This window comes from Eleutherodactylus coqui, chromosome 2, assembly GCF_035609145.1.
Source record: "Eleutherodactylus coqui strain aEleCoq1 chromosome 2, aEleCoq1.hap1, whole genome shotgun sequence".
Lineage (NCBI taxonomy): Eukaryota > Metazoa > Chordata > Amphibia > Anura > Eleutherodactylidae > Eleutherodactylus > Eleutherodactylus coqui.
Window position 1 is genome coordinate 343,796,081 of NC_089838.1, and position 72,089 is coordinate 343,868,169.

Here is a 72,089-nt window from a genome sequence, read left to right on the forward strand (position 1 = left end):
GCATATAGTTTGGAGCTATTTTGGAGAATTCGTCATAGTTTGGGGTTATAGTTGAGGCATATTATGGTTTGGGGCTGCTTTGCTCCTCGTGGCCTGAATGTTTTGGGATTCTTGAGGAAACAATGATTTCTGAAGTAGATTACAACATCTTACAGGAGGATGTAAAGGCAGCTGTCCAGGAACTCAAGAGATGTTGGGTGATGCAACAAGACAAATGACCAAAGCATACAAGTAATCAAACAAGTAATGGTGGAAACCGAAGATTTGTGGGGTTCATACAGCATTTTTTTATCACTTTTTTGTGGGGTTTTTTTTTCGGGGGGCAGAATGAACAAATAAAGCTTTGTGGCTTCTTTTTCGTACATAGCGTTTGCTGCGCAGGATGAAAAGTGTGTTCAATTTGTGGTAGGTAATTAGTATTTTGTAGCCACCACTAATTCTGTTTGTGCCATATGTGATGCCCAGTCTGAAAAGCCTCCTCTATTTTCCCCAGCAGAGATAACGGGGATGACACTTTCGATGACACTTTCTTGTCCCGCAGAGTGTTTGACTTTCAAGGTAGAGAATTGACTTTGGGCTGAGTGCTCTCCACCAGTATTGTGCTCCATTCAATGGGGGCTATAAAGTGCTGACACACAATAGGAGGCTTCTTAACACAAAATTCACCTATTAAGATCTTATCAGCCAAGGGTGAAGCTATAACCCAAGGAGGCAGTGAATAAACATCTCACTAGAGTCCAACTCTCCTTAGTGGTGAAACCCCAGCAGATGTGGACTTTACTAGAAAAGCCTTCTGTAGAAATATGAACGCATGTCCTGATCTGCTTATCTCTGCCTTTACCATTGACATACATGGTGTTGTACCCAGGGGCGCCCCTACTATGAGGTGACCTGAGACTGCTGCCTCAGGCGGCTGTCCGCGGGACCTCACAGGGGCAGCGGGATGCCATCCAGCTGGAAATTACTTTTTACCGGCCATTAATAGCTGGTAAGCAATCATTGCCAGCTGGGAGCCGGCGGGGCAACAATCCAACAAGCATTTCCCCCAACGAGCAGCTCTGGTCTGACAGCGGCCACTGCTAAGTCTGTGAAATCTGACCCCCCCCACCACTAATATAATGGCGGTCACTGTTACTACTGGGTCCACTAACAGGCTCACTATTATTATTGGGGCCACAAACGAGGTCACTATTAATACTTGGGCCATGAACAAGAACACTACTACCATACTACTGAAGCCACCATTACCACTGCGGCAATTAAGGGGGTCACTATTACTCTTGGGGCCACTATTGGGAGTACTACTACCACTGGGGCCATTAAGATGCCTGCTATTATTATTGGAGCACTATTACTGTCATTTCAGACAATGCTCAATGGTACAAATATGTGTTGGGTATCTTGTGTGTTGGTGCTTTCAATACCTGTAAATGTTTACTTTTTTGTGGGTCCCCATGTCACACTTCGCCTCAGGCAGCAAAAAGGCCTGGAGGTACCCTAAACAGTGTGGGCAATGACCCCAAAGTATAAGGGAACCATTGAGGCAAAGCTTGTGGACTAATCCTATGGGGGAACGGCCAACCAATCTCCATTTACCTTTCTAGTGATGGCCTTTTTCACAGGCTGATTGCCCGAATGTCCGGTCGCTGTATGATTGGGCCATGTGAAGGGGACTTCATTCGCCCCAGAAGCAACTAAGTGCTCATTCATTAGAGAACAGGCCATGTCAAGGGTGTCGGACAGACGTGGATCCACCTTGTCACACAATGGCTCTGGGCTATCAGAGGTGGTAGTCCCTTAGGGAACCCCGTTTTCACACTTAACCCCCTCCAGGCAGGGGATATGGTCTTGGCTGCAGGGTCCTCAACCGTTACACTCACAGATAGTCCAGTCCGATGGCAGGTTCGAAGCGTCATACCTGAAGGTCTGAACAGACGTGTGTCACAGATATAAACAACGCCTAAGCTTAAAGGGGACCAGTCACCGCCCATAAACTAAGTCATGGTGCAATTGGGGGGGAGGGGAGTCAGGGATGGACTTTAATACTCACCTGGTCCTATAGACTTGTATGGGAGAGTGCAGCCACGGCAATCAGAGAGCGGGTAAGTAGAACAACTGCATCACCCCTGGACTCAGGTAGGTGACCACTTCCCTTTAGTTTACACATACCTGCTCTTACAGCTCACCATTTATTCATCTAAAAAGTAGAAGGCCTAAAATCCGCACCAACAAGCACTGGAGTGGGACCTACAGGGACATACGGGGACCTACAAGAAACTACAGTGAGTTACAGAGACTTACAGGGACATACAGAAAACTACAGGGACCTACAGGGACCTACGGGGACATACGGTGACCTACAGGAAACTACAGTGACTTACAGAGACTTACAGGGACATACGGGGACATACAGAAAACTACAGAGACTTACAGAGACTTACAGGGACCTACAGGGACCTACGGGGAGATACGGTGACCTACAGGAAACTACAGTGACTTACAGAGACTTACAGGGACCTACAGGGACATACGGGGACATACAGAAAACTACAGTGACTTACAGAGACCTACAGGGACCTACAGAAAACTACAGAGACTTAGAGGGACATACAGGGACCTACAGTGACATACAGAAAACTACAGTGACTTACAGGGACCTATAGAGACCTACAGGAAACTACAGAGACTTACAGGGACCTACAGAAACATACAGGGACCTATAGAGACTTACAGGGACCTACGTGAAACTACAGAGACCTACAGCGATCTACAGGGACCTACAGAAACATACAGGCACATACAGAGAGTTACAGGGAGCTACAGGAAACTACAGGGACATACAAAAAACTACAGTGACTTACAGAGACCTACAGGGACCTATAGAGACTTACAGGGACCTACGGGAAACTGCAGAGACCTACAGCGATCTACAAGTACCTACAAAAACATACAGGGACCTATAGGAACATACAGGGACCTATAGAGACTTACAGGGACCTACAGGAACATACTGGGACCTACAGCAAACCCACAGGGACCTACAGAGACTTACGGGAACCTATAGGAACCTACAGATACATACAGAGACCTTCCGCCTCCCACTGATTTCAAAGCGCAGATTTGGTGCATTTTTTGCAAGGATCATGCACCAATTATTGACCTGCGGCTTTTCTTCATGTGATGCCGATCTGCTAATGAAAAACACAATATGATCCAGGAATCCATAGTCCCACAGAAATCAATAGGGAAAACTCTGGGCCATTGGGACTTGTGACCGTCTCCGCTGATCTCCGGCTCCATCCTCCCTATAATGTTAGGTCATCAGCTTTGTCACAAGAAATACTAGCCAAGGTTTAACAAGGGGGCGTGGTTTGGGTTATGGTGGGGCGTGGCTTATCATGATGTATGTTTTTAACTCCACTATTTCAGTGGCTACTCTAGCAATAGTAAGCCTCGTTAGTGACCCCAGTAGTAATAGTGACCCCCATTAGTGACCCTAGTAGTAATAGTAATCCCCGTTAGTGACCCCAGTAGTAATAGTGACCCTAGTAGTAATAGTAATCCCCGTTAGTGACCCCAGTAGTAATAGTGACCCCCATTAGTGACCCTAGTAGCAATAGTAATCCCCGTTAGTGACCCCAGTAGTAATAGTGACCCTAGTAGTAATAGTAACCCCTGTTAATGACCCCCATTAGTGACCCCAGTAGTAATAGTGACCCCCATTAGTGACCCCAGTAGTAATAGTGACCCCCATTAGTGACTCCAGTAGTGATAGTGACCCCCGTTAGGGACCCCAGTAGTGATAGTGACCCCAGTAGTAGTAATGACCCCCATTAGTGACCCTAGTAGTAATAATGACCCCCGTTAATAACCCTCATGAGTGACTCCAGTAGTGAGTGACCCCCGTTAGTGACCCCAGTAGTAATAATGACCTCCATTAGTGACCCCAGCAGTAATAGTGACCCCCGTAGTATTAGTGACCCCCGTTGGTGACCCTAGTTGTATTAGTGACCTCAGTAGTAATAATGACCCCCATTAGTGACCCTAGTAGTAATAATGACCCCCATTAGTAACCCCTGTAGTATTAGTGACCCCCATTAGTGACCCCAGTAGTAATAATGACCCCCATTAGTAACCCCTGTAGTATTAGTGACCCCCATTAGTGACCCCAGTAGTAATAATGACCCCCATTAGTGACTCTAGTAGTAATAATGACCCCCATTAGTGATTCCAGTAGTGATAGTGACCCCCCCTTAGTGACCCCAGTAGTAATAATGACCCCCGTTAGTGACCCTAGCAGTAATTGTGACCCCCATTAGTAATAGTGACCCCCATTAGTAATAGTGACCCCCATTAGTGACCCTACTAGTAATAGTGACCCCCGTAGTATGAGTGACCCCCATTAGTGACCCCAGTAGTAATAGTGACCCCCATTAGTGACCCCAGTAGTAATAATGACCCTCGTTAGTGACCCCTATAGTGATAGTGACCCCTGTTAGTGACCCCAGTAGTAATAATGACCCCAATAGTAATAATGACCGTCGTTAGTGACTCCAGTAGTAATAGTAACCCCTGCTAATGAACCCAATAGTAATAGTGACCCCTGTTAGTGACCCCAGTAGTAATAGTGACCCATTGGTGACCCCAGTAGTAATAGTGACCCCAATAGTAATAATGACCGTCGCTAGTGACCCAATAGTAATAGTGACCCCGTTAGTGACCCCAATAGTAATAGTGACTCCAGTAGTAATAGTAACCCTCGTTAGTGATCCCAGTAGTAATAGTGACCCCCATTAGTGACCCTAGTAGTAACAGTGACGCCGATTAGTGACCCTAGTAGTAATAGTAACCTCGTTAGTGACCCCCATTAGTCACTCCAGTAGTAATAGTAATTCCCATTAGTGACTCCAGTAGTGATAGCGACTCCCGTTAGTGACCGCAGTAGTAATAGTAACCCCCATTAATTACCCCCATTAGTGACCCCAGTAGTAATAGTAATCTCCGTTAGTGACCCCAGTAGTAATGGTGACCCCGATTAGTGACCCTAGTAGTAATAGTAACCCCCGTTAGTGACCCCCATTAGTGACTCCAGTAGTAATAGTAATCCCCATTAGTGACTCCAGTAGTGATAGCGACTCCCATTAATGACCCATTAGTGACCCCAGTAGTAATAGTAATCTCCGTTAGTGACCCCAGTAGTAATAGTGACCCCCGTTACTGACCCCAGTAGTAATAGTAATCCCCATTAGTGACCCTAGTAGTAATAGTAACCCCTGTTAATGACCCCCATTAGTGACCCCAGTAGTAATAGTAATCTCCGTTAGTGACCCCAGTAGTAATAGTGACCCCCATTAGTGACCCTAGTAGTAATAGTAACCCCCGTTAGTGACCCCAGTAGTAATAGTGACCCCCATTAGTGACCAAAGTAGTAATAGTGACCCCAGTAGTAATAGTAACCCCCATTAGTGACCCTAGTAGTAATAGTGACTCCCATGGTGGAAACCACAGCCAGTTAGCAGGGGAACCGGCCAGCGCATTCACTAAACTGAAGCTTCATTCTAGATGCTGCCTGCTGCTGTAAACTCGCAGAGGAACCCGGACTCCATCCGCCTCATACACGTCACATAGATGTCCGACTCTCCTGTACACGTTACATAGATGTCCGTCACCCCTGTACACGTTACATAGATGTCCGACACCCCTGTACACGTTACATAGATGTCCGTCACCCCTGTACACGTTACATAGATGTCCGTCACCCCCGTACGCGTTACATAGATGTCCGTCACCCCTGTACGCGTTACATAGATGTCCGTCACCCCTGTACACGTTACATAGATGTCCGTCACCCCTGTACGCGTTACATAGATGTCCGTCACCCCTGTACGCGTTACATAGATGTCCGTCACCCCTGTACGCGGTACATAGATGTCCGTCACCCCTGTACGCGGTACATAGATGTCCGTCACCCCTGTACGCGGTACATAGATGTCCGTCACCCCTGTACGCGTCACATAGACGTCCGTCACCCCTGTACGCGTCACATAGACGTCCGACACCCCTGTACGCTTCACATAGACGTCCGACACCCCTGTACGCGTCACATAGACGTCCGACACCCCTGTACGCGTCACATAGACGTCCGACACCCCTGTACGCTTCACATAGACGTCCGACACCCCTGTACGCGTCACATAGACGTCCGACACCCCTGTACGCGTCACATAGACGTCCGACACCCCTGTACGCGTCACATAGACGTCCGACACCCCTGTACGCGTCACATAGACGTCCGACACCCCTGTACGCGGTACATAGACGTCCGACACCCCTGTACGCGGTACACAGACGTCCGACACCCCTGTACGCGGTACACAGACGTCTGACACCCCTGTACGCGGTACACAGACGTCTGACACCCCTGTACGCGGTACACAGACGTCTGACACCCCTGTACGCGGTACACAGACGTCCGACACCCCTGTACGCGGTACACAGACGTCCGTCACCCCTGTACGCGGTACACAGACGTCCGTCACCCCTGTACGCGGTACATAGACGTGTGACACCCCTGTACGCGGTACATAGACGTGTGACACCCCTGTACGCGTTACATAGATGTCCGACACCCCTGTACACGTTACATAGATGTGTGACACCCCTGTACACGGTACATAGATGTCCGACACCCCTGTACGCGTTACATAGATGTCCGACACCCCTGTACGCGTTACATAGATGTCCGACACCCCTGTACGCGTTACATAGATGTCCGACACCCCTGTACGCGTCACATAGATGTCCGACACCCCTGTACGCGTTACATAGATGTCCGACACCCCTGTACGCGTTACATAGACGTGTGACACCCCTGTACACGTTACATAGATGTCCGACACCCCTGTACTTTCTCTTACAGCTCCGACACTTGATATGAGTTCCGCATTAAAGTGTTTAATGAACATCAGAGCCCCGAGGTGTTTGTGTTGTCTGTGATCAGCAGCGATGGATGCCGGTGACAGGAGGAGCTGCAAGAGTATCTCCTCCAGGTGTATATAGAAAACGCCACCAACAAAGCAGTCCATGTTGTGTGTGAATACAAGGTGTCTGCTCAGACTCCTCCCACTAAGGGGTGGGACTACTCTGCAGGTATATATATATAATATAAGGATGAATGGTAGGGGACACTCACCGACAGGATGGCTCAGGAGAAGGAGGAGGAACGAAATGGAGGGGATGAGAAGTTAGTTATGCTGGAGTTACCTGAGACTAAGCGAAGGAGGGGGGAAAGTAAAGCCGAGAGTGAGATGACTGAGAGTGAAGTCTACTCCTACATCCCGAAACAGAAGGAGAATCAAAGCGCCATCGTTGTCCTAGGGAAGAGGATCCTGACATGTATGAGACGTAAGTCAGAGCCATTCTAATATCTGCACAGCTAGCTATCAATATACTGCGATCACACATATCCATCAGTGCAATATCATCAGTCACACCGATATCCATCAGTGCAATATCATCAGTCACACCGATATCCATCAGTGCAATATCATCACACCGATATCCATCAGTCTAATATCATCAGTCACACCGATATCCATCAGTATAATATCATCAGTCACACCAATATCATCAGTATTATATCAGTCACATCGATATCCATCAGTGCAATATCATCAGTCACACCGATATCCATCAGTGCAATATCATCAGTCACACCGATATCATCAGTATTATATCATCAGTCACACCGATATCCATCAGTGTAATATCATCAGTCACACTGATATAATCAGTATTATATCAGTCACACCGATATCCAGCAGTATTATGTCATCAGTCACACCGATATCATCAGTATAATATCATCAATAACACCGATATCCATCAGTATATAATCAGTCACACCGATATCTATCAGTGTAATATCTTCAGTCACACCGATATCTATCAGTGTAATATCTTCAGTCACACCGATATCATCAGTATTATATCATCAGTCACACCGATATCCATCAGTGTAATATCATCAGTCACACCGATATCCATCAGTATAATATCATCAATCACACCGCTATCATCAGTATTCTATCATCAGTCACACCGATATCTATAAGTATATAATCAGTCACACCGATATCCCTCAGTGTAATATCATCAGTCACACCGATATCATCAGTATTATAACATCAGTCACACCGATATCCATCAGTGTAATATCATCAGTCACACCGATATTTATCAGTATAATATCATGAATCACACCGATATTTATCAGTATAATATCATGAATCACACCGATATTTATCAGTATAATATCATGAATCACACCGATATCATCAGTTTTATATCATCAGTCACACCGATATCCATCAGTATATAATCAGTCACACCGATATCCATCAGTGTAATATCATCAGTCACACAGATACCCAGCAGTATTATATCATCAGTCATACCAATATCATCAGTATTATATCATCAGTCGCACCGATATCCATCAGTATAATATTATCAGTCAAACCGATATCATCAGTACATCATCAGTCACACAGATATCCAGCAGTATTATATCATCAGTCATACCGATATCATCAGTATATAATCAATCACACCGATATTCAGCAGTGTAATATCATCAGTCACACCGATATCATCAGTATTATATCATCAGTCACACCGATATCCATCAGTGTAATATCATCAGTCACACCGATATCATCAGTATTATATCATCAGTCACACCGAAATCATCAGTATTATATCATCAGTCACACCGATATCCATCAGTATATAATCAGTCACACCGATATCCATCAGTGTAATATCATCAGTCACACCGATATCATCAGTATTATATCATCAGTCACACCGATATCCATCAGTATTATATCATCAATCACACCGATATCATCCGTATTATATGATCAGTCACACCGATATCCATCAGTATATAATCAGTGACACCGATATCCATCAGTGTAATATCATCAGTCACACCGATATCATCAGTATTATATCATCAGTCACACTGATATCATCAGTATTATATCATCAGTCACACCGATATCCATTAGTATATAATCAGTCACACCGATATCCATCAGTATTATATCATCAGTCACACCGATATCATCAGTATTATATCATCAGTCACACCGATATCCATCAGTATTATATCATCCGTCAAACTGATATCATCAGTATTATATCATCAGTCACACCGATATCATCAGTATATCATCAGTCACACAGATATCCAGCAGTATTATATCATCAGTCATACCAATATCATCAGTATATAATCAGTCACACCGATATCCAGCAGTGTAATATCATCAGTCACACCGATATCATCAGTATTATATCATCAGTCACACTGATATCCATCAGTGTAATATCATCAGTCACACCAATATCATCAGTATTATATCATCAGTCACACCGATATCCATCAGTGTAATATCATCAGTCACACCGATATCCACCAGTATAATATCATCAATCACACCGATATCATCAGTATTATATCATCAGTCATACCGATATCCATCAGTATATAATCAGTCACACCGATATCCATCAGTGTAATATCATCATTCACACCGATATCATCAGTATTATATCATCACACCGATATCATCATTCACACCGATATCATCAGTATTATATCAGTCACACCGATATCATCAGTATTATATCATCAGTATTATATCATCAGTCACACCGATATCCATCAGTGTAATATCATCAGTCACACCGATATCATCAGTATTATATCATCAGTATTATATCATCAGTCACACCGATGTCCATCAGTGTAATATCATCAGTCACACCGATGTCCATCAGTGTAATATCATCAGTCACACCGATGTCCATCAGTATAATATCATCAGTCACACCGATATCATCAGTATTATATCATCAGTCACACCGATTTCCATCAGTGTAATATCATCAATCACACTGATGTCCATCAGTATAATATCATCAATCACACTGATGTCCATCAGTATAATATCATCAGTCACACCGATCTCCATCATTATTAGATCATCAGTCACACTGATATCATCAGCATTATATCATCAGTCACTGCAATATCTATCAGTATTATATCATCAGTCACACCGATATCCATCAGTGTAATATCATCAATCACACCCATATCCAGCAGTATTATATCATCAGTCACACTGATATCCAGCAGTATTATATCATCAGTCACACCAATATCCAGCAGTATTATATCATCAGTCACACTGATGTCCATCAGTGTAATATCATCAGTCACACCGATGTCCATCAGTGTAATATCATCAGTCACACCGATGTCCATCAGTGTAATATCATCAGTCACACCGATGTCCATCAGTGTAATATCATCAGTCACACCGATGTCCATCAGTGTAATATCATCAGTCACACCGATATCCATCAGTATAATATCATCAATCACACCGATATCATCAGTATTATATCATCAGTCACACCGATATCCATCAGTGTAATATCATCAATCACACCGATTTCCATCAGTGTAATATCATCAATCACACCGATATCCATCAGCGTAATATCATCAGTCACACCGATATCCATCAGCGTAATATCATCAGTCACACCGATATCATCAGTATTATATCATCAGTCTCACCGATATCCAGCAGTATTATATCATCAGTCACACCGATGTCCATCAGTGTAATATCATCAGTCACACTGATATCATCAGTGTAATATCCCCAGTCACACCGATATCCATCTGTATAATATCATCAGTCACACTGATATCATCAGTGTAATATCACCAGTCACACCGATATCCATCTGTATAATATCATCAGTCACACCGATATCCATCAGTATTATGTCATCAATCACACCGATATCCATCAGTATTATATCATCAGTCAAACTGATATCATCAGTATTATATCATCACTAACACCGATGTCCACCAGTGTAATATCATCAGTCACACCGATGTCCACCAGTGTAATATCATCAGTCACACCGATATCCACCAGTGTAATATCATCAGTCACACCGATATCCATCAGTATTATATCATCAGTCACACTGATATCATCAGTATTATATCATCAGTCACACCGATATCCATCAGTATAATATCATCAGTCAAACTGATATCCAACAGTATAATATCATCAATCACACCGATATCCATCAGTATTATATCATCAATCACACCGATATCCATCAGTATTATATCATCAATCACACCGATATCCATCAGTATTAGATCATCAGTCAAACTGATATCCAACAGTATTATATCATCAATCACACCGATATCCATCAGTATTATATCATCAATCACACCGATATCCATCATCATTATATCAATAATCACACAAATACCCATAATTATAATAGCATCATCAGGCTGGTGTCAAACGGTCGTATGCTCATCTACGTTTGCATTTGTTCTGCGAATATGCGCAATGGGCGTTGCGTATTCGCATGCGTGTTTTTTCTGCACTTTTTGCAGGCACGCTCCTACTCATGGATATGGGCAATTAAATTAATGTTTGTTTTTTGCCTGTTTTTGTGTACAAGGACAATAGAGCCGCTGTGTGAGTTTTTTGTGTAAAATAGGCTTATGTGAACAAACCCACTGGAATCAACAGGTTCTATTCACTGCATATTGCGTGTGCAAAACACTGCGCAAATACTTTGGTGAGACGGCGGCCGCACAGATATCCACCACCATTATCCTACACTCAGGCTGATATCTACAATATTAGGCGCCATCAGATCCAGCTGGTGTCTAAAACTGAGAAGAGACAGAATTGGATTGTGCCATTTTATGGGATCTCCTGCTGGCAGCAGGGAATTCTGGGCCACGACATGTCCTGTTCCGTAAACCGCCCGGTGTTCTGCTACAGATGAAGGTATGTGCGATGAGGAGCCTTCAGGACGGGCGTGTCCCCGGGCGTCTCGCTGCGTACACGGGTGGATCGGGTACGGACTCCCATCATCATGCCCTTTGTATCCGCGGCCCCCAACGTCTCCAGCCATTGGGTGTCACTCCATATGGGAAAGGCTTTCAGTGGCGAGGTCATTCAGACGTGAAGGACGCAGCGATGCGAGGTCACGCGGGAATCCTGTGGAGGATCATGGCTTCACATGGTACCAATCGTGTTACAATGAGAACTGCGCGGATTGCTGGTCATGTGACTGCGGCCTACCACTACCATACAACTGAAAACGCTCTCCGAGCCATCAGGCGGCAGCGAGCTCCTTCTCAATGGTCCAGAAGATGGCGCCGCGAGGCTCTTCATCCAGATGCCGCCCCACAGCCCAACATAAGAACTCGGGAAACAGAAAGACGTTTTGTGCCAATGCAGAGTATTCTTGATGCCATAATCCCGGCAGTAGCACCGGTGTGACCTCCCTCGTGAAGGCCTCTCATGGCGTTGCCCACATGATCTCCAGACCGATCCCCGCCATCATTGTGTCCGAGACTAAAGCAGGACAGACCTCCATTACCGTCTCGCTCTGCACCATGACGCCTGTGAGAGCAGTGAGGTCAGTGGATTGCCGGACGTCTGGCTCCTAGGCCATGTGGTGCAAGCGCCCTCTGGTGGTTGGTGCAGACACTGCTCGCCGCCCTAGGCTAGGGACGTGACGTCCATTTTCGCTTGCAGTCAACTATGGTTCGCTATGCGCCATTCTTCTAACGTGACGATCCGTGCGGAGGTTCCCCTCTCTGGACCTCTTGCTGTCATTAGAGGTCATCGGACATCTTGGCCTCCGCCCGCAGCGATCCCGCAGCGATCTGCTGGAGGTATAAACCAAGGTCTCTCCAGTCAAGGATTCCGTGCCTCTCCATGGTGATAACCGTCACGTCAACGAACAGGAGGCCTCGCATGATCAAACCGCAAGACGCCATCCGAAGTTTGAGTTTTCATGTGGCTGAAAAAAAAAGTGATTTGGCTTTTATGATTGAAGCCCCTCCCACATGTCACAGATTGGTGCTATGTGCTTGAAAAGGTGATCATTTGCATATCTGAGCGACACCTACTTCCTGGATTTGCATAACCTTGCGGCTCCTCCTTCTTGGTGTGATGAGAGCCTCACAAAGGCACATGGTGAAGCGCAAAGAAACGAGCGGCCATGCAAGAGTCACATGACCAGGCAGGAGAATCGGGGACCATTAATATGAGATCATTACAGTGCTCAAAGAAATCCCTCAGACTGGAACCCAACAGCCCCCTCTACTGTCCAAAAGCGGCCCTCATGCAGGAGAGCGCCCCTCGGAGGTGGAGGCCTGCAGCGGGTGATGTGTTCTCCAGCGAGCCCCGACCTCACCTGCATGGCTGCAGAAGAAGTCTTAGAAGTTCTCCAAGATGCGGGACCCCCTACCAGAGTCCGTGCCGCGGAGCTGAGAGCAGCCCCCCCCAGTTCATTAGTCGTTAGAGACCTTCTGTCCTTGTTGTGGACGGTCCGTATGATAAGATCTTAGAGCACGGAGTTCTACAAGGTGAGAGACCATCATCCATCTCCTGTCTGTTGTTTCAGCGGTGGGCCAGGCCCTGCGGGGGGCGCTCAAGCGTGTAGGAGAAGACTGGATCTTCCTGTTCTTGCTGGGAATCAGTATGGCGACTATCAGCTTCGGACTGGATGTGACCATTGCCAAATTACAGCGAGGTGGGTGACGCTAAACCTTGTATCCACAGTACAGACGCCCCACCCTCCGACCACTGGATATGGGATGAACCCTTCATCACAGTGGCCGGCCATACTTACCGCTATACGGCGTGCACTACAACCCTACTGCAGGTTGTCAGGCACGTCCACATGGATCCCCCTCAGCAGAGGCTCCGCCATCTTGGATTGCTATCGTTGCGCCCCCCCCCCCCCCCCCCCCCTAACACTTCTATAGGAGTCATGTGATAATAAATTCTCCTCCTCTAACCCTTTCTATCACCTGCAGTCAACCTGTGGATGTACGACGCGCTGGAGTACCGATACCTGCAGTACTTCTCCTGGGTGCTCTACCACATCCTGCTCATGACCGTCTCAGCTGCCGTAGCCAAATATATCGCTCCACAAGCTGCAGGTAAGTGGCCAAAAACAAAGATGTACAAAGATCCGCCCCCTGCAGGGAGTAATGAGCCCCGCCCACTGCTGGGTGTTGTATACAGCAGGGAGCTATGAGCCCCGCCCCCTGCTGGGTGTTATATACAGCAGGGAGCTATGAGCCCCGCCCCCTGCTGGGTGTTATATACAGCAGGGAACTATGAGCCCCGCCCCCTGCCGGGTGTTGTATACAGCAGGGAGCTTTGAGCCCCGCCCACTGCTGGGTGTTGTATACAGCAGGGAGCTTTGAGCCCCGCCTCCTGCCAGGTGTTGTATACAGCAGGGAGCTATGAGCCCGCCACGTGACGGGTGTTGTATACAGCAGGGAGCTATGAGCCCGCCCCCTGCCAGGTGTTGTATACAGCAGAGAGCTATGAGCCCGCCCCCTGCCGGGTGTTTTATACAGTATGGAGCTATGAGCCCGCCCCCTGCCGGGTGTTTTATACAGTATGGAGCTATGAGCCCGCCCCCTGCCGGGTGTTGTATACAGCAGGGAGCTATGAGCCCGCCCCCTGCCGGGTGTTTTATACAGCAGGGAGCTATGAGCCCGCCTCTGCCGGGTGTTGTATACAGCAGAGAGCTATGAGCCCGCCCCCTGCTGGGTGTTTTATACAGTATGGAGCTATGAGCCCGCCCCCTGCCGGGTGTTGTATACAGCAGGGAGCTATGAGCCCGCCCCCTGCCGGGTGTTTTATACAGTATGGAGCTATGAGCCCGCCCCCTGCCGGGTGTTTTATACAGTATGGAGCTATGACCCCTGCCTCCTGCCAGGTGTTGTATACAGCAGGGAGCTATGAGCCCGCCACGTGACGGGTGTTGTATACAGCAGGGAGCTATGAGCCCGCCCCCTGCCAGGTGTTGTATACAGCAGAGAGCTATGAGCCCGCCCCCTGCCGGGTGTTTTATACAGTATGGAGCTATGAGCCCGCCCCCTGCCGGGTGTTTTATACAGTATGGAGCTATGACCCCTGCCTCCTGCCAGGTGTTGTATACAGCAGGGAGCTATGAGCCCGCCACGTGACGGGTGTTGTATACAGCAGGGAGCTATGAGCCCGCCCCCTGCCAGGTGTTGTATACAGCAGAGAGCTATGAGCCCGCCCCCTGCCGGGTGTTTTATACAGTATGGAGCTATGAGCCCGCCCCCTGCCGGGTGTTTTATACAGTATGGAGCTATGAGCCCGCCCCCTGCCGGGTGTTTTATACAGCAGGGAGCTATGAGCCCGCCTCTGCCGGGTGTTTTATACAGTATGGAGCTATGAGCCCGCCCCCTGCCGGGTGTTTTATACAGTATGGAGCTATGAGCCCGCCCCCTGCCGGGTGTTGTATACAGCAGGGAGCTATGAGCCCGCCCCCTGCCGGGTGTTTTATACAGCAGGGAGCTATGAGCCCGCCTCTGCCGGGTGTTGTATACAGCAGGGAGCTATGAGCCCGCCCCCTGCCGGGTGTTGTATACAGCAGGGAGCTATGAGCCCGCCCCCTGCCGGGTGTTGTATACAGCAGGGAGCTATGAGCCCGCCCCCTGCCGGGTGTTGTATACAGCAGGGAGCTATGAGCCCGCCCCCTGCCGGGTGTTTTATACAGTAGGGAGCTATGAGCCCGCCCCCTGCCGGGTGTTGTATACAGCAGGGAGCTATGAGCCCGCCCCCTGCCGGGTGTTTTATACAGCAGGGAGCTATGAGCCCGCCCCCTGCCGGGCGATACAGTAATACAATGATTTTATCCTTCGCAGGGTCTGGAATCCCGGAGATTAAGGTCACGCTGCGCGGAGTTGTCTTGGCCGAGTTCTTCACTTTGCGCACATTTCTGGCCAAGCTGATTGGCGTGACGTGCACGCTGGCCGCCGGGAGCACCATATTTCTGGGGAAAGTGGTATGTATTGTTCCCTGGGAGGGATGATAAAACAAGGAGGAACAGCAGAGCTGTGTGTGCGGAGGTCGGTGCGGGAATAGCAGTGCTGTGTCTGCTCCGTGTGCTAGAATGTTCTGTCTTCTATCCGCAGGGACCCTTCGTACATATGGCCACCATTCTTGCAACTCTTCTAGGAAGACTCATGGTGAAACTTGTTGGAGCTAAAGAGGTGGGACGCCCTATGTGTGACATCATCGGGTGGGACGCCCTATATGTGACGTTGTGGGGTGGGACGCCCTATGTGTGATGTCGTGGGGTGGGACGCCCTATGTGTGACATCATCAGGTGGGACGCCCTATGTGTGACATCATCGGGTGGGACGCCCTATGTGTGACATCATCGGGTGGGACGCCCTATGTGTGACATCATCGGGTGGGACGCCCTATGTGTGACATCATCAGGTGGGACGCCCTATGTGTGACATCATCGGGTGGGACGCCCTATATGTGACGTTGTGGGGTGGGACGCCCTATGTGTGATGTCATGGGGTGGGACGCCCTATGTGTGACATCATCAGGTGGGACGCCCTATATGTGACGTTGTGGGGTGGGACGCCCTATGTGTGATGTCATCGGGTGGGACGCCCTATATGTGACGTTGTAGAGTAGGACGCCCTATGTGTGATGTTGTGGGGCGAGATGCCCTATTATGTAACATCATCGGGTGGGACGCCCTATATGTGACGTTGTGGGGTGGGACGCCCTATGTGTGATGTCATGGGGTGGGATGCCCTATGTGTGACATCATCAGGTGGGACGCCCTATGTGTGACGTTGTGGCGTGGGACGCCCTATGTGTGACATCATCAGGTGGGACGCCCTATGTGTGATGTTGTGGCGTGGGACGCCCTATGTGTGATGTCATGGGGTGGGATGCCCTATGTGTGACATCATCAGGTGGGACGCCCTATGTGTGACGTTGTGGCGTGGGACGCCCTATGTGTGACATCATCAGGTGGGACGCCCTATGTGTGATGTTGTGGCGTGGGACGCCCTATGTGTGATGTCATGGGGTGGGATGCCCTATGTGTGACATCATCAGGTGGGACGCCCTATGTGTGATGTCATGGGGTGGGATGCCCTATGTGTGACATCATCAGGTGGGACGCCCTATGTGTGACGTTGTGGCGTGGGACGCCCTATGTGTGACATCATCAGGTGGGACGCCCTATGTGTGATGTTGTGGCGTGGGACGCCCTATGTGTGATGTTGTGGCGTGGGACGCCCTATGTGTGATGTCGTGGGGTGGGACGCCCTATGTGTGACATCATCAGGTGGGACGCCCTATGTGTGACATCATCAGGTGGAACGCCCTATGTGTGACATCATCAGGTGGAACGCCCTATGTGTGACATCATCGGGTGGGATGCCCTATGTGTGACATCATCGGGTGGGATGCCCTATGTGTGATGGGACTTTGTGGGGTGGGTCATCTGCAACAAATAGGCTGTATGTGATTCGTGGGGTAGCAGCCCCCCGGGGCAGAGTGATGCTGGAGCATGAGATGTGGGCAATGCAGGTCGCTCTCCACAGTCACTATTCGCAGTGATCTGCGTCGGAAGGTCTTGGTGTTCGGGATGAGGGGCGTCTGTGATTTGGGGGTCGCGCCGGATACATTCATGTTCAGATCCTCATAATTCAGTTTATTTCTACAGAACCCAAGCCGCAAGTATGATCTTCTGATCGCCGGCGCGGCGGTGGGGGTGGCGTGCTGCTTCGTGGCTCCTGTAGGAGGTCAGTGCTCCCTTATTATGTCCCGCCTCTTCGGCTCAGCTTCGTGCCCATGAGTCCAGTGAGAGAGCCCCTAGAGGATTTAGGCAGGCTGCAGAGGAGCCGGGAGGAACAGCCGAAGGCTAAATCTAGTCGCCGACTCTACTGTAGGCAGTACGGCCACCTCTAGACCAGCTGGCACAATACCAGTGCTTCTTCGGAGGTCAGTGCGGGTTTTGGGGTCTTAAGGTCCTTGTGGTGGACTTCCACCTTCTGGACATGCAGCGTCCGAGGAGCGGACCCACAGCTGAGGAGATGCCGGGGTAGATACGGATTTCTGTCTTGGTGGCTCTACCATCTCCTCCCCTGGGGGTAGCTGGGCAACCGACCAAGTTACTGCTTGGGGAGGTCACAGGGAAAGGGTAACTAGCGCTTTCCTTAAAGTTCGCTGTCACTCGTGACGCCACCGTTCCATCGTCTGCGGTGAATCTTGAAGTGAAAATAAATAGTCCACGCACAGGGATAACTTTCTGGACAAACCGGGAGCGGGCGGTAATGTCCCTTTACTCAACTCCAAAAGAGTTCCAACAAATAACAGTAACCGTTGGGTACAATTTACACTCTCAGAAGGCGGAGGATTCTCGGGGGAATCCAGACAATCGGCAAACACTCTCTCTTTCTCTCTAACTCTCTACTGGTCATCACTTCCTCTTCTGGTGTCCTTCTCTCTCTTACTCCTAGTGCAGATAGCGGCACTGGCGCATCCTGCCCAGCATATGCCCAGGGCAGGCTTCGGCCTCCTCCATTCTGGACTACACAGACCAGACCGTGTCTGTGCGGCTCACTCACTCGCTTCTCACTTGCCAACTGGAATGATGTCTCTCGCTAACATCCTCACCAACATATATATAAAACACAGTCACATGACATACAACAAGATACATTTTTCAGGCATAACCCAGACTGTAACCCATTCAGTGCTGCAGAGGTGCAATACGCATAAAATGCATATAACTCAGAAGACACTGACAATACCATTGCACCAAGACAAACATATAACATTATGGCGGGGCCCCGTTAACTCTGGGCCACTACAGAAAGTCTTCAGAAGACTTCATGGAGGCGCTACGTGAAATGGAGAAGCAATGACACAGAAGTGCTGTACCACGGTTAGTGTGGCTGTATTTGATGTACCTTTTGCATTTACGGGACGTGGCATCCTGGGGTAGGCGGAGCTCCGAGAGCATAGATGACGGTCTGTAGTGCGTGCCGATGACACCAGCGATGTGGGTGCGTGCCGCGGACCTCCAGAATTGCTGTTTGTTAATGTGGAATGCTGGGTAAAGTTTATGCAAGGTTCAAGTAGCGAGGCCTCCGCTGCAGCGGAAGTGTAAACCACTTCTAGTTCAGGGAAAGTCTATTTTTCTGTCAGAGCTGCTGTGCCGTGTCCTCCGCCACAAAGGAAATGCAGATGTGACCGCCATGATGATTTCTCCCGGCCACAACTTGTCTCTGTGGAGTTGGACACACAGACATCATTGGCTCCCCTCTTTTCCATCGTCCTCCCTACGTTATCTCCACCTTTACACAATCTCCCCTTCTATAGGTAGTAATAATGCCGCCTGTGGTGCCCCACACAGTAGTACAGTCTATCACAGCTTCTGGGGAGCGACGGAGGAGGCGAGGATGGATATCATTAAACACACTTCAGGGGGCTGGCGGACCATCTCTGGGTGCGTAGACTGACTACGTTTCTCTCCTCCTCAGGTGTACTCTTCAGCGTAGAGACAACAGCGACACATTTTGCAGTGCGGAATTATTGGCGTGGCTTCTTCGCGGCTACCTGCGCAGCTCTGATGTTCCGGCTCCTGGCGGTGATTAACAGCGTGCGCGGTGAGTTCTGCAGATGTGTGGACTGGGGGTCAGTACAAAGACCCCCGATTACAACACTCATTTCTGCCATCTCCTCCTTAGAAACGGTTGCCATCCTCTTCAGCACCAACTGGCAGGTTGAGTTCCCCTTCGATCTCCCAGAATACTTGTCGTACGCCATCCTGGGGTGAGTATACGTATGGATATGCCGGGCGGACAGATATGAGCGGTCTCCTCTAACGCTTCCTCTGCATGTTCTAGCTGTCTACGAGGCGGTGGGCACACTCACATGTGGGTCCATGTCATGTCTGTGTTAGTTCACGGAGACCCATTATAGGGGCTGCACACTACCTGGCATGTCCTACCCCTGTCCGTCTCATGGATGAGCATGCAGTGTGTAGCTGTCCGTATATTGGGAGGTGGTGCCCAAGCCTCGCGCGGCAAGAGTGACGGTAGCCTAAAGCAAGTCCCGTGTACTGCAGACGTCGCCCTGCGGTTCTACCTTTCCACACGCTGTGGCCGTCTTCAGACCCCTTCTTCAGACTGAACGACACGTTCTCTTCTCCTTGGTCACATTTGCATCTCCCGGAGCGGTCTGTCTCGTCCTCCTGCTTTCCCTTCGCAGTGCGCCGGCCCTCCGTCATAAGATGACCTGTCAGTCCTTCCTTTGCAGACGCTTTAGTTTGGTCGCGGCTGCATGTATTTTCCCGCCGTTCGCACTAAGCTGAATGTCGCCAATATTTTCTCCAGTTGTGTTGTGTTGCAGGGCGGTGTGCGGCTGCGTCTGCGGCGTCTACCTCTACCTCCACCGCGTCTCATTGGTTTTCATCAACAGTGATGGACGGATAGGAAGATTCCTGAGAAACAAGTAAGTGATCCTCATCCAGCGCTGCGGATAACCCGTGTAGATACACCTTATCAGCGGAGACCCCCGCCACATCACGCCCGGCTCTGCGCACGTCTACAGTCACCGCGCTTCTGTCATAGGGGCTGAAAAACATTTCCGTTCATTTCCCGTTGGGTCCTCAGATCCTGACCAGCAACATCCCCTCTTACTGGCCTCACGGGACCTGCACATACCTAATTATAAGGCGGTGGATGGCCAACTGCTGACAGCCCAACCGCCAGCAGGAGTGGAGGAAGCTCAGATGCGGGCAGCTTAACCCTTACAACCACAGCATGAAGGCAGACGACAGGGGAGGAGCGTGCGGCCAGTAACATCTCCAACACATTATATGTCCCCCAGGGTGCAGCCAGTAACATCTCCAACACATTATATGTCCCCCAGAGTACAGCCAGTAACATCTCCAACACATTATATGTCCCCCAGAGTGCAGCCAGTAACATCTCCAACACATTATATGTCCTCCAGAGTGCAGCCAGTAACATCTCCAACACATTATACGTCCCCCAGAGTGCAGCCAGTAACATCTCCAACACATTATATGTCCCCAGAGTGCAGCCAGTAACATCTGCACTACATTATATGTCCCCCAGAGTGTGGCCAGTAACATCTCCAACACATTATATGTCCCACAGAGTGCGGCCAGTAACATCTCCAACACATTACATGTCCTCCAGAGTACGGCCAGTAACATCTCCAACACATTATATGTCCCCCAGAGTGCGATCAGTAACATCTCCAACACATTATATATCCTACAGAGTGTGGCCAGTAACATCTCCAACACATTATACGTCCCCCAGGGTGCAGCCAGTAACCTCTCCAACACATTATATGTCCCCCAGAGTGCAGCCTGTAACTTCTCCAACACATTATATGTCCCCCAGAGTGCAGCCAGTAACATCTCCAACACATTATATGTCCCCCAGAGTACGGCCAGTAACATCTCCAACACATTATATGTCCCCCAGAGTGCAGCCAGTAACATCTCCAACACATTATATGTCCCCCAGAGTGCAGCCAGTAACATCTCCAACACATTATATGTCCCCCAGGAGCGGCCAGTAACATCTATAACACATATGTCCCCCAGAGTGCAGCCAGTAACATCTGCACTACATTATATGTCCCCCAGAGTGCGGCCAGTAACATCTCCAACACATTATATGTCCCACAGAGTGCGGCCAGTAACATCTCCAACACATTACATGTCCTCCAGAGTGCAGCCAGTAACATCTCCAACACATTATATGTCCCCCAGAGTGCGATCAGTAACATCTCCTACACATTATATATCCTACAGAGTGTGGCCAGTAACATCTCCAACACATTATACGTCCCCCAGGGTGCAGCCAGTAACCTCTCCAACACATTATATGTCCCCCAGAGTGCAGCCAGTAACATCTCCAATACATTATATGTCCTCCATAGTGCGGCCAGTAACATCTCCAACACATTATATGTCCCCCAGAGTGCGGCCAGTAACATCTCCAACACATTATATGTCCCCCAGAGTGCAGCCAGTAACATCTCCAACACATTATATGTCCCCCAGAGTGCAGCCAGTAACATCTCCAACACATTATATGTCCCCCAGGAGCGGCCAGTAACATCTATAACACATTATATGTCCCCCAGAGTGCAGCCAGTAACATTTCCACTACATTATATGTCCCCCAGAGTGCGGCCAGTAACATCTCCAACACATTATATGTCCCCCAGAGTGCGGCCAGTAACATCTCCCCACATTATATGTCCCACAGAGTGCGTCCAGTAACATCTCCAACACATTATATGTCCCACAGAGTGCAGCCAGTAACATCTCCAACACATTATATGTCCCCCAGAGTGTGGCCAGTAACATCTCCAACACATTATACGTCCCCCAGGGTGCACCGAGTAACATCTCCAACACATTATATGTCCCCCAGAGTGCAGCCAGTAACATCTCCAGCACATTATATGTCCCCCAGAGTGCGGCCAGTATCATCTCCAACACACTATACGTCCCCCAGAGTTCGGCCAGTAACATCTACAACACATTATATGTCCCCCAGAGTGCAGCCAGTAACATCTACAACACATTATATGTCCCCCAGAGTGTGGCCAGTAACATCTCCAACACATTATATGTCCCCCAGAGTACAGCCAGTAATATCTCCAACACATTATATGTCCCCCAGAGTGCGATCAGTAACATCTCCTACACATTATATGTCCCCCAGGAGCGGCCAGTAACATCTATAACACATATGTCCCCCAGAGTGCAGCCAGTAACATCTGCACTACATTATATGTCCCCCAGAGTGCAGCCTGTAACTTCTCCAACACATTATATGTCCCCCAGAGTGCGGCCAGTAACATCTCCAACACATTATATGTCCCCCAGAGTGCAGCCAGTAACATCTCCAACACATTATATGTCCCCTAGAGTGCAGCCAGTAACATCTCCAACACATTATATGTCCCCCAGGAGCTGCCAGTAACATTTATAACACATATGTCCTCCAGAGTGCAGCCAGTAACATTTCCACTACATTATATGTCCCACAGAGTGCGGCCAGTAACATCTCCAACACATTATATGTCCCACAGAGTGCGGCCAGTATCATCTCCCGACATTATATGTCCCACAGAGTGCGTCCAGTAACATCTCCAACACATTATATGTCCCCCAGAGTGCAGCCAGTAACCTCTCCAACACATTATATGTCCTCCAGAGTGCGGCCAGTAACATCTCCAACACATTATATGTCCCCTGGAGTACGGCCAGTAACATCTTCAACACATTATATGTCCCCCAGAGTGTGGCCAGTAACATCTCCAACACATTATACGTCCCCCAGGGTGCAGCGAGTAACATCTCCAACACATTATATGTCCCCCAGAGTGCGGCCAGTAACATCTCCAACACATTATATGTCCCCCAGAGTGCAGCCAGTAACATCTCCAACACACTATACGTCCCCCAGAGTTCGGCCAGTAACATCTACAACACATTATATGTTCCCCAGAGTACGGCCAGTAACATCTCCAACACATTATATGTCCCCCAGAGTGTGGCCAGTCACATCTCCAACGCATTATACGTCCCCCAGGGTGCAGCGAGTAACATCTCCAACACATTATATGTCCCCCAGAGTGCGGCCAGTAACATCTCCAACACACTATACGTCCCCCAGAGTTCGGCCAGTAACATCTACAACACATTATATGTTCCCCAGAGTACGGCCAGTAACATCTCCAACACATTATATGTCCCCCAGAGTGTGGCCAGTAACATCTCCAACGCATTATACGTCCCCCAGGGTGCAGCGAGTAACATCTCCAACACATTATATGTCCCCCAGAGTGCGGCCAGTAACATCTCCAACACATTATATGTCCCCCAGAGTTCGGCCAGTAACATCTACAACACATTATATGTCCCCCAGAGTGCGGCCAGTAACATCTCCAACACATTATATGTCCCCCGAGAGTGCGGCTAGTAATATCTCCAACACATTATATGTCCCCCAGAGTACAGCCAGTAATATCTCCAACACATTATATGTCCCCCAGAGTGCGATCAGTAACATCTCCTACACATTATATATCCTCCAGAGTGTGGCCAATAACATCTCCAACACATTATATGTCCCCCAGAGAGCGGCCAGTAACATCTCCAACACATTATATGTCCCCCAGAGTGCAATCAGTAACATCTCCAACACATTATATGTCCCCCAGGAGCGGCCAGTAACATCTATAACACATATGTCCCCCAGAGTGCAGCCAGTAACATCTGCACTACATTATATGTCCCCCAGAGTGCGGCCAGTAACATCTCCAACACATTATATGTCCCCCAGAGTGCGATCAGTAACATCTCCTACACATTATATAGCCTCCAGAGTGTGGCCAGTAACATCTCCAACACATTATATGTCCCCCAGGGTGCAGCCAGTAACCTCTCCAACACATTATATGTCCCCCAGAGTGCAGCCAGTAACCTCTCCAACACATTATATGTCCCCCAGAGTACAGCCAGTAACATCTCCAACACACTATACGTCCCCCAGAGTTCGGCCAGTAACATCTCCAACACATTATATGTCCCCCGCGAGTGCGGCCAGTAACATGTCCAACACATTATATGTCCCCCAGAGTACAGCCAGTAACATCTCCAACACACTATACGTCCCCCAGAGTTCGGCCAGTAACATCTACAACACATTATATGTCCCCCAGAGTGCGGCCAGTAATATGTCCAACACATTATATGTTCCACAGAGTGCGGCCAGTAACATATCCAACACATTATATGTCCCCCAGAGTGCGGCCAGTAACATCTCCAACACATTATATGTCCCCCAGAGTGCGGCCAGTAACATCTCCAACACATTATATGTCCCCCAGAGTGCGGCCAGTAACATCTCCAACACACTATACGTCCCCCAGAGTTCGGCCAGTAACATCTACAACACATTATATGTTCCCCAGAGTACGGCCAGTAACATCTCCAACACATTATATGTCCCCCAGAGTGTGGCCAGTAACATCTCCAACGCATTATACGTCCCCCAGGGTGCAGCGAGTAACATCTCCAACACATTATATGTCCCCCAGAGTGCGGCCAGTAACATCTCCAACACATTATATGTCCCCCAGAGTTCGGCCAGTAACATCTACAACACATTATATGTCCCCCAGAGTGCGGCCAGTAACATCTCCAACACATTATATGTCCCCCGAGAGTGCGGCTAGTAATATCTCCAACACATTATATGTCCCCCAGAGTACAGCCAGTAATATCTCCAACACATTATATGTCCCCCAGAGTGCGATCAGTAACATCTCCTACACATTATATATCCTCCAGAGTGTGGCCAATAACATCTACAACACATTATATGTCCCCCAGAGAGCGGCCAGTAACATCTCCAACACATTATATGTCCCCCAGAGTGCAATCAGTAACATCTCCAACACATTATATGTCCCCCAGGAGCGGCCAGTAACATCTATAACACATATGTCCCCCAGAGTGCAGCCAGTAACATCTGCACTACATTATATGTCCCCCAGAGTGCGGCCAGTAACATCTCCAACACATTATATGTCCCCCAGAGTGCGATCAGTAACATCTCCTACACATTATATAGCCTCCAGAGTGTGGCCAGTAACATCTCCAACACATTATATGTCCCCCAGGGTGCAGCCAGTAACCTCTCCAACACATTATATGTCCCCCAGAGTGCAGCCAGTAACCTCTCCAACACATTATATGTCCCCCAGAGTACAGCCAGTAACATCTCCAACACACTATACGTCCCCCAGAGTTCGGCCAGTAACATCTCCAACACATTATATGTCCCCCGCGAGTGCGGCCAGTAACATGTCCAACACATTATATGTCCCCCAGAGTACAGCCAGTAACATCTCCAACACACTATACGTCCCCCAGAGTTCGGCCAGTAACATCTACAACACATTATATGTCCCCCAGAGTGCGGCCAGTAATATGTCCAACACATTATATGTTCCACAGAGTGCGGCCAGTAACATATCCAACACATTATATGTCCCCCAGAGTACAGCCAGTCACATCTCCAACACATTATATGTCCCCCAGAGTGCGATCAGTATTATCTCCTACACATTATATATCCTCCAGAGTGTCGCCAGTAACATCTCCAACACACTATACGTCCCCCAGAGTTCGGCCAGTAACATCTCCAACACATTATATGTCCCCCAGAGTGCGGCCAGTAACGTCTACAACACATTATATGTCCCCCAGAGTGCAGCCAGTAACATCTCCAACACATTATATGTCCCCCAGAGTGCGGCTAGTAACATCTCCAACACATTATATGTCCCCCAGAGTGCAGCCAGTAACATGTCCAACACATTATATGTCCCCCAGAGTGCATCCAGTAACATCTCCAACACATTATATGTCCCCCATGTCCTTAGGGACAGGTCTCTGATGGCCAGTACTTGGTCTCTAGGATCGGCCATCCTTGGGGACAGGTCTCTGATGATCTGTTCTAAGCCCTTTAGGATCGGCCATCCTCAGTAATAGGTCTCTGATGGTCAGTACTAAGCTTCTAGGATCGGCCGTCCTTGGAGACAGGTCTCTGATGGTCAGTACTCAGCCTCTAGAATCGGCCGTCCTTAGGGACAGGTCTCTGATGGTCAATACTAAGCCTCTAGGATCGGCCGTCCTTAGGGACAGGTCTGTGATGGTCAGTACTAAGTCTCTAGGATCGTCCGTCCTCGGGGACAGGTCTCTGATGGTTAGTACTAAGCCTCTATGATCAGCCATCCTCAAGACAGGTCTCTGATGGTCAGTACTAAGCCTCTAGGATTGGCCGTCCTCCGGGACAGGTCTCTGATGGTCAGTACTAAGCCTCTAGGATCGTCCGTCCTCGGGGACAGGTCTCTGATGATCAATACTAAGCCTCTAGGATCGGCCATCCTTAAGACAGGTCTCTGATGGTCAGTACTAAGCCTCTAGGATCGGCCGTCCTCCGGGACAGGTCTCTGATGGTCAATACTAAGACTCCAGGATCGTCCGTCCTCCGGGACAGGTCTCTGATGGTCAGTACTAAGCCTCTAGGCTCAGCCGTCCTCCGGGACAGGTCTCTGATGGTCAATACTAAGCCTCTAGGATCATCCATCCTCGGGGACAGGTCTCTGATGGTCAGTACTAAGCCTCTAGGATCGGCTGTCCTTAGGGACAGGTCTCTGATGGTCAGTACTAAGCCTCTAGGATCGGCTGTCCTTAGGGACAGGTCTCTGATGGTCAGTACTAAGCCTCTAGGATCGGCTGTCCTCGGGGACTGGTCTGTGATGGTCAATACTAAGCCTCTCAGATCGGCCGTCCTCAAGACAGGTCTCTGATGGTCAGTACTAAGCCTCTAGGATCAGCCATCCTTAGGGACAGGTCTCTGATGGTCAGTACTAAGCCTCTAGGATCAGCCGTCCTTAGGGACAGGTCTTTGATGGTCAGTACTAAGCCTCTAGGATCGACTGTCCTCCGGGACTGGTCTCTGATGGTCAGCACTAAGCCTCTCAGATCGGCCGTCCTTAGGGACAGGTCTCTGATGGTCAGTACTAAGCCTCTAGGATCGGCTGTCCTTAGGGACAGGTCTCTGATGGGCAGTACTAAGCCTCTAGGATCGACTGTCCTTAGGGGCAGGTCTCTGATGGGCAGTACTAAGCCTCTATGATCAGCCATCCTCAAGACAGATCTCTGATGGTCAATACTAAGCCTCTAGGATTGCCTGTCCTTAGGGACAGGTCTCTGATGGGCAGCACTAAGCCTCTAGGATCGGCTGTCCTTAGGGACAGGTCTCTGATGGGCAGTACTAAGCCTCTAGGATCGGCTGTCCTTAGGGACAGGTCTCTGATGGGCAGTACTAAGCCTCGAGGATCATCCGTCCTCCATAGAGGACCTCAGTCACCAAGCTGTCATATAGGAGCAGCGCTGATGCCGCCATGTTTATGGACGGACCGCTGCATACTGGGTGTTTTCCGTTGTAATAAAGGTTTATATGTTATTGATAATTAATACCAAAGGGTTAATGTTGCTCGTGACGATTCACATTCAGCATCTTTACACCCGATGATTTCTAGGCATCCAGTACTATCTGTTGTGTTCTGGGCCCCAGCGGACACCTTCTGTACAAATCCTTCCAAGTAGTTTCAGTTTGGCGTCCCTCTGTGTAACTGTTTCCTGGATTGTAACAGATGGGTTAGACCATTGTGAACAGACGGAGCTCGTGGGGTGCGGCTGTCCTAGGATGCAACCTCCCCGGTGAGGCCGGTGTGCCGCCGTCTGACCAGTTCTCCATCTGTTTTGCAGTAAGATTCTCTACGCGGCGTTCGTTGCCCTGGTCTTGGCGAGCATCACCTTCCCGCATGGATTTGGCCAGTACATGGGGGGGACGCGGGTGAGTGGAGGTGAGCTCTACAGAATGTGCTAGGTCAGCGGACCCTCTCCTCAATGTCAGTCTGCTCTTCACAGCTCAGCATGAAGGAACATCTGGAGACCTTCTTCAACAACATCACCTGGGGGGTGGAGGAGATGACCCTCACACTCAATGCCACCCGGCAGCCGCCCAACCCCACCTACGACGACAACTGGCTGCAGTGGACGCATCCGCAGCTCTCCTCTCTAGAAATGCTCACCATCTTTGTTGTTCTTAAGGTAAGTCGTGCCTGAAGGGTAAGTGTCCACCCGGCCTCCGTAGAAGCGTTACATTATAAGCGTCTGCTTACATGTCAGTATTATAATGTACTTCTATGTTAGTGTATTATACACTGAACAGCCCCCTTATCAGAGACCCCCACCATCTGGTAGCGTTTGACCTCCGTTGGCCTTCAGAACCCCAACAATTCATCCAGTCGTCCATCCGCAGGTATTGGAGGACCCCGGTGCGCCGTCTGGATCCATCTGACCAGGAGATGTTTTCCCGCTGCTCAGTGATACAAGTTTTGCGCTCTTTATCCCCCTGGAGTCTTTCTGTTTCTCTTAGACACAATGGCGCTGGAACTGGTCGCCCGCTGTTATACCATCCGTGCGGAGGAACGGCGAGCTGTGCGTTCGGACACGTTAGTTGGAGCTTCAGCGTTGTATTCAGCTGACTGTGCAGCCTGTTGGTCAGAACGATTCCTGACATCCTCCTCTGACCCCTTTCAGGGATGACTTGTTTCCATCCGCAGGATCCCCTTTCGCTGGATGTTTTCCTCAATCGCGCCATTTTTGGTATACTCTCCACACCGTTACACAACAAACCCCCCCACCCCCGCGGTTGACAGTGAGACCCGGCTACTCCAGCACTGATGGCCAACCTTGTTGGCAGTGAGACCCAGGCTAGTCCAGCACCGATGACCAGCCTCGTTGGCGCTGAGACCCCGGGTAGTCCAGCATTGATGACCAGCCTCGTTGGCGGTGAGCCCCCAGCTAGTCTAGCACCGATGACCGGCCTCGTTGGCGCTGAGACCCCGACTAGTCCAGCATTGAAGACCGGCCTCGTTGGCGCTGAGATCCTGGCTAGTCTAGCACTGATGACCGGCCTCATTGGCGCTGAGACCCCGGCTAGTCTAGCACTGATGACCGACCTTGTTGGCAGTGAGACCCCGGCTAGTCTAGCACTGATGACCGACCTTGTTGGCAGTGAGACCCCGGCTAGTCTAGCACTGATGACCGACCTTGTTGGCAGTGAGACCCCAGCTAGTCTAGCACTGATGACCGACCTTGTTGGCAGTGAGACCCCGGCTAGTCTAGCACCGATAACCGGCCTCGTTGGGGGTAAACCCCCAGCTAGTCCAGCACTGATGACCGGCCTCGTTGGCGGTGAGACCCCGGCTAGTCTAGCACCATTGACCGGCCTCGTTGGCGGTGAGCCCCCAGCTAGTCTAGCACCGATGACCGGCCTCGTTGGCAGTGAGACCCCGGCTAGTCCAGCACCGATGACCGGCCTCGTTGGCGGTAAGCCCCCAGCTAGTCCAGCACCGATGACCGGCCTCGTTGGCGGTAAGCCCCCAGCTAGTCCAGCACTGATGACCGGCCTCGTTGGCGCTGAGACCCCAGCTTGTCTAGCACCGATGACCGGCCTCGTTGGCGGTGAGCCCCCAGCTAGTCTAGCACCGATGACCGGCCTCGTTGGCGCTGAGACCCCAGCTTGTCTAGCACCGATGACCGACCTTGTTGGCAGTGAGACCCCGGCTAGTCCAGCACCGATGACCGGCCTCGTTGGCGGTAAGCCCGCAGCTAGTCCAGCACAGATGACCGACCTTGTTGGCAGTGAGACCCCGGCTAGTCTAGCACCGATGACCGGCCTCGTTGGCGCTGAGACCCCAGCTTGTCTAGCACCGATGACCGACCTTGTTGGCAGTGAGACCCCGGCTAGTCTAGCCCCGGTGACCGGCCTCGTTGGCGGTAAGCCCCCAGCTAGTCCAGCACAGATGACCGGCCTCGTTGGAGTCGCTCCGATCGCTGGATCTTCCATCTAATGTGGATTCACACTGAAACTGATCCGCGGAAAACTTGTTACGTGACTTTATGCCACACTCCGGGGTCTGGGGGGAATTACCATACAGGGGGCGACAATCGTGAGAGGGGCAGGGGTCTAATAAAGGGGCTGGGGGCTGTAATAGATTGTATGAGCACTGTGTATTACATGCCAGGATCATACGTGTATATTGCGTGTACGTGAGCCGTGTATTAGATGCAGTTGTGTAAATTCAGTCTTCCCGTTGTCTCTTTAGTTCTTTATGCTGCTGTTTGCGAACACCATGATTATCCCGGCTGGATACTTCCTTCCTGTGTTCGTCTATGGTGAGTTACGCCACGGCGGCCGCCATCACCGGCACTCTGCGGGGATTAGAGGGGCCTCTAGTATTAAAATATTGATGGCCCACCCTTAGCATAGTCTGACTTCTGGGACCCCCTGATCACACAGACCTGCCCCTCGCTGCCTAGGTGGGCACCGCCGCTCATCTGTGACATTATTACTGGATGTCTCCAACCTCAGAGGTGCGTCCAAGGGACATCCTGTATGTTGGGGTCCACGTAGTCCATTCTCTGCTATGATGGTACCTGCAAAAGTCGGGTCACATATCCACCATGGTTTTAAAATCAGCTGTTGTAAACCCCATAATATGTGCCTCCCGCAATGAAGAGTGACCCATATACTCACTGGTGAGGAGAAGGTACATAAACGCTATGGTGATAAAAGTATTGGCCCCCCACCGGTCCTGTATGGTCAGGTGATGTGTGAGCATTAGGTATCACACAGTAAGACCCCAGTACAGACCCCATCAGGTGCCCCCAGGTATAGCACTGACACACAGGTAGACCCCAGTACAGACCCCATCAGATGCCCCCAGGTATAGTGCTGACACACAGGTAGACCCCATCAGGTGCCCCCTGGTGTAGCGCTGACAAACAGGTAGACCCCAGTACAGACCCCATTAGGTGCCCCCAGGTGTAGCGCTGACAAACAGGTAGACCCCAGTACAGGCCTCATCAGGTGACCCCAGGTGTAGCGCTGACACACAGGTAGACCCTAGTACAGACCGCATCAGGTGCCCCCAGGTGTAGTGCTGACACACAGGTAGACCCCATCAGGTGCCCCCAGGTATAGTACTTACACACAAGTAGACCCCGGTACAGACACCATCAGGTGCCCCCAGGTGTAGCGCTGACATACAGGTAGACCCCAGTACAGACCACATCAGGTGCCCCCGGTGTAGCGCTGACATACAGGTAGACCCCAGTACAGACCCCATCAGGTTCCCCCGCTGTAGTGCTTACACACAAGTAGACCCCAGTACAGACCCTATCAGGTGCCCCCAGGTGTAGCACTGACATACAGGTAGACCCCAGTACAGACCACATCAGGTGCCCCCGGTGTAGTGCTGACAAAGGGGTAGACCCCAGTACAGACCCTATCAGGTGCCCCCAGGTGTAGCGCTGACATACAGGTAGACCCAGTACAGACCCCATCAGGTGCCCCCAGGTGTAGCGCTGACACACAGGTAGACCCCAGTACAGACCGCATCAGGTGCCCCCAGGTGTAGTGCTGACACACAGGTAGACCCCAGTACTGACAACCAACTTCATCTTCTTCTACATGGGTCCCGGTACTCTTGTCAGCATGTTAATGGTCTGGATGCATTATTTGGTCTTTGTATCTTTTGTTTTCGCCTGCAGGCGCCGGACTTGGCCGTCTCTATGGAGAAATAATTGCCAAAATCTTCCCTAATGGGTTTATCTCGGAGGGGATCCCCATTAGGATCACACCGGCTGGATATGCGCTTGCAGGTGACAGTGTTATGGTGGTCCCTGGGGGGTTTGTGTGTCACTTCTATGTCTTCTGATCTGGTTTCTCTGGTGCTCGCAGGGGCGGCTGCCTACTCCGGGGCCGTCACTCACACCCTCTCTACGGCCCTCCTGGTGTTCGAGTTAACGGGACAAATGTCGCATATCCTCCCTGTCCTGATTGCCGTTCTTGTAGCCAACGCAATCAGCCAAAGCTGCCAGAATTCATTTTTTGACATCATAGTCATAGTCAAGAAACTTCCATATCTGCCGAAGCTGGCGATGGGAAAGAACTGGTAAGATGGCGGTCTCTGGATTGGGACAAAGCCCCAGTATGTCCATGGCTTAGGCTGGACCCCACTGATATGGTGTTCTTTCATTCGCAGCGCCCACGACGTATGTGCTGAGGACTTCATGGTGACCGACCTGCACTACCTTGTGAAGGGCTTCAAATGCAAAGACGTCCGGACCCTCCTGAAATCTTCGGAACTCAAACAGTTTCCCATTGTTGATGCCGAAGGTTTGTGTGATCCATAATGATGATCCTGAAGTGTCCGAACCACAAGAGTAATAACAACAGAGCTATTGTATTGTGACCATCATGTACACCTCCAGTAGCTGCCTAGAGATCCCATTATGCCTACTTGGCACTCAGGGGTGTCCCAAGCCTTTGTGCTGCAGTAGACAAAGTGTGAAATGGTGCCCATCCCCCTGCAAAAAAAACACTAATTTAACAGGCATTGTATGCACCAATGCACAAGATACCCAACACATAGTAATAGTGACCCCCGTAGTCGCTCCAGTAGTAATAGTGTTCCCCATAGTAGAAATAGTATCCCATAGTGGCCTCAATAGAAATAGTGACTCCCATAGTGGTCCCAGTGGCAATAATGTTCCCCATAGTGGCTCCAGTAGTAATAGTGTCCCCCATAGTGGCTCTAGTGGAAATAGCCTCCTATAGTGGCTCCAGTAGTAATAGTGTCCCTCATAGTGGTTCCACTAGTAAGTGTGTCCCATAGTGGCTCTAGTGGAAATAGTGTCCCATAGTGGTTCCACTAGTAATAGTGTCCCCCATAGTGACCCCACTAGCTCCAGTAGTAATAGTGGCTCCAGTAGTAATAGTGTCCCTCATAGTGGCTCAACTAGTAAGTGTCCCCTATAGTGGTTCCACTAGTAATAGTGTCCCCCATAGTGGCTCTAGTGGAAATAGTCTCCCATGGTGGCTCCAGTAGTAATAGTGTCCCTAATAGTGGCTCAACTAGTAAGTGTCCCCCATAGTGGTTCCACTAGTAATAGTGTCCCTCATAGTGGCTCCACTAACTCCAATAGTAATAGTGTCCCCCATAGTGGCTCTAGTAGTAATAATGTCCCCTATAGTGGCTCGACTAGCTTCACTAGCAATAGTGTCCCCCAGACTGGCTCCAGTAGTAATAGTGTCCTGCATAGTGGCTTCAATAGTAATAGTGCCACCCCATAGGGGCTCTAGTGGAAATAGTGTCCCCAATAGTAGCTCCAGTAGTAATAGTGTCCCCTTTAGTGGCGCAACTAGTAATGGTGATCTCCAGACTGTCTCTAGTAGTAATAGCATCCCCCAGACTGGCTCCAGTAGTAATAGTGTCCCCCAGAGAGATTCTAGTAGTAATAGTATCCCACAGACTAGCTCTAGTAGTAATAGTATCCCACAGACTAGCTCTAGTAGTAATAGTATCCCACAGACTGGCTCTAGTAGTAATATTGTCCCCCAGACTGGCTCTAGTAGTAATAGTGTCCCCCAGACTGGCTCTAGTAGTAATAGTATCTCACAGACTGGCTCTAGTAGTAATAGTATCTCACAGACTGGCTCTAGTAGTAATAGTATCCCCCATACAGGCTCTAGTAGTAATAGTATCCCATAGACTGGCTCTAGTAATAATAGTATCCCATAGGCTGGCTCTAGTAATAATAGTATCCCACAGACTGGCTCTAGTAGTAATAGTATCCCCCACACTGGCTCTAGTAGTAATAGTGTCCCCCGGACTGGCTCCAGTAGTAATAGTATCCCACAGACTGGCTCTAGTAGTAATAGTATCCCACGGACTGGCTCTAGTAGTAATAGTTTCTCACAGACTGGCTCTAGTAGTAATAGTATCCCCCAGACTGGCTCTAGTTGTAATAGTATCCCCCACACTGGCTCTAGTTGTAATAGTATCCCCCAGACTGGCTCTAGTAGTAATGGTATCCCCCAGACTGGCTCTAGTAGTAATGGTATCCCCCAGACTGGCTCTAGTAGTAATAGTATCCCACAGACTGGCTCTAGTAGTAATAGTATCTCACAGACTGGCTCTAGTAGTAAAAGTGTCCCCCAGACTGGCTCTAGTAGTAATAGTATCCCACAGACTGGCTGTAGTAGTAATAGTGTCCCACAGACTGGCTCTAGTAGTAATAGTATCCCACAGACTGGCTCTAGTAGTAATAGTATCCCACAGACTGGCTCTAGTAGTAATAGTGTCCCACAGACTGGCTCTAGTAGTAATAGTGTCCCCCAGACTGGTCTAGTAGTAATAGTATCCCACAAACTGGCTCTAGTAGTAATAGTGTCCCACAGAGTGGCTCTAGTAGGAATAGTGTCCCCCGGACTGGCTCTAGTAGTAATAGTGACCCCCTGACTGGCTCTAGTAGCAATAGTGACCCCCTGACTGGCTCTAGTAGTAATAGTATCCCCCAGACTGGCTCTAGTAGTAATAGCGTCCCCCAGACTGGCTCTAGTAGTAATAGTGTATCCCAGACTGGCTCTAGTAGTAATAGTATCTCACAAACTGGCTCTAGTTGTAATAGTGTCCCACAGACTGGCTCTAGTAGTAATAGTGTCCCCCAGACTGGCTCTAGTAGTAATGGTATCCCCCAGACTGGCTCTAGTAGTAATAGTATCCCCCAGACTGGCTCTAGTAGTAATACCGTCCCCCAGACTGGCTCTAGTAGTAATACCGTCCCCCAGACTGGCTCTAGTAGTAATAGTGTCCCACAGACTGGCTCTAGTAGTAATAGTATCTCACAGACTGCCTCTAGTAGTAATAGTATTTCACAGACTGGCTCTAGTAGTAATAGCGTCCCCCAGACTGGCTCTAGTAGTAATAGCGTCCCCCAGACTGGCTCTAGTAGTAATAGCGTCCCATAGACTGGCTCTAGTAGTAATAGCGTCCCCCAGACAGGCTCTAGTAGTAATGGCGTCCCATAGACTGGCTCTAGTAATAATAATATCCCACAGACTGGCTCTAGTAGTAATTGTATCCCTCAGACTGGCTCTAGTAGTAATAGTATCCCCCACACTGGCTCTAGTAGTAATAGTATCCCCCACACTGGCTCTAGTAGTAATAGTATCCCCAGACTGGTTCTAGTAGTAGTCGTATCCCCCAGACTGGCTCTAGTAGTAATAGTATCCCCCAGACTGGCTCTAGTAGTAACAGTATCTCACAGACTGGCTCTAGTAGTAATAGTATCCCCCAGACTGGCTCTAGTAGTAATAGTATCCCCCAGACTGGCTCTAGTAGTTTCAGTATCCCACAGACTGGCTCTAGTAGCAATAGTGTCCCACAGAATGGCTCTAGTAGCAATAGTGTCCCACAGACTGGCTCTAGTAGCAATAGTGTCCCACAGACTGGCTCTAGTAGTAATAGTATCCCCCAGACTGCTTCTAGTAGTAATAGTGTCCCCCAGACTGGCTCTAGTAGTAATAGTGTCCCCCAGACTGGCTCTAGTAGTAATAGTATCTCACAAACTGGCTCTAGTAGTAATAGTGACCCCCTGACTGGCTCTAGTAGTAATAGTATCCCATAGACTGGCTCTAGTAGTAATAGTATCCCACAGACTGGCTCTAGTAGTAATAGTGACCCCTGACTGGCTCTAGTAGTAATAGTGACCCCCTGACTGGCTCTAGTAGTAATAGTGACCCCCTGACTGGCTCTAGTAGTAATAGTATCCCATAGACTGGCTCTAGTAGTAATAATGTCCCCCAGACTGGCTCTAGTAGTAATAGTATCCCACAGACTGGCTCTAGTAGTAATAGTATCCCATAGACTGGCTCTAGTAGTAATAATGTCCCCCAGACTGGCTCTAGTAGTAATAGTGTCCCCCAGACTGGCTTTAGTAGTAATAGTATTCCGCAGACTGGCTCCAGTAGTAATAGCATCCCACAGACTGGCTCTAGTAGTAATAGTGTCCTACAGACTGGCTCTAGTAGTAATAGCGTCCCACAGACTGGCTCTAGTAGTAATAGAGTCCCCCAGACTGGCTCTAGTAGTAATAGAGTCCCCCAGACTGGCTCTAGTAGTAATAGAGTCCCCCAGACTGGCTCTAGTAGTAATAGAGTCCCCCAGACTGGCTCTAGTAGTAATAGAGTCCCCCAGACTGGCTCTAGTAGTAATAGAGTCCCCCAGACTGGCTCTAGTAGTAATAGAGTCCCCCAGACTGGCTCTAGTAGTAATAGAGTCCCCCAGACTGGCTCTAGTAGTAATAGAGTCCCCCAGACTGGCTCTAGTAGTAATAGAGTCCCCCAGACTGGCTCTAGTAGTAATAGAGTCCCCCAGACTGGCTCTAGTAGTAATAGAGTCCCCCAGACTGGCTCTAGTAGTAATAGAGTCCCCCAGACTGGCTCTAGTAGTAATAGAGTCCCCCAGACTGGCTCTAGTAGTAATAGAGTCCCCCAGACTGGCTCTAGTAGTAATAGAGTCCCCCAGACTGGCTCTAGTAGTAATAGAGTCCCCCAGACTGGCTCTAGTAGTAATAGAGTCCCGCAGACTGGCTCTAGTAGTAATAGAGTCCCCCAGACTGGCTCTAGTAGTAATAGCGTCCCCCAGACTGGCTCTAGTAGTAATAGCGTCCCCCAGACTGGCTCTAGTAGTAATAGCGTCCCCCAGACTGGCTCTAGTAGTAATAGCGTCCCCCAGACTGGCTCTAGTAGTAATAGCGTCCCCCAGACTGGCTCTAGTAGTAATAGCGTCCCCCTGACTGGCTCTAGTAGTAATAGCGTCCCCCTGACTGGCTCTAGTAGTAATAGCGTCCCCCAGACTGGCTCTAGTAGTAATAGCGTCCCCCAGACTGGCTCTAGTAGTAATAGCGTCCCCCAGACTGGCTCTAGTAGTAATAGCGTCCCCCAGACTGGCTCTAGTAGTAATAGCGTCCCCCAGACTGGCTCTAGTAGTAATAGCGTCCCCCAGACTGGCTCTAGTAGTAATAGCGTCCCCCAGACTGGCTCTAGTAGTAATAGCGTCCCCCAGACTGGCTCTAGTAGTAATAGCGTCCCCCAGACTGGCTCTAGTAGTAATAGCGTCCCCCAGACTGGCTCTAGTAGTAATAGCGTCCCCCAGACTGGCTCTAGTAGTAATAGTGACCCCCTGACTGGCTCTAGTAGTAATAGCATCCCACAGACTGGCTCTAGTAGTAATAGTGTCCCCCATAGTTGATCAAGTAATAATAGTGTCCCCCAGACTGGCTCTAGTAGTAATAGTGTCCCCCATAGTTGATCAAGTAATAAGTGTCCCCCACAGTGGCCCCAGAAATACTAGTGACCCCCACAGTGGCCCCAGTAGTAATAGTGCCCCCATACTGTCTCTAGTAGTAATAGTGTCCCCCATAGTGGATCAAGTAATAATAGTGTCTCCCACAGTGGCCCCAGAAATAATAGTGACCCTCACAGTGGCCCCAGTAGTAATACTGTACCCTATAGTGGCAGCAACCCAGCAAGCTCCAGTTCAGTGGCGGCTGCCACTGCTGTGATCAGAGTGTGACCCCTGACCTCTCTCCTGGTGTTTGCACTGCATACAGGGCATTGTCTGTGTGAAGAAACATAAAAGCTGGGAGAGAGGTCAGGGGTCACTCTGCAGCAATTAAAGGAGGAAGTCATTTAACTGCTAGTTGGGGTGCGGCTCCGCAGGCGGCAATTATATTGTACTGTCCATTAATATGGCTGGTAAAAACTAAGTACTGGCTGGTTAACCACCCCCTGCCTTTCTGAGGTCCTGCAGACTACCACCTGAGGCAGCAGTCTCAGCAGTCTCAGGTTGCCTCATGGTAGAGGCGCCCTTGTTGGCGCTGTCCACAAGGAGAAATAGTACTGGCCCTATTCTACGTTATACCACCATCCAACCCCCCGAGGTGAGAAGACTTTAGACTCCTCCGTTAAGTTGGAAGCCTACAGCCAGTTGAAGAAACTTCACACAAGATGTGGGTTTTCAGAGCTTTAGGGGCCCTTATCTTCTCCAGTGACCCCGTTGAAGACTGGCACACATCACTCTGTCCATCACAGATAGCAGAGAGTCATGGGCAACACATCAGGAGGGGCAACGGTACCCCTTGTGGAGAGTGCCAAGTAGGCATAAGACTTATAGGCTATGCAATGCTCCCTGGGAAATTCGGTATGCAAATGAGGAACGCTGTAATGCCTCTGCAGAGCCACCTCTGGAGCAGTGCATGACATGCCTTAATAAGACCAATAGAGGTGTGAGGAGGAGACTGGTGGTGGGTCTCCATGTCTGCCATCGGGAGCACAAAGGAAACTGGAGGAGGACGGATTCTTCTTCCTGCATCCCAGAGCGCTGCAGGTTTATGTCTCGTAGTCTGGCATGAAGGCGACAAAGCCGTGCCGCCTGTCATGTAGAGATGCCACCTTTGACCAGCCTCACCCTGTTATCAGATCCAGCCATCTCCTCTTATCTCTGCCCATCGAGGACCTTGTCTCTGTGCCATCCGTATACATCAAAGGCAACGAATCCCTTCATAAAAAGTATGTGCCCCCTGGAAATAGTATGTGCTCTTCTGCAAATTGTGCACTCCAGTGCAAAGCATGTGCCCTCCAAAAAAGTCAGTGCCCCTTTTAAGACATATTTGCCCCTCTGCAAAGTATGTACTGCCCTGAAAAGCAGGCTCCCCCTGAAAAGTATGTGCCCCCTTTGAATAGTATGTACTCCTTCGAAGTATGTGCCCCCCCCCCCAAAAAAAAAGCATACGCCCCCTTTGAGTGCACCCCCCTTTCCCACCTTGATCACATAACAGTTGAAATAGTTCATGGCGCAGAGTGAGGAAGATGCCCCCCGACTGGCAAAATCTTCAGGAGATCTGGGGTGCTAAGACACGGGGAAAAATCAAAAAGCACGGGGTTTCCTGGACACGAGGGGACGGGGGTCTCGCACAATGGGCGCTCTTGCTAGTAATCTCGAACACCAGTTTTTCGCCTCCTCCAGACTCCAGGATCCTTCTGGGTTCCGTCAGCCGGAAAACTCTCAGCAGATTCCTGTCGGATCAGCTGAGCAGCGAGCGGAGGATGCAGTACATGATGAACCTGCCGGCGACCAACACGGACCGCGGCTGGACGGTAAGCGAGCGCGACGGGAGCCACATATCACCATTGTGGCCGCACATCACGGGGAAACGAAAGGGTTAATCATGTCTAATGATGGGTGTGGTAGTAATGGAGGCGGCGGCGCGGGGGCCAAACAGCGCCGCTAACAATCGTGTTTCCTGTATTTCAGTCTCCGGGTGATCACGCCACACCGAAACCGCCGCGGACTGGTGAGCACCGCCGCATGCGTCCTACCCGTCATCCAGTCACACATAGAGATCTGACGCTGAATCCACGCTGAGGGCTCGTTCACGCGGGCGGATTTGCGCAGTGCAATATGCAGTGAATAGAACGCATTGATCTAACGGCTTCATTCACATGAGCGCAATTCTTCCATGTGATGTGCGGTGGCCTGAAAAACGCCACAACACGAACTGTTAGCGCAAGTCCCGTTCATATCCGCGGTCCTGCGCACTCGCTGCGCACACACCCACAAGCGCAGGGTGGATTTGGGCGTATGCTTGGCGTGGGCTGACCCGCGCCGTATGTGCGCAGCCTGATCCTGCATTGTACCTGTACTGAACCCCACATCTCCGCGCCGCTGCGAAGGCGCCACATATTTTATGAAGGGGGTTTTCAAATCCGCATCATGGGGAGAAAAGAGAATGTGTGCAGCAGGTCTCGGTGTAGATTCCGTGCGGGTTTGTCCCGTTGTCCCTACTTGGTCCCTACTTGGTCCTAAGGGTGTGACGACTTTTGGGGATTTTTATCTCCAAACTGCATTTTTTGACCATTTTGGGGTACATACGGACTTTTTGATAACGTTTATTGCTTTTTTGGGAGGCAAAATTAACCATTTAAAGCAATTTTCTGCCTTTTTTAGCAGTGCTTGCCGTGCAGGATGCAGCGGGCTTCATGTGTTGTGTTGGTCGTTATGGACCTGACGAACTGTCACTAAATGTGTCTGCCTTTTTAAAGAGGGGAAAGTGAGCAAAAATGTTTTTTTGTCTTTCCTATTTTTTATGTCCCTGTAGGGGACTTGAACCTGCGATGCTCTGATAATACACTGCAGTCCTTCTGTACTGCAATAACAATAGCGATCATATGCCATGGTAGTTGCCATAGATGACATCCAGTTGCCATAGTAATCCATCAGCCCTCCGCGATAACATGGCGGAGAGTCAATGATGTCGCACAGCGAGCGCCCCCCTCTGTGAACCCTTCACATGCTGCGATCAACATAGATTGCAGCTTGAAAAGGGTTAACAGCGGGGATCGGTGTTCTCACGGCTGTCGGTCTGCGGCGGATGGCGCGGTCCACGCTTCCAGCCGCGCACTACAAGCCCCAGCCGCTCACATGACGCATCATCTGTATCCTCCCATCTCAGCAGAGGAGTCGGAGAACGGAGACGCGATGGACTACAGCACCCAGGATACCCTGACCTACGAAAGTGAAGAGGTGAGAAAGTATGTGAACCCCCATATAAATGCAGTCTAAACTGCCCGTAGATGTCAGACAGCCGAATCTCCAGAAGAGCGGAAGGTGAGATGAGCCGCCGCCGGCCACGTCAGAAGCCGCTCAGCAAGGATTGGAAGAGAGAAATCCATGCAACCAATACCCAATGTGCTCAATGCGTCCCTCATCCCCCAGCGGCCGCTGCTGTAACCTCTCCGCTTATCTCCTTCTCAGGTACAGAAGCCCGCAGGCCGCAAGAAACGCTCCAGTAAATTCCGCCACCAGTATCTAAGATTGGTGGGTGCACGGGTCCTGACTTGTAGGTCATAATCATAGATGTGAGCACAGAGTGCAACAAGTGGAGGCGAGGAAAGGGCTATAGGCCAGAGGGCAGAACTTTACAGGTGGAGGTGTATACAGAGGGCAGGAGGTGTATTACAGGTGGAGGTGTATACGGGTGAGGTGTATTACAGGTGGAGGTGTATACGGGTGAGGTGCATTACAGGTGGAGGTGTATACGGGTGAGGTGCATTACAGGTGGAGGTGTATACAGGTCAGGGGTATTACAGGTGGTGTATACAGGGCAGGTGTATATGGTGGGTAGGAGATGTGTTACAGGTGGAGGTGTATATGTGTCAGGTGCATTACAGTTGGAGGTGTATACGGGTGAGGTGCATTACAGGTGGAGGTGTATACAGGGCAGGTGTATATGGTGGGTAGGAGGTGTATTACAGGTGGAGATGTATATGAAGGGCAGGAGGTGTATTACAGGTAGAGGTGTATACGGAGGTTAGGAGGTGTATTACAGGTGGAGGTGTATATGGGGCACGTGCATTACAGGTGGAGGTGTATACGGGGAAAGTACATTACAGATGGAGGTGTATACAGGGCAGGGGTATTACAGGTGGAGGTGTATACAGGGCAGTTGTGTTACAGGTGGAGGTGTATATGAGGCTGGTGCATTACAGGTGGAGGTGTATACAGGGCAGGTGTGTTACAGGTGGAGGTGTATATGGGGCAGTTGCATTACATGTGTATACAGGGCAGGTGTATATGGTTGGTAGGAGGTGTATTACAGGTGGAGATGTATGTGGGGGCAAGAGGTATATTACAGGTAGAGGTGTATACAGAGGTTTGGAGGTGCATTACAGGTGGGGGTGTATATGGGCCAGGTGCATTACAGGTGGAGATGTATATGGGCCAGGTGCATTACAGGTGGAGATGTATATGGGGCAGATGCATTACAGGGGGAGGTGTATACAGGACAGTGGTATTACAGGTGGAGGTGTATACAGGGCATGTGTATATGGTGGGTAGGAGGTGTATTACAGGTGGAGATGTATATGAAGGGCAGGAGGTGTATTACAGGTAGAGGTGTATACAGAGGGCAGGAGGTGTATTACAGGTAGAGGTGTATACGGAGGTTAGGAGGTGTATTTACAGGTGGAGGTGTATATGGGGCAGGTGCATTATAGGTGGAGGTGTATATGGGGCAGGTGCGTTACAGGTGGAGGTGTATAAGGGGCAGGTGCGTTAAAGGTGGAAGTGTATAAGGGGCAGGTGTTTTGCAGGTGGAGGTGTATACAGTGGGTAGGAGGTGTATTACAGGTGGAGATGTATATGATGGGTAGGAGGTGTACTACAGGTGGAGGTGTATACGGGGCAGGTGCATTACAGGTGGAGGTGTAAATGGGGCAGGTGCATTACAGGTGGAAGTGTATATGGGGCTGGTGCATTACAGGTGGAGGTGTATACAGGGCAGGTGTGTTACAGGTGGAGGTGTATATGGGGCAGTTGCATTACAGGTGTATACGGGGCAGGCGTATTACAGGTGGAGGTGTATACGGGGAAAGTGCTTTACAGATGGAGGTGTATACAAGCCAGGGGTATTACAGGTGGAGGTGAATACAGGGCAGGTGTATTACAGGTGGAGGTGTATATGGTGCAGTTGCATTACAGGTGTATACGGGGCAGGTGTATTACAGGTGGAGGTGTATACGGGGAAAGTGCATTATAGCTGAATGTGTATACAGGGCAGGGGTATTACAGGTGGATGTGTATATGGGGCAGGTGCGTTACTGGTGAAGGTGTATAAGGGGCAAGTGTGTTATAGGGGGAGGTATATAAGGTGCAGGTTTGTTATAGGTGAAGGTGTATAAGGGGCGGGCGCATTATAGGTGGAGGTGTATAAGGGGTAGGTGTGTTATAGTTGGAGGTGTATAATGGGCAGGTGCGTTACAGGTGGAGGTGTATACAGGGCTTGCGCGTTACAGGTGGAGGTGTATACGGGCCACTTGTGTTACAGGTGGAGGTGTATACGGGGCAGGTGTATTAAAGGTGAATGTGTATACAGGGCAGGTGCATTACAGGTGGATGTGTATACGGAGGTTAGGAGGTTTATTACAGGTAGAGGTGTATACAGGGCGGTGCATTACAGGTGGAGGTGTATATGGGGCAGATGCATTTCAGGTGGAGGTGTATATGGGGCAGGTGCATTTCAGGTGGAGGTGTATATGGGGCAGGTGCATTACAGGTGGAGGTGTATATGGGGCAGGTGCATTACAGGTGGAGGTGTATATGGGGCAGGTGCATTACAAGTAGAGGTGTATATGGGGTTGGTGCGTTACAGGTGGAGGTGTGTAAGGGGCAGGTGTGTTATAGGTGGAGGTGTAAAAGGGACAGGTGTGTTATAGGTGGAGGTGTAAAAGGGGCAGGTGTGTTATAGGTGGAGGTGTAAAAGGGGCAGGTGTGTTATAGGTGGAGGTGTAAAAGGGGCAGGTGTGTTATAGGTGGAGGTGTAAAAGGGGCAGGTGTGTTATAGGTGGAGGTGTAAAAGGGGCAGGTGTGTTATAGGTGGAGGTGTAAAAGGGGCAGGTGTGTTATAGGTGGAGGTGTAAAAGGGGCAGGTGTGTTATAGGTGGAGGTGTAAAAGGGGCAGGTGTGTTATAGGTGGAGGTGTAAAAGGGGCAGGTGTGTTATAGGTGGAGGTGTAAAAGGGGCAGGTGTGTTATAGGTGGAGGTGTAAAAGGGGCAGGTGTGTTATAGGTGGAGGTGTAAAAGGGGCAGGTGTGTTATAGGTGGAGGTGTAAAAGGGGCAGGTGTGTTATAGGTGGAGGTGTAAAAGGGGCAGGTGTGTTATAGGTGGAGGTGTAAAAGGGGCAGGTGTGTTATAGGTGGAGGTGTAAAAGGGGCAGGTGTGTTATAGGTGGAGGTGTAAAAGGGGCAGGTGTGTTATAGGTGGAGGTGTAAAAGGGGCAGGTGTGTTATAGGTGGATATGTATAAGAGGCAGGTGTGTTATAGGTGGAGGCATATAAGGGGCAGGTGTGTTATAGGTGGGGTGTATAAGGGGCAGGTGCGTTACAGGTGGAGTTGTACATGGGGCAGGTGCATTACAGGCGGAGTTGTACATGGGGCAGGTGCATTACAGGCTGAGATGTATACAGGACAGGGGTATTACAGGAGGAGGTGTATACAGGGCATTTGTATATGGTGGGTAGGAGGTGTATTACAGGTGGAGATGTATGTGGGGGGCAAAAGGTATATTACAGGTAGAGCTGTATACAGAGGTTAGGAGGTGCATTACAAGTGGAGGTGTATATGAGGCAGGTGCATTACAAGTGTAGGTATATATGGGGCAGGTGTATTACAGGTGCAGGTGTATATGGGGCAGGTGCATTACAGGTGGAGGTGTATACAGGACAGGGGTATTACAGGTGGAGGTGTATACAGGGCATGTGTATATGGTGGGTAGGAGGTGTATTACAGGTGGAGATGTATATGGAGGCCAGGAAGTGTATTAGAGGTAGAGGTGTATACGGAGGTTAGGAGGTGTATTTACAGGTGGAGGTGTATTTTGGGGCAGGTGCATTAAAGGTGGAGGTGTATATGGGGCATGTGAGTTGCAGGTGAAGGTGTATAAGGGGCAGGTGCGTTACAGGTGGAGGTGTATAAGGGGCAGGTGCGTTACAGGTGGAGGTGTATAAGGGGCAGGTGCGTTACAGGTGGAGTTGTATGAGGGGCAGGTGCGTTACAGGTGGAGGTGCATAAGGGCAGGTGCGTTACAGGTGGAGGTGTATAAGGGGCAGGTGCGTTACAGGTGGAGGTGTATAAGGGGCAGGTGCGTTGCAGGTGGAAGTGTATAAGGGGCAGGTGTTTTACAAGTGGAGGTGTATACAGTGGGTAGGAGGTGTATTACAGGTGGAGATGTATATGATGGGTAGGAGGTGTATTACAGGTGCAGGTGTATACGGGGCAGGTGCATTACAGGGGGGAGGTATATACGGGGCAGATGTATTACAGACGGAGGTGTATACAGGGCAGGTGTATTACAGGTGGAGGTGTATAGGAGGCAGGTGTATTACAGGTGGAAGTGCATATGGGGAAGGTGTATTATAGGTGGAGGTGTGTTTGGGGGCAGGTGAAGTATACGAAGCCCTCATGATGTATGTTACAGGTGGAGGAATGGGAGTGCCGTCAGCTCAATCAGGTTGTGCCCCTGGAGGATCTGACAATGGACCCGGCGCCATACAGACTTATGGAGAAGCAGACGCTCTATCAGGTGAGTCAGTGACATCATTGGTATCTTATTGGGAAGGTGAGCAGAGGAGAAGGTTTTCTGCGCCGCTCCGCTACATCTCACTCGTCTTCTCCTGTCTCCTCAGTGCTATGATCTCTTCAACCTCCTCGGCCTACGCCTGGCTTACGTCACTAATACCGGCCGCCTGGTGGGCGTCGTGTCCCTCCGAGAGGTAATTATGATGTCATCGTCCTTCCACTTATAAGGAGTGACCGCGAGTGACACCTCAAGATGGAGGGAAGAGAGATTTTTGCAAAGTGGTTTTATCCAGATGGCATTTAGGCTTGGGGGAAATGTGAAGGTGTAGAACGCCAACATGTCTGCCATCCAGGAAGCTGGAAGTAGATGAAATGGGACAAATCGGGGCATATATAATATATAACAACCAATCACAGCGCAGCTTTCATGTTAACTCAGCGGTATAATATATAACAACCAATCACAGCACAGCTTTCATGTTACCTCAGTATAATATATAACAACCAATCACAGCGCAGCTTTCATGTTACCTCAGTATAATATATAACAACCAATCACAGCACAGCTTTCATGTTACCTCAGTATAATATATAATAACCAATCACCGCACAGCTTTTAATGTTACCTCAGTATAATATATAACAACCAATCACAGCACAGCTTTCATGTTAGCTCAGCAGTATAATATATAAAGACCAATCACAGCACAGCTTTCATGTTACCTCAGTATAATATATAACAACCAATCACAGCACAGCTTTCATGTTACCTCAGTATAATATATAACAACCAATCACATCACAGCTTTCATGTTACCTCAGTATAATATATAACAACCAATCACAGCACAGCTTTCATGTTACCTCAGTATAATATATAACAACCAATCACAGCGCAGCTTTCATGTTACCTCAGCAGTATAATATATAACAACCAATCACAGCGCAGATTTCATGTTACCTCAGCAGTATAATATATAACAACCAATCACAGCACAGCTTTCATGTTACCTCAGTATAATATATAACAACCAATCACAGAGCAGCTTTCATGTTACCTCAGCAGTATAATATATAACAACCAATCACAGCGCAGCTTTCATGTTACCTCAGTATAATATATAACAACCAATCACAGCACAGCTTTCATGTTACCTCAGCAGTATAATATATAACAACCAATCACAGCGCAGCTTTCATGTTACCTCAGTATAATATATAACAACCAATCACAGCACAGCTTTCATGTTACCTCAGCAGTATAATATATAACAACCAATCACAGCACAGCTTTCATGTTACCTCAGCAGTATAATATATAACAACCAATCACAGCGCAGCTTTCATGTTACCTCAGTATAATATATAACAACCACAGAGCAGCTTTCATGTTACCTCAGTATAATATATAACAACCAATCACAGCGCAGCTTTCATGTTACCTCAGCAGTATAATATATAACATCCAATCACAGCGCAGCTTTCATGTTACCTCAGTATAATATATAACAACCAATCACAGCACAGCTTTCATGTTACCTCAGTATAATATATAATAACCAATCACAGCACAGCTTTCATGTTACCTCAGCAGTATAATATATAACAACCAATCACATCACAGCTTTCATGTTACCTCAGCAGTATAATATATAACAACCAATCACAGCGCAGCTTTCATGTTACCTCAGTATAATATATAGCAACCAATCACAGCGCAGCTTTCATGTTACCTCAGTATAGTATATAACAACCAATCACAGCGCAGCTTTCATGTTACCTCAGTATAATATATAACAACCAATCACAGCGCAGCTTTCATGTTACCTCAGTATAATATATAACAACCAATCACAGCGCAGCTTTCATGTTACCTCAGCAGTATAATATATAACAACCAATCACAGCGCAGCTTTCATGTTACCTCAGCAGTATAATATATAACAACCAATCACAGCACAGCTTTCATGTTACCTCAGCGGTATAATATATACCAACCAATCACAGCACAGCTTTCATGTTACCTCAGCGGTATAATATATAACAACCAATCACAGCACAGCTTTCATGTTACCTCAGCAGTATAATATATTGCAACCAATCACAGCACAGCTTTCATGTTACCTCAGCAGTATAATATATAACAACCAATCACAGAGCAGCTTTCATGTTACCTCAGCAGTATAATATATAACAACCAATCACAGCACAGCTTTCATGTTACCTCAGTATAATATATAACAACCAATCACAGCACAGCTTTCATGTTACCTCAGTATAATTATAACAACCAATCACAGCGCAGCTTTCATGTTACCTCAGCGGTATAATATATAACAACCAATCACAGCACAGCTTTCATGTTACCTCAGTATAATATATATAACAACCAATCGCAGCACAGCTTTCATGTTACCTCAGCGGTATAATATATAACAACCAATCACAGCACAGCTTTCATGTTACCTCAGCAGTATAATATATAACAACCAATCACAGCGCAGCTTTCATGTTACCTCAGTATAATATATAACAACCAATCACAGCACAGCTTTCATGTTACCTCAGCAGTATAATATATTGCAACCAATCACAGCGCAGCTTTCATGTTACCTCAGCAGTATAATATATAGCAACCAATCACAGAGCAGCTTTCATGTTACCTCAGCAGTATAATATATAACAACCAATCACAGAGCAGCTTTCATGTTACCTCAGTATAATATATAACAACCACAGAGCAGCTTTCATGTTACCTCAGTATAATATATAACAACCAATCACAGCGCAGCTTTCATGTTACCTCAGCAGTATAATATATAACATCCAATCACAGCGCAGCTTTCATGTTACCTCAGTATAATATATAACAACCAATCACAGCACAGCTTTCATGTTACCTCAGTAAAATATATAATAACCAATCACAGCACAGCTTTCATGTTACCTCAGCAGTATAATATATAACAACCAATCACATCACATCACAGCTTTCATGTTACCTCAGCAGTATAATATATAACAACCAATCACAGCGCAGCTTTCATGTTACCTCAGTATAATATATAGCAACCAATCACAGCACAGCTTTCATGTTACCTCAGTATAATATATAACAACCAATCACAGCGCAGCTTTCATGTTACCTCAGTATAATATATAACAACCAATCACAGCGCAGCTTTCATGTTACCTCAGCAGTATAATATATAACAACCAATCACAGCGCAGCTTTCATGTTACCTCAGCAGTATAATATATAACAACCAATCACAGCGCAGCTTTCATGTTACCTCAGCAGTATAATATATAACAACCAATCACAGCGCAGCTTTCATGTTACCTCAGTATAATATATAACAACCAATCACAGCGCAGCTTTCATGTTACCTCAGTATAATATATAACAACCAATCACAGCACAGCTTTCATGTTACCTCAGTATAATTATAACAACCAATCACAGCGCAGCTTTCATGTTACCTCAGTATAATATATAACAACCAATCACAGCGCAGCTTTCATGTTACCTCAGTATAATATATAACAACCAATCACAGCACAGCTTTCATGTTACCTCAGTATAATATATAACAACCAATCACAGCGCAGCTTTCATGTTACCTCAGTATAATATATAACAACCAATCACAGCACAGCTTTCATGTTAGCTCAACAGTATAATATATAACAACCAATCACAGCACAGCTTTCATGTTACCTCAGTATAATATATAACAACCAATCACAGCACAGCTTTCATGTTACCTCAGCGGTATAATATATACCAACCAATCACAGCACAGCTTTCATGTTACCTCAGCGGTATAATATATAACAACCAATCACAGCACAGCTTTCATGTTACCTCAGCAGTATAATATATTGCAACCAATCACAGCACAGCTTTCGTGTTACCTCAGTATAATATATAACAACCAATCACAGCACAGCTTTCATGTTACCTCAGTATAATATATAACAACCAATCACAGCACAGCTTTCATGTTACCTCAGTATAATATATAACAACCAATCACAGCGCAGCTTTCATGTTACCTCAGCGGTATAATATATAACAACCAATCACAGCGCAGCTTTCATGTTACCTCAGCAGTATAATATATAACAACCAATCACAGCACAGCTTTCATGTTACCTCAGTATAATATATAACAACCAATCACAGAGCAGCTTTCATGTTACCTCAGTATAATATATAACAACCAATCACAGAGCAGCTTTCATGTTACCTCAGCAGTATAATATATAACAACCAATCACAGCACAGCTTTCATGTTACCTCAGTATAATATATAACAACCAATCACAGAGCAGCTTTCATGTTACCTCAGCAGTATAATATATAACAACCAATCACAGCGCAGCTTTCATGTTACCTCAGTATAATATATAACAACCAATCACAGCACAGCTTTCATGTTACCTCAGTATAATTATAACAACCAATCACAGCGCAGCTTTCATGTTACCTCAGTATAATATATAACAACCAATCACAGCGCAGCTTTCATGTTACCTCAGTATAATATATAACAACCAATCACAGCACAGCTTTCATGTTACCTCAGCGGTATAATATATAACAACCAATCACAGCGCAGCTTTCATGTTACCTCAGCAGTATAATATATAACAACCAATCACAGCACAGCTTTCATGTTACCTCAGTATAATATATAACAACTAGAGATGAGCGAACGTGTCCGTAACGGACACATCCGCACCCGGACACCGGCTTTAGCGAACACTGCAGTGTTCGCGCGTAAGTGTCCGGGTGCCGCCGGGGGGCGGGGAGATGCGCGGCGGCGCGGGCGGCAGTAGCGGGGAACAGGGGGGAGCCCTCTCTCTCTCCCTCTCCCCCCCACTCCCCGCCGCACCCCCCCGCGCTGCCACGGCGGCCCCCGAACTTTTTCGCCCGAACACCGAGGTGTTCGCAAAGTTCGGTGTTCGGGCGAAAAAGGGGCGGGGCCGAACGTGTTCGCTCATCTCTAATAACAACCAATCACAGAGCAGCTTTCATGTTACCTCAGTATAATATATAACAACCAATCACAGTGCAGCTTTCATGTTACCTCAGCGGTATAATATATAACTAAAGATGAGCGAGCACACTGGTCCTAGTATTAGGGTACTCGAGAGGCTCGTTGCTCGAGACGAACACCCTGCGGTACTCGAGTCAATTGCATTTCCTTCCCTGCATGTTTAGCGCCATTTCCTAGCCAATAGACATGCAGGGAAGGCGTTACCACTTCCTGCTGTGACGTGCCAGCCCTATCCCACCCCCCTGCAGTGAGTGGCTGGGCCGATCAGGTGACCGCCGAGTACTTAAACTGGTCCCGCCCGTGGCTCGCCTCAGACACACGCTGGCAGAGGTTAGGGAGGGTGCTGCTGCTCATTCAGGGATAGTGTTAGTGTAGGATCCTGTGTACAAGAACCCCAACGGTCCTTCTTAGGGCCACATCTGACTGTCTGCATTACTGTTGTGGCTGGCTGGGAGCAGTAGTGCACCATTTTTTTTTTTTATCTCGGGCTGTACAGACTGTTACAGCTATAGCGTTCTCAGTCTGCAGTCTGTAATACAGAGTATAGGGAAAGTGGTGCTGAGAAAGGGACAGTGGTAGTGTAGGATCCCGTCTACGGTCCTTCTTAGGGCTACCGCTGACCGTCTGCATTTTACATGTTGTCTGATGGGAGTTGCAGTCCATCACTATTGCACTTAGGCCTGCTTGCGGCCTTCCTGGCTATTTTTTTCTGCCTGGAGTTTGCCTTACTATACCGCTCTCAGCGACAAAGACTAGGCACATAATTCCAGGATTCTTTACACCGGCCTGTGTCTGCAGTGAATTTGACGCTCAGCGTGCGGCCAACACAGGTACCTATTGAGGGAAAGTGATATACACAGTATATAGCCTGTCTTCTTTTTAAAAAAAAAAACCCCAAAAAGCTCCTTCGTTGGGCTACCTCTGACCATCTGCGTTTTACTGGGTGCCTGCTGGGAGTTTTGGTGCATCACTATTGCATTGCTAGGCCTATTTGCGGCCTTCCTTCCATTTTTTTCTGCCCGGAGTTAGTGTTACGATTCCACTCTCTGCGTGAAAGTGTACGCATATAATTGCATAATTATTCAGACCGCTCTGTGTCTGCTCTATTCGTAATCCACCATGCTGAGGGGTAGGGGCAGGGGTCGAGGATGTGGACGCGGGCCAGGATGCGGAGTTCCAAGTGAGGGTGTGGGCACAGGCCGAGTTCCTGGTCCAGGTGTATCCCAGCCGGCTGCTGCGGGATTAGGAGAGAGGCAAGTTTCTGGGGTCCCCAGCTTCATATCACAATTTATGGGTCCACGTAGTAGACCTTTATTACTAACAGAGCAGTGTGAGCAGGTCCTGTCGTGGATGGCAGAAAATGCATCCAGCAATGTATCGGGCACCCAGTCTTCTACGCAGTCCACTGCTGAAACTCTGAATCCTCTGGCTGCTGCTCCTCCTACCTCACAGCCTATACTGCTGCTACATAAATGTTACAGGGGTCTGCATATGCTTCTGCTACAGAAAAGTTACAGGGGTCTGCCTATACTTCAGCTACAGAAAAGTTACAGGGGTCTGCGTATGCTTCTGCTACAAAAATGTTACTGGGGTCTGCTTATATTTCTTCCACGTAAATGTTCCAGGGGTCTGCCTATACTGCTGCTACAGAAATGTTGCTGGGGTCTGCCTATACTTCTACTACAGAAATGGTACTGGGGTCTGCCTATACTGCTGCTACAAAAATGGTACTGGGTCTGCATATGCTTCTGCCACATAAATGTTACAGGGGTCTGCTGATACTGCTGCTACAGAAATGTTACAGGGGTCTGCCTATACTTCCACTACAGAAATGTTACAGGGGTCTGCCTATCCTTCTACTACAGAAATGGTACTGGGGTCTGCCTATACTTCTGCTACATAAATGTTACTGGGGTCTGCCTACACTGCTGCTACAGAAATGTTACAGGGGTCCGCCTATACTGCTGCTACTGAAATGTTACTGGGGTCTGCCTATACTGCTGCTACAGAAATGTTACTGGGGGTCTGCCTATACTTCCACTACAGAAATGTTACAGGGGTCTGCCTATACTGCTGCAACAGAAATGTTACTGGGGTCTGCCTATACTGCTGCTACAGAAATGTTACTGGGGGTCTGCCTATACTTCCACTACAGAAATGGTACTGGGGTTTGCCTATATTGCTGCTACAAAAATGGTACTGGGGTCTGCTATACTTCCACTACAGAAATGTTACAGGAGTCTGTCTATACTGCTGCTACAGAAATGTTACTGGGTCTGCCTATACTTCCACTACAGAAATGTTACTGGGTCTGCCTATACTTCCACTACAGAAATGTTACTAGGGTCCGCCTATACTGCTGCTACAGAAATGTTACTAGGGTCCGCCTATACTGCTGCTACAGAAATGTTACTGGGGTCTGCCTATACTGCTGCTACAGAAATGTTACTGGGGGTCTGCCTATACTTCCACTACAGAAATGTTACTGGGGTCCGCCTATACTGCTGCTACAGAAATGTTACTGGATCTGCCCATACTTCCACTACAGAAATGTTACTGGGGTCCGCCTATACTGCTGCTACAGAAATGTTACTGGGGTCTGCCTATACTGCTGCTACAGAAATGTTACTGGGGGTCTGCCTATACTTCCACTACAGAAATGGTACTGGGGTTTGCCTATATTGCTGCTACAAAAATGGTACTGGGGTCTGCTATACTTCCACTACAGAAATGTTACAGGGGTCTGCCTATACTGCTGCTACAGAAATGTTACTGGGTCTGCCTATACTTCCACTACAGAAATGTTACTGGGTCTGCCTATACTTCCACTACAGAAATGTTACTGGGGTCCGCCTATACTGCTGCTACAGAAATGTTACTAGGGTCTGCCTATACTGCTGCTACAGAAATGTTACTGGGGGTCTGCCTATACTTCCACTACAGAAATGGTACTGGGGTTTGCCTATATTACTGCTACAAAAATGGTACTGGGGTCGGTCTATACTTCTGCTACATAAATGTTACAGGGGTCTGCCTATACTGCTGCTAGAGAAATGTTACTGGGGTCTGCCAATACTTCTACTACAGAAATGGTACTGGGGTCTGCCAATACTTCTACTACAGAAATGGTACTGGGGTCTGCCTATACTGCAGCTACAAAAATGTTACAGGGGTCTGCCTTTACTGCTGCTACAGAAATGTTCCTGGGGTCTGTTTATATCTTTGCTACAGGAATGTTACAGCGGTCTGTCTATACTATGGGTGCACTAAGTCTTCCCATCGCGGTGTTTTACCTATGTGACACAAATAATACACTGACTGACTAGGCCAGAATTGCTGGCCGAGGCCAAGTTGCTTGGCGGGTCGAAACTCTCCCATGGCTGGGCACTCCGATTTCTTCCTGTGTAATACCATCTTTGTGCACTTACAGCGTAGGCTAGGCCAAGGAACTCAAAGACTGCCCCTTCCAGTGTTGAGCTATCTATGTTGCGACACATGGATTTCCCATTGCTATGTATCTCAGGGCACCTTGAGTCACAAAGGTGGAGGCTGAGACCGAGCCTGACCCAGGGCCCGCTAACGTGCTTCCCACACAGACTATAGCGGGTCCTGGTCATGGTGTCTTGGCCTTGTAATGCCACCTCCTCCCCCTGCTTGGGGTCAGGGGATCAGCACTGGGCATCATGTATTTTCTCCCGTGTTACCACAGTTATCTAAGACACTGGACTCAGATAACTAGCATCATACAGCACTGGACAGCTGTACTAGCATCCGAGTCCGCTCTATGCCCACGATGGCTGAGGGTGTGTGCAGAGGCCCATGTCCTTGGTGCAGTGAAAGTCTGGCATGTTTGGGCACTATCATTTCTTCATGTTTATTACTGTTTTGGGTTCCTTCGGCTCGCCTATGCTGTGGGTGCACAAAGACTTCCCATAGCGGTGATTTACCTGTCCGGCACAAAGTCACTGACTGATTTGGGTAGGGTGCAGAGTGCCGATGCCTTTCCCCTTGCGGTGTCGCTAGAGCTATCCGACACCTAGACAGAATGAATACTGTGTGGGCACATGGACTTCCCATTGCTATGTCAGTCGCGGCACCTTGGGTCTCACAAGGTGTTTGCTGGGACCGAGCCGGACCAAGGGCCCGCTCACATACTTCCCACACAGGCTACCGCGGGCCCTGGTCATGGTTTCTTGGCCTTGTAATGCCACCTCCTCCTCCTGCTTGGGGTCAGGGGATCAGCAATGCGCATCAAGAATTTTCTCTCGTGTTAGCACAGTTATCTGAGAAATGAGGGGTATACAAAGAAACGAGTAGTAGATGTGAGGGGGTGTGAGGACTTTGTGGACCCCCTGTATATACCGACCAGGGGAGGGGGGGGGGGTACTGAGTGCAGAATGAGCGGGACACAAAGTAACGAGTAGTAGATGTGAGGGGGTGTGAGGACTTTACAGGCCCCCTTGTATATACTGACAGCCGGGGTATTGAGTGCAGGATGAGGGGGACACAAAGTAACAAGTAGTAGATGTGAGGGGGTGTGAGGACTTTCTGGACATCTGTATATACCGACCGGGGGAGGGGGGGTACTGAGTGCAGAATAAGGGGGACACAAAGTAACAAGTACTAGATGTGAGGGGGTGTGAGGACTTTCTGGATCCCCTGTATATATCGACCGGGGGAGGGGGGCTGGGTACTGAGTGCAGGATGAGGGGGACACAAAGTAACGAGTAGTAGATGTGAGGGGGTGTGAGTACTTTACAGCCCCCCTGTATATACTGAAAGCGGGGGTACTGAGTGCAGGATGAGGGGGACACAAAGTAACAAGTAGTAGATGTGAGGACTTTGCGGGTACAGTGTAGACCGCAGTACGTAATGCTTTATAACTGTCGCTTCTCCCTGTCTTCTCAGCTAAAGGAGGCCGTTCATGGGACCGTGAGGGGAACGTTTACCTCAAGAATAACCCCCAACTCTGAAGATGGCGTCCAGGAAAGCTACAACCTGCCGCCGCTGATCCACCTTCCCCCTGAGTCGTCCAGCAGATGACCCATGGTAACCCGTGGACTGACGGACACCGGAGCAGCGGCAGACAAGCCACAAGCCCTCAGTCATCTGGGTACTACAACTCCCAGCACACTCTGGTTGTGGGTTTTCAGTCCCTGGCATGCTGGGAGCTGTAGTTGATGAATGGCTGCCCAGCAGTGACCGGGTGATACCTGCAGCTCACCGGAGGATCTTCCAATCACACTGATGGACAATCCGCCTCCAGAACCTTACGACTCGCAGGAAAACGGAAACATATCTCCTTGTGATAATAAAATGAGTAAAAGTGGATGTAAAATATATATTGTACTAGCTGATATACCCGGCTTCGCCCGAGTTAATTTGGTACTGGTGTTTATCTGGTGTTCACACGGAAAATCTTATGAAGTCGTGGTTACTTTAGAGATACTGAGGAAAAACATATGTTCACCATTTTGCATAGTTCTCTGCGTTACCCAGGAAACACCACGTGGAGGTAACCATGTGACGTTTCCTTTATATAAAATGACATCAGGAAGTGAGAGAATTAGATTCCATACGTAAAATGTGGACACCAATTCTTTTGCGCTTAGAATTGAATAATGGAGTTGAGACCCATTAGCTTTTCCTATTTATGACATAATCAATGCTCGTGCCAAATTTCCCGTTTCTATGACACCGGAAAGTGAAAAAATTACATTCCGCACGTAAAATTTTGACGCCAATTCTTTTGCGCATAGAATTGAATAATCGAGTTGGGACCTATGAACTTTTCCTATTTATGACATAATCAATGCTCATGCCAAATTTCCTGTTTCTATGACACCGGAAAGTGAGAAAATTAGATTCCGTACATAAAATTTGGACGCTTATTCTTTTGCGCATAGAATTGAATAATCGAGTTGGGACCCATTAGCTTTTCCTATTTATGACATAATCAATGCTCCTGCCAAATTTTAAGTTTCTATGACATTGGGAAGTGACAGATTTAGATTATGTATGTAAAATTTCGACGCCAATTCTTTTGCGCTAGAATTGAATAATCGAGTTGGGACCCAATTACTTTTCCTATTTTGGAGATAATCTATGCTCGTGCCAAAATTCATGTTTCTACGATATCGGGAAGTTGGAGAACTTTTGGCGAGTCAGTCAGTCAGTCAGTCAGTCAGTCAGTCAGTCAGTCAGTGAGTCAGTGAGGGCTTTCAGCTTTATATATATATATATATATATATATATATATATATATATATATATATATATATAGATATGCCAGAGAGGGGAAGAGCGAGTGATATATATACTGTATATACCACAGAGGGGAGGAGCGACTGATATTTATACTGTATATACCACAGAGGGGAGAGGAGCAAGTGAGATATATACTGTATACACCACAGGGGGGAGGAGCGAGTGATATATATACTGTATATGCCACAGAGGGGAGGAGCGAGTGATATATATACTGTATACACCACAGTGTGCAAGAGTGAGTGATGTATATACTGTATATACCACAGAGGGGAGGAGTGAGTGATATATATACTGTATATACCACAGAGGGGAGGAGCGAGTGATATATATACTGTATATGCCACAGAGGGGAGGAGCGAGTGAGATATATACTTTATATACCACAGAGGGGAGGAGCGAGTGATATATATACTGTATATGCCACAGAGGGTAGGAGCGAGTGATATATATACTGTATATACCACAGAGGGGAGGAGCGAGTGATATATATACTGTATATGCCACAGAAGGGAGGAGCGAGTGATATACATTACATATATCACAGGAGGGAGAGCGTGATATATATATATATATATATATATATATATATATATATATATATATATACATACACACACACATACTGTATAAGCCAGAGGGGAGAGGAGCAAGTGAGATATATACTGTATACACCACAGGGGGGAGGAGTGAGTGATATATATACTGTATATACCACAGAGGGGAGGAGCGAGTGATATATATACTGTATATGCCACAGAGGGGAGGAGCGAGTGAGATATATACTTTATATACCACAGAGGGGAGGAGCGAGTGATATATATACTGTATATGCCACAGAGGGTAGGAGCGAGTGATATATATACTGTATATACCACAGAGGGGAGGAGCGAGTGATATATATACTGTATATGCCACAGAAGGGAGGAGTGAGTGATATACATTACATATATCACAGGAGGGAGAGCGTGATATATATATATATATATATATATATATATATATACACACACACATACTGTATAAGCCAGAGGGGAGAGGAGCAAGTGAGATATATACTGTATTTACCACAGTGTGCAAGAGTGAGTGATATATATACTGTATATACCACAAAGGGGAGGAGCGAGTGATATATATATATACTGTATATACCACAGAGGGGAGGAGCGAGTGATGTAAATACTGCATACACCAGAGGGGAGAGGAGCAAGTGAGATATATATATACAGTGTATACCATTGAGGCAGTAGCGAGTGATTATTGTATATACCACAGGATGAAGAGCCAGTGATCTATAAACTGTATATACACAGGGGGGAGGAGTGAGTGATATATATACTGTATATGCCACAGGGGAGAGAACATCTGATATACATTACATATATCACAGGAGGGAGAGTATGTGATATATATATACTGTATAATCCAGAGGGGAGAGGAGCACGTGAGATATATACTGTATATACAACAGGGGGAGGAGTGAGTGATATATATACTGTATATACCACAGAGGGGAGGAGCGAATGAGATATATATATATATATATATATATATATATATATACACCACGGGGAAAAACGAGTGATACATACTGTGTATACCACAGGGGAGAGAGTGAGTGATATACATTTAGTGTATATACCACAAGGGAGAGAGCGAGGGATTATATATACATACACACACACACTGTAGATACAACAGGGGAAAGAGTGAGTGATTTATATATATATATATATATATATATAAGACGAAAGACCTCACTGACTCACTGACTGACTCACCACTAATTCTCTCACTTCCTGATGTCATTTTATATGAAGGAAACGTCGCATGGTTACCTCCCCGTGGTGTTTCCTGGGTAACGCAGAGAACTATGCAAAATGGTGAACATTAGAGATGAGCGAACGTACTCGTCCGAGCTTGATATTCGTGCGAATATTAGCGTGTTCGAGATGCTCGTTACTCGTGACGAGTACCACGCGATGTTCCGGTTACTTTCAGTTTCCTCTCTGAGACGTTAGCGCGCTTTTCTGGCCAATTGAAAGACAGGGAAGGCATTACAACTTCCCCCTGTGACGTTCCAGCCCTATCCCACCCCCCTGCAGTGAGTGGCTGGGGCGATCAGATGTCACCCGAGTATAAAAGTCGGCCCCTCCCGCGGCTCGCCACAGATGTCTTGTGACTTAGCTGAGGGAAAGTACTATCGTGCTGGAGCTGCTGTAGGGAGAGCGTTAGGAGTCAGTGTAGGCTTCAAGAACCCCAACGGCCCTTCTCAGGGCCACATCTACCTGTGTGCAGGCTGCTGCTAGCAGTGTTTTTTTTTTTCTCAAAATCGGCAGTGCAGAGCATTGCACCCGGCATTAGGGACAGAAGTGCTGCATAGGCAGGGAGAGTGTTAGGAGTGAGTGTAGCCTTCAAGAACCTCAACGGTCCTTTCTAGGGCCATATTTATCCGTGTGCAGTACTGTGCTGGCTGCTGTTAGCTGTGCTGCATATTTTTTTTTTTCTAAAAATCGCCTCTGCAGAGCATTGCACCCTCCATTGATACTACAGGGAAAGAATTGTGTAGGCAGGGCCACAACACAGTTATTATTCATTGAATATACGCAGTGGGGCCTTCCCTTTGCTAAAAAGGACAAAAAATTATATTTGGCCTGCCTGTGTCAGTCCTAAGGTCTGCGTGTACGTGTGTGCTGCGTGGAGAACGTACAAAAATCAGACGCAACCAGCTACGGTTTACTGCAGGCTTGCGCCATTGTCTTTCCTGACTGGCAAATACCTGCTCTGCTAGAGTTAATAACTCTGCTACACTATAGTTGTGTGACACTTTTTGAGGGCCACACCACAGATATTAAACTTCTTGTTCATTGAATATACGCAGTGGGTGCTTCCCTAAGCTAAAAAGGAAAAGAAATTATATTTGGCCTGCCTGTGTCAGTCCTAAGGTCTCCGTGTACGTGTGTGCTGCGTGGAGAACGTACAAAAATCAGACGCAACCAGCTACGGTTGAGTGCAGCCTTGCGCCAATTTCTTTCCTGCCTGGGAAATCAAATCACTGGTAATACAGCATGCTGAGGGGTAGGGGTAGGCCTAGAGGATGTGGACGCGGGCGAGGACGCGGAGGGCCAAGTGAGGGTGTGGGCACAGGCCGAGCCAGTGCGGTGGCCAGGGGTAGAGGCAGGGCCAGACCGAATAATCCACCAACTGTTTCCCAAAGCGCCCCCTCGCGCCATGCCACCCTGCACAGGTCAAGGTGCTCTACGGTGTGGCAGTTTTTCACAGAGACGCCTGACGACCGACGAACAGTGGTGTGCAACCTTTGTCGCGCCAAGATCAGCTGGGGAGCCACCACCACCAGCCTCACCACCACCAGCATGCGCAGGCATATGATGGCCAAGCATCCCACAAGGTGGGACGATGCCCATTCACCGCCTCCGGTTTGCACCACTGCCTCTCCCCCTGTGCCCCAACCTGCCACTGAGATCCAACCCCCCTCTGAGGACACAGGCACTACCGTCTCCTGGCCTGCACCCACACCCTCACCTCCGCTGTCCTCGGCCCCATCCAGCAATGTCTCTCAGCGCAGCGTCCAGACGTCGCTAGTGCCACAGTTTGAGCGCAAGCGCAAGTACGACGCCACGCACCCGCACGCTCAAGCGTTAAACGTGCACATTGCAAAATTGATCAGCCTTGAGATGCTGCCGTATAGGCTTGTGGAAACGGAGGCTTTCAAAAGCATGATGGCGGCGGCAGCCCCGAGCTAGTCGGTTCCCAGTCGCCACTACTTTTCCCGATGTGCCGTCCCAGGCCTGCACGACAACGTCTCCCGCAACATTGTACGCGCCCTCACCAACACGGTTACTGCCAAGGTCCACTTAACAACGGACACGTGGACAAGCACAGGCGGCAGGGCCACTATATCTCCCTGACGGCACATTGGGTGAATTTAGTGGAGGCTGGGACAGAGTCAGAGCCTGGGACCGCTCACGTCCTACCCACCCCCAGAATTGCGGGCCACAGCTCGGTGGTGGTATCTGCGGCGGTGTATGCTTCCTCCACTAAAGCACCTTCCTCCTCCTCCTCCTCCAACGCAACCTCTGTCTCGCAATCAAGATGTGTCAGCAGCACGTCGCCAGCAGTCGGTGTCACGCGGCGTGGCAGCACAGCGGTGGGCAAGCGTCAGCAGGCCGTGCTGAAACTACTCAGCTTAGGAGAGAAGAGGCACACGGCCCACGAACTGCTGCAGGGTCTGACAGAGCAGACCGACCGCTGGCTTGCGCCGCTGAGCCTCCAACCGGGCATGGTCGTGTGTGACAACGGCCGTAAGCTGGTGGCGGCTCTGCAGCTCGGCAGCCTCACGCACGTGCCATGCCTGGCCCATGTGTTTAATTTGGTGGTTCAGCGCTTTCTGAAAAGCTACCCCCACTTGTCATACCTGCTCGGAAAGGTGCGCCGGGTCAGCGCACATTTCCGCAAATCCCACACGCACGCTGCCACCCTGCGGACACTGCAACATCGGTTTAATCTGCCAGTGCACCGACTGCTGTGTGACGTGCCCACACAGTGGAACTCTACGCTCCACATGTTGGCCAGACTCTATGAGCAGCGTAGAGCTATAGTGGAATACCAACTCCAACATGGGCGGCGCAGTGGGAGTCAGCCTCCTCAATTATTTACAGAAGAGTGGCCCTGGTTGGCAGCCATCTGCCAGGTCCTTGGAAAATTTGAGGAGTCTACCCAGGTGGTGAGCGGGGATGCTGCAATCATTAGCGTCACCATTCCTCTGCTATGCCTCTTGAGAAGTTCCCTGCAAAGCATAAAGGCAGACGCTTTGCGCTCGGAAACAGAGCCGGGGGAAGACAGTATGTCGCTGGATAGTCAGAGCACCCGCCTGTCTATATCTCAGCGCGTTGAGGAGGAGGAGGAGGAGCATGAGGAGGATGAGGGGGAGGGGGAAGAGACAGCTTGGCCCACTGCTGAGGGTACACATGCTGCTGGGCTGTCATCCTTTCAGCGTGTATGGCCTGAGGAGGAGAAAGAGGAGGAGGAGGAGGATCCTGAAAGTGATCTTCCTAGTGAAGACAGCCATGTGTTGCGTACAGGTACCCTGGCACACATGGCTGACTTCATGTTAGGATGCCTTTCTCGTGACCCTCGCGTTACACGCATTCTGGCCACTACGGATTACTGGGTGTACACACTGCTCGACCCACGCTATAAGGAGAACCTTCCCACTCTCATTCCCGAAGAGGAAAGGGGTTCGAGAGTGTTACTATACCACAGGGCGCTGGTGGACAAACTGATGGTAAACTTCCCATCCGACAGCGCTAGTGGCAGAAGGCGCAGTTCCGAGGGCCAGGTAGCAGGGGAGGCGCAGAGATCAGGCAGCATGTACAGCGCAGGCAGGGGAACATTCTCCAAGGCCTTTGCCAGCTTTATGGCTCCCCAGCAAGACTGTGTCACCGCTCCCCAGTCAAGGCTGAGTCGGCGGGAGCACTGTAAAAGGATGGTGAGGGAGTACGTAGCCGATCGCACGACCGTCCTCCATGACGCCTCTGCCCCCTACAACTACTGGGTGTCGAAGCTGGACACGTGGCCTGAACTCGCGCTGTATGCCCTGGAGGTGCTTGCTTGTCCTGCGGCTAGCGTCTTGTCAGAGAGGGTGTTTAGTGCGGCTGGGGGAATCATCACAGATAAGCGTACCCGCCTGTCAACCGACAGTGCCGACAGGCTAACACTCATCAAGATGAACAAAGGCTGGATTTCCCCAGACTTCTCTTCTCCACCAGCGGACAGCAGCGATACCTAAGCAATACGTAGGCTGCACCCGCGGATGGAAGCATCGTTCTCTATCACCATCCAAAACGGGGACATTTTTGCTTCATCAATCTGTGTATAATATTCCTCCTCCTCCTCCTGCTCCTCCTCCTGAAACCTCACGTAATCACGCTGAACGGGCAATTTTTCTTAGGGCCACAAGGCTCACTCATAATTTTTCTAAACAATTTTTATATGTTTCAATGCTCTTAAAAGCGTTGAAACTTTAACTTGAACCAATTTTTCGTTACACTGGGCTGCCTCCAGGCCTAGTTACCACTTAAGCCACATTAACCAAAGCGATTAATGGGTTTCACCTGCCCTCTTGGTTGGCCATGGCCAATTTTTTGGATGTACATTAGTACTGTTGATACAGCAATTTTTGTGGGCCCTCGCCTACAGTGTAATCAAATTAATTTTTAGCCCACCTGCATTACAGCTGACGTTACATCAGCTGTGCTGGGCACTGCAATGGGATATTTTTATGTACCGCCGGTGGGTTCCAGGGAGCCACCCATGCTGTAGGTCCACACGGAGTTTAACCTACATGTGTCCACTTGTAAAGAACCCCAGTCTGACTGGGGCATGCAGTGTGGGCTGAAGCCCACTTGCAGTAAACATGACATTACCTCAGCTGTGATGGGCAATGCAATGGGATATATTTATGTACCGCCGGTGGCTTCCTGGCACCCACCCATGCTGTCGGTCCACACGGAGTTGTAACTGCATGTGTCCACTTGTAAAGAACCCCAGTCAGACTGGGGCATGCAGTGTGGGCCGAAGCCCACCTGCATTAAGCACGACATTACTACCTCAGCTGTGTTGGGCAATGCAATGGGATATTTTTATGTACCGCCGGTGGGTTCCAGGGAGCCACCCATGCTGTGGGTCCACAGGGACTTCACAATAGGGAGTTGTACCTGCCTGTGTCTATGAATTAAAAACCGCGGTCTGACTGGGGCATGCAGACACCTTGACAGAATGAATAGTGTGTGGCACATAGGTTCCCCATTGCTATGCCCACGTGTGCAGCTCCTGATGGCGGTGGCACAGGATTCTATTTCTCATTGCTTCTGTACAGCATTGTGGGCTATCGCCCCGCCCCTTTTAAAGAGGGTCGCTGCCTAGCCGTGCCAACCCTCTGCAGTGTGTGCCTGCGGTTCCTCGTCATGGCAGACGCACTTCTAAATAGACATGAGGGTGGTGTGGCATGAGGGCAGCTGAAGGCTGCGCAGGGACACTTTGGTGTGCGCTGTGGGGGGGAGGGGGGGGGGGTTGGGCAGCATGTAACCCAGGAGAAGTGGCAGCGGAGTGTCATGCAGGCAGTGATTGTGCTTTGTTGGAGGTAGTGTGGTGCTTAGCTAAGGTATGCCATGTTAATGAGGGCTTTTCAGAAGTAAAAGTTTTTTGGGGGGGGGGGCCCCACTCTTGCCGCTATTGTGGCTTAATAGTGGGACCTGTGAACTTGAGATGCAGCCCAACATGTAGCCCCTCGCCTGCCCTATCCGTTGCTGTGTCGTTCCCATCACTTTCTTGAATTGCCCAGATTTTCACACAAGGAAACCTTAGCGAGCATCGGCGAAATACAAAAATGCTCGGGTCGCCCATTGACTTCAATGGGGTTCGTTATTCGAAACGAACCCTCGAGCATCGCGAAAAGTTCGTCCCGAGTAACGAGCACCCGAGCATTTTGGTGCTCGCTCATCTCTAGTGAACATATGTTTTTCCTCAGTATCTCTAAAGTAACCACGACTTCATAAGACTTTCCATGTGAACACCAGTACCAAATGAACTCGGGCGAAGCCGGGTATATCAGCTTATATACTATATATACCAGAGGGGAGACAGCGAGTGATATATACACTGGATAATCCACACGGAATTATATATACTCCCCCTCTCTATTCCTTTTTCCTCCTCTCTGCTTCTTCTCCCCCTCTCTATTCCTTCTTCCTCCTTTTTCTTCTCCCCCCTTCCCCCCTCTATTATCCCTTTTCCTCCTTCCCCTCTCTATTCCTTCTTCCTCCTCTCCCCCCTCTCTCTTCTCCCACCTCATCTCCCCCCTCTCTCTCCCCTCCTCCTGTCCACTCTCTTTCTCCCCTCCTCCTCTGCCCCCTCTCTTTTCTTGCCCTTCCATCTTCTCTCTCCTCCTCTCTCTTCTCCCTTCTACTCCTCCTCTCCCACCTTTTTCCTTTCCCTCCTCTCCCCTCAGTCTTCTCCCTCCTTCTCTCCCCCTCTCTCTTCTCCCTCCTCTTCCCCTCTCCTCTCTCCCCCGTCCTGTCCCCCCTTTCTTTTCTCACTCCTCCTCTTCTCTCTCGTCCTCCCTCTCTATTCGTTCTTCCTCATCTCCCCCTCTTTCTTTTCCGCCCTTCTCCGCTCCCCTCTGTCTTCTTCCTCCTCCTCTCTTTTCCCTCTTCCTCCTCTCTCTTTTCCCTCCTCCTCCTCTCCCCCTCTCTCTTTTCCCTCCTACTCCTCTCCCCTCTCTTTTCCCTCCTCCTCCTCTCCCCCCTCTCTCTTTTCCCTCCTCCTCCTCTCCTCCCTCTCTCTTTTCTCTCCTCCTCCTCTCCTCCCTCTCTCTTTTCCCTCCTCCTCCTCTCCCCCTCTCTCTTTTACCTCCTCCTCTCCCCCTCTCTCTTTTCTCTCCTCCTCCTCACCCCCCTCTCTCTTTTCCCTCCTCCTCCTCTCCCCCTCTCTCTTTTACCTCCTCCTCTCCCCCTCTCTCTTTTCTCTCCTCCTCCTCACCCCCCTCTCTCTTTTCCCTCCCCCCCTCTCTTTTCCCTCCTCCTCCGCTCTCTCTTTCCCCCCCTCTCCCTTTTCCCTCCTCCCACTCTCCCTTTTCCCTCCTCCCCCCTCTCCCTTTTCCCTCCTCCCCCCTCTCCCTTTTCCCTCCTCCCCCTCTCCCTTTTCCCTCCCCCCTCCCTTTTCCCTCCCCCCACCCCCTCTCCCTTTTCCCTCCCCCCCCCACCCCCTCTCCCTTTTCCCTCCTTCCCCCCCTCTCTCTACTCTAACAGCTCCTTTCTTTTCTCCGCTTTCTCCCCCCTCTTTCCACTCCCGCTTCTCCCCTCCTCCTCTCCCCCCTCTTTCTCTTTTCCCTCCTCCTCCTCTCTCTCTTTTCCCTCCTCCTCTCCCCCTCTCTCTTTTCCCTCCTCCTCTCCCCCTCTCTCTCTTTTCCCTCCTCTTCCCTCCCCATCTCTCTCTTTTCCCTCCTCCTCCTGTCCCCCCTCTCTTTTCCCTCCTCCTCTTCCCCTCTCCCTCTTCCCTCCCCCCTCTCTTTTCCCTCCTCCTCCTCTCCCCCTCTCTCTCTTTTTCCTCCTCCTTTCCCCCTCTCTCTCTTTTCCCTCCTCCGCCTCCTCTCCCCTTTCTTTCTTTTTTTCCTCCTCCTCCTCTCCCCCTTCTTTCTCTTTTTCCTCCTCCTCCTCTCCCCCCTCTCTCTCTTTTCCCTCCTCCTCCTCTCCCCCCTCTCTCTCTTTTCCCTCCTCTTCCCTCCCCATCTCTCTCTTTTCCCTCCTCCTCCTCTCCCCTCTCTTTCCACTCCCGCTTCTCCCCTCCTCCTCTCCCCCTCTCTCTCTTTTCCCTCCTCTCCCCCCTCTCTCTCTTTTCCCTCCTCCTCCTCTCCCCCTCTCTCTCTTTTCCCTCCTCCTCCTGTCCCCCCTCTCTTTTCCCTCCTCCTCTTCCCCTCTCCCTTTTCCCTCCCCCCTCTCTCTTTTCCCTCCTCCTCCTCTCCCCCCTCTTTCCACTCCCTTTTCTCCCCTCCTCCTCTCCCTTCTTTCTCTTTTCCCTCCTCCTCTCCCCCTCTCTCTCTTTTCCCTCCTCCTCTCTCTTTTTTCCCTCCTCTCCCCCTCTCTCTCTTTTCCCTCCTCCTCCTCTCCCCCTTCTTTCTCTTTTTCCTCCTCCTCCTCTCTCTTTTCCCTCCTCCTCCTCTCCCCCCTCTCTCTTTTCCCTCCTCCTCATCTCCCCCCTCTCTCTCTTTTCCCTCCTCTTCCCCTCTCCCTTTTCCCTCCCCATCTCTCTCTTTTCCCTCCTCCTCTCCCGCTTCTCCCCTCCTCCTCTCCCCCCTCTTTCTCTTTTCCCTCCTCCTCCTCTCCCCCTCTCTTTTTCCCTCCTCCTCTCCCCCCTCTCTTTTCCCTCCTCCTCCTCTCCCCCTCTCTCTTTTCCCTCCTCCTCCTGTCCCCCCTCTCTTTTCCTTCCTCCTCTTCCCCTCTCCCTTTTCCCTCCCCATCTCTCTTTTCCCTCCTCCTCCTCTCCCCCCTCTCTCTCTTTTCCCTCCTCCTCATCTCCCCCCTCTCTCTCTTTTCCCTCCTCTTCCCCTCTCCCTTTTCCCTCCCCATCTCTCTTTTCCCTCCTCCTCTCCCGCTTCTCCCCTCCTCCTCTCCCCCTCTTTCTCTTTTCCCTCCTCCTCCTCTCCCCCTCTCTTTTTCCCTCCTCCTCTCCCCCCTCTCTCTTTTCCCTCCTCCTCCTCTCCCCCTCTCTTTTTCCCTCCTCCTCTCCCCCCTCTCTTTTCCCTCCTCCTCCTCTCCCCCTCTCTCTTTTCCCTCCTCCTCCTGTCCCCCCTCTCTTTTCCTTCCTCCTCTTCCCCTCTCCCTTTTCCCTCCCCATCTCTCTTTTCCCTCCTCCTCCTCTCCCACCTCTTTCCACTCCCGCATCTCCCCTCCTCCTCTCCCCCCTACTGCTGGGTTCACACTGGGTGGAATCCCCTGCAGACCTTCTGCACCGAGATTCCGCTGGTAATTTCTATGCTGGGATAAACCAGCAAAGTGGACGCGATTTGCATAAATGTCATCCATATGCTGCGGCCGCGCCGCGCTGAAAGTGCCCGGCTGCGGCCATATCTCCTCTATGGGGAAGGGCTGACCGCAGCGGAATAGGCGGCTTGAGATCCCGTGGGACTTAAAGCTGCGGAAACCTCGCACCCTTTCTGCGCCGTCCTACTGCGGTCATTCCGCGGGATTTCCCCCCATGTGACAGCAGCCTCAGGCTGGGTTCTCACAGGCCCGATTCCCAGCAGAAATCTCACCGTTCGGCCGCAGCAAAAAAAAACCGACATTTCCGCCGGTAAAAGCACTGCTTCAAAACCCGCGGCACTTGGCTGTGGGTGCTGAAGGGGCCGGGCCGCGGCACTTGGCTGTGGGTGCTGAAGGGGCCGGGCCGCGGCACTTGGCTGTGGGTGCTGAAGGGGCCTGGCCGCGGCACTTGGCTGTGGGTGCTGAAGGGGCCGGGCCGCGGCACTTGGCTGTGGGTGCTGAAGGGGCCTGGCCGCGGCACTTGGCTGTGGGTGCTGAAGGGGCCTGGCCGCGGCACTTGGCTGTGGGTGCTGAAGGGGCCTGGCCGCGGCACTTGGCTGTGGGTGCTGAAGGGGCCTGGCCGCGGCACTTGGCTGTGGGTGCTGAAGGGGCCGGGCCGCGGCACTTGGCTGTGGGTGCTGAAGGGGCCGGGCCGCGGCACTTGGCTGTGGGTGCTGAAGGGGCCTGGCCGCGGCACTTGGCTGTGGGTGCTGAAGGGGCCGGGCCGCGGCACTTGGCTGTGGGTGCTGAAGGGGCCGGGCCGCGGCACTTGGCTGTGGGTGCTGAAGGGGCCGGGCCGCGGCACTTGGCTGTGGGTGCTGAAGGGGCCTGGCTGCGGCACTTGGCTGTGGGTGCTGAAGGGGCCGGGCCGCGGCACTTGGCTGTGGGTGCTGAAGGGACCGGGCCGCGGCACTTGGCTGTGGGTGCTGAAGGGGCCGGGCCGCGGCACTTGGCTGTGGGTGCTGAAGGGGCCGGGCCGCGGCACTTGGCTGTGGGTGCTGAAGGGGCCTGGCCGCGGCACTTGGCTGTGGGTGCTGAAGGGGCCTGGCCGCGGCACTTGGCTGTGGGTGCTGAAGGGGCCTGGCCGCGGCACTTGGCTGTGGGTGTTGAAGGGGCCGGGCCGCGGGCTTTTCTGCTGCTCCTATAGAGAGGAGCGCGGCCGCAGCGGAGTTAAAAAAAAAAAAAGGACCGTGCCGCAGAGCCGACTTCTGCCGTGACGCATTCGCCGTCCCGTGTGAGTCCCGTCCACATGGCTGGCTAACCCTGCGATTAACCGGCGTAGGCGGGTTTTCCGATTTCCGTGGATCAGCCCTGTGTGAACCCTCCTCCCTCTAGCCTTCCTCCCTCTTCGCTCCTTCCACCTCCCTCTTCCACCTCCCTCTTCGCTCCTCCCTCTTCCACCTCCGTCTTCGCTCCTCCCTCTTCCACCTCCCTCTTCGCTCCTCCCTCTTCCCTCCTCCCCTCCTCCCCTTCACTCTCTTTTCCCCTCCATTGGGTTGTAGTAGGAATAAGCTCCTCCCCCTCCGGTCATGTGACCTGACGTCATCGGACCTCCTAGGCGCCCATACACTTGAGCATCCTGGCTGAGGTGAGCTGCTGCGTCCCGTCTATTATATACTGCTGTATGTGACGTCAGGAGCTGCTCTCCCACCCGGTCAGGTGATGTCATCAGGGGGTCCTGAAGAGCGGGAGCAGCACCATCAGGCGGTATATACAGTCTGATCTACGTACAGGGCTCATCTGTGCTATATACTGTTATACGGGGCTCGTCTGTACTATATACCGTTATACGGGGCTCGTCTGTACCATATACCGTTATACGGGGCTCGTCTGTACTATATACCGTTATACGGGGCTCGTCTGTACTATATACCGTTATACGGGGCTCGTCTGTACTATATACCGTTATACGGGGCTCGTCTGTACCATATACCGTTATACGGGGCTCACCTGTACCATATACCGTTATACGGGGCTCACCTGTACTATATACCGTTATACGGGGCTCGTCTGTACTATATACCGTTATACGGGGCTCACCTGTACTATATACCGTTATACGGGGCTCGTCTGTGCCATATACCGTTATACGGGGCTCGTCTGTGCCATATACCGTTATACGGGGCTCGTCTGTACTATATACCGTTATACGGGGCTCGTCTGTACTATATACCGTTATACGGGGCTCGTCTGTACTATATACCGTTATACGGGGCTCGTCTGTGCCATATACCGTTATACGGGGGCTCGTCTGTGCCATATACCGTTATACGGGGCTCGTCTGTACTATATACCGTTATACGGGGCTCGTCTGTACCATATACCGTTATACGGGGCTCGTCTGTACCATATACCGTTATACGGGGCTCGTCTGTGCCATATACCGTTATACGGGGCTCGTCTGTGCTATATACCGTTATACGGGGCTCGTCTGTGCTATATACCGTTATACGGGGCTCGTCTGTACTATATACCGTTATACGGGGCTCGTCTGTACTATATACCGTTATACGGGGCTCGTCTGTACCATATACCGTTATACGGGGCTCGTCTGTACCATATACCGTTATACGGGGCTCGTCTGTACCATATACCGTTTATACGGGGGCTCGTCTGTACTATATACCGTTATACGGGGCTCGTCTGTACTATATACCGTTATACGGGGCTCGTCTGTACTATATACCGTTATACGGGGCCCGTCTGTACTATATACCGTTATACGGGGCTCGTCTGTGCTATATACCGTTATACGGGGCTCGTCTGTGCTATATACCGTTATACGGGGCTCGTCTGTACCATATACCGTTATACGGGGCTCGTCTGTACCATATACCGTTATACGGGGCTCGTCTGTACTATATACACTATATACCGTTATACGGGGCTCGTCTGTACTATATGCCGTTATACGGGGCTCGTCTGTACTATATACCGTTATACGGGGCTCGTCTGTACTATATACCGTTATACGGGGCTCGTCTGTACCATATACCGTTATACGGGGCTCGTCTGTGCCATATACCGTTATACGGGGCTCGTCTGTACCATATACCGTTATACGGGGCTCGTCTGTACCATATACCGTTATACGGGGCTCGTCTGTGCCATATACCGTTATACGGGGCTCGTCTGTGCCATATACCGTTATACGGGGCTCGTCTGTGCCATATACCGTTATACGGGGCTCGTCTGTGCCATATACCGTTATACGGGGCTCGTCTGTGCCATATACCGTTATACGGGGCTCGTCTGTGCCATATACCGTTATACGGGGCTCGTCTGTGCCATATACCGTTATACGGGGCTCGTCTGTACCATATACCGTTATACGGGGCTCGTCTGTGCCATATACCGTTATACGGGGCTCGTCTGTGCCATATACCGTTATACGGGGCTCGTCTGTACCATATACCGTTATACGGGGCTCGTCTGTACCATATACCGTTATACGGGGCTCGTCTGTACTATATACCGTTATACGGGGCTCGTCTGTGCCATATACCGTTATACGGGGCTCGTCTGTACCATATACCGTTATACGGGGCTCGTCTGTGCTATATGCCGTTGTACGGGGCTCGTCTGTGCTATATACCGTTGTACGGGGCCCGTCTGCCCCATGCGCCGTTGTACGGGGCCCGTCTGCCCCATGCGCCGTTGTACGGGGGCCCGTCTGCCCCATGCGCCGTTGTACGGGGGCCCGTCTGCCCCATGCGCCGTTGTACGGGGGCCCGTCTGCCCCATGCGCCGTTGTACGGGGGCCCGTCTGCCCCATGCGCCGTTGTACGGGGGCCCGTCTGCCCCATGCGCCGTTGTACGGGGGCCCGTCTGCCCCATGCGCCGTTGTACGGGGGCCCGTCTGCCCCATGCGCCGTTGTACGGGGGCCCGTCTGCCCCATGCGCCGTTGTACGGGGGCCGCACGGGGCCCTATGGGATTGTTTCAGACGTCGTGGCGCGCCCTGAGCGCAGCGTTTGGTGGTTGGCTGGATGGCAGGCGGCACGCTCCGGGCGATTCTCGTATATGGTGTAGTGGAGTGTTATTTTATGTTTTGCGCTTACCCTCGGGGGGGTTGTGCGGATCACCACGGATGTGTGCTTATTTATGGGTAGGGGGTGCAGCTCTGGGGGTCATCCAGTAAACTCTGCTTCTCCTGTCGGGAGCTACCTATCCAACTGGGACCGCCTCGTGTGTTGCCGCGGTCTGGGGAGGGGGGGGAGGGGGGCTCGTGCGTTGCCGCGGTCTGGGGAGGGGGGCTCGTGCGTTGTCGCGGGAGGGGTGGGGGAGGGGGGGCTCGTGCGTTGTCGCGGGAGGGGTGGGGGAGGGGGGGCTCGTGCGTTGCTGCGGTCTGGGGGGGAGGGGGGCTCGTGCGTTGCTGCGGTCTGGGGAGGAGGGGGGCTCGTGCGTTGCTGCGGTCTGGGGGGGAGGGGGGCTCGTGCGTTGCCGCGGTCTGGGGGGGGAGGGGGGCTCGTGCGTTGCCGCGGTCTGGGGGGGGGGGAGGGGGGCTCGTGCGTTGCCGC

At 49.9% G+C, this 72,089-nt stretch overlaps 2 protein-coding genes across 5 annotated transcripts in view; both read left to right on the forward strand.

The window, feature by feature from the left end:
* The first annotated feature begins 7,198 nt into the window (after window positions 1-7,198).
* LOC136613088 (chloride channel protein ClC-Kb-like) lies at window positions 7,199-56,047 on the forward strand. Of its 3 annotated transcripts, none has more exons than XM_066593929.1 (22): window positions 7,199-7,404; window positions 13,549-13,677; window positions 13,964-14,089; window positions 15,839-15,978; window positions 16,109-16,186; window positions 17,671-17,749; window positions 19,493-19,618; window positions 19,700-19,784; window positions 20,364-20,465; window positions 28,354-28,441; window positions 28,516-28,698; window positions 30,762-30,831; window positions 32,209-32,319; window positions 32,399-32,612; window positions 32,703-32,836; window positions 39,531-39,661; window positions 39,819-39,858; window positions 41,017-41,087; window positions 41,319-41,381; window positions 45,539-45,643; window positions 45,747-45,833; window positions 55,614-56,047. In XM_066593929.1, exons 1-22 carry the CDS (start codon window positions 7,200-7,202, stop codon window positions 55,746-55,748), a joined length of 2,502 nt encoding a protein of 833 aa, XP_066450026.1. In that variant the 5' UTR covers window position 7,199; the 3' UTR covers window positions 55,749-56,047. The 3 variants fall into 3 exon arrangements, with proteins under 3 accessions (XP_066450026.1, XP_066450027.1, XP_066450028.1); XM_066593930.1 differs by having other exon boundaries at window positions 41,020-41,087; XM_066593931.1 differs by having other exon boundaries at window positions 20,433-20,465.
* Window positions 56,048-69,077: 13,030 nt separating this feature from the next.
* The window catches only part of POP7 (POP7 homolog, ribonuclease P/MRP subunit), a 4,989-nt gene continuing 1,977 nt past the window's right edge, over window positions 69,078-72,089 (forward strand). Inside the window, exon 1 of one of the 2 annotated variants that reach the window (XM_066593933.1) lies at window positions 69,078-69,158. Coding sequence is in view for 1 of the 2 variants with exons in the window: in XM_066593932.1 (XP_066450029.1) it covers window positions 69,233-69,277 (45 nt within the window). In the remaining variant the exon portion in view is untranslated. Of the gene's footprint in view, window positions 69,278-72,089 lie in introns of both variants that reach the window. The other variant, XM_066593932.1, reaches the window with a different exon arrangement.

Excerpts from the sequence above, each read along its gene's own strand:
- LOC136613088 (XM_066593929.1), top strand. The coding sequence starts at position 7,200 with ATGGCTCAGGAGAAGGAGGAGGAACGAAATGGAGGGGATGAGAAGTTA. Across the intron at positions 19,619-19,699 it reads GGTGATTAACAGCGTGCGCG|AAACGGTTGCCATCCTCTTC; the intron begins GTGAGTTCTGCA and ends TCTCCTCCTTAG. Across the intron at positions 39,859-41,016 it reads ACCGAAACCGCCGCGGACTG|CAGAGGAGTCGGAGAACGGA; the intron begins GTGAGCACCGCC and ends CTCCCATCTCAG.